At 55.0% G+C, this 65,410-nt stretch overlaps 2 protein-coding genes across 2 annotated transcripts; one reads left to right on the plus strand and one right to left on the minus strand.

Moving 5' to 3' along the window:
• Positions 1 to 1,395: 1,395 nt before the first annotated feature.
• On the plus strand, positions 1,396 to 9,275 carry LOC137307494 (amyloid beta precursor like protein 2-like; the record flags this gene model as incomplete). The annotated part of the gene is made up of 5 exons (XM_067976835.1): positions 1,396 to 1,545; positions 6,806 to 6,888; positions 7,376 to 7,441; positions 8,442 to 8,585; positions 9,144 to 9,275. Coding segments are annotated over 5 exons (545 nt in total), but the record flags the coding sequence as incomplete, so codon positions are not given.
• Positions 9,276 to 13,817: 4,542 nt separating this feature from the next.
• On the minus strand, positions 13,818 to 49,622 carry LOC137307495 (von Willebrand factor A domain-containing protein 7-like). Its single transcript, XM_067976836.1, has 16 exons — positions 49,416 to 49,622; positions 46,917 to 47,192; positions 45,104 to 45,197; positions 43,644 to 43,772; positions 39,425 to 39,611; positions 38,208 to 38,377; positions 35,930 to 36,042; positions 30,217 to 30,333; positions 27,639 to 27,836; positions 27,024 to 27,159; positions 26,047 to 26,199; positions 23,178 to 23,270; positions 20,976 to 21,247; positions 16,692 to 16,828; positions 15,911 to 16,070; positions 13,818 to 14,620 (listed from the first exon to the last, which is right to left on the minus strand). The coding sequence occupies exons 1-16, from the start codon at positions 49,605 to 49,607 to the stop codon at positions 14,225 to 14,227; spliced, it is 2,823 nt and encodes a 940-aa protein (XP_067832937.1). The 5' UTR covers positions 49,608 to 49,622; the 3' UTR covers positions 13,818 to 14,224.
• Positions 49,623 to 65,410: the final 15,788 nt, after the last annotated feature.

A 65,410-nucleotide genomic window follows, 5' to 3' on the forward strand; every position in this document is an offset into this window, starting at 1 on the left:
TAAAGGGAGGGAGAGAGAGAGAGAGAGGGAGGGAGGGAGAGAGAGAGAGAGAGAGAGAAAGGGAGGGAGAGAGAGAGGGAGGGAGAGAGAGAGGGAGGGAGGGAGAGAGAGAGAGAGAGAGGGAGAGAGAGAGAGAGAGAGAGAGAGAGGGAGAGAGAGAGAGAGGGAGGGAGGGAGAGAGAGGGAGGGAGGGAGAGAGAGGGAGGGAGGGAGGGAGAGAGAGGGAGGGAGGGAGAGAGAGGGAGGAGGAGAGAGAGGGAGGGAGGGAGAGAGAGGGAGAGAGAGAGAAAGGAGGGAGAGAGAGAGATGGAGGGAGAGAGAGAGAGAGAGAGAGGTGAAGGGGATGTGGACCCACAGAGACAGGAGCAGGTAATCCAGAATGGATAATGAGGAAACGGCAGACTCACTAAATGAATATTTTGTGTCCGTCTTCACAGTGAAAGGAGGAGAATGAAGCAAAACGAGGGAATCTAAAAATAAATCAACAGGGGGAACTTAATACAAGTAACAAATGGTAATGGAGAAAATAACGGGACTTATGACAGACAAATCTCCAGGACCTGATGGTTTCCACCCCAGGCTATTAAAGAAAGCTCTGCTCAGACCCCCACCTGGAGAGACTGGGTTCAGTTCTGGGCACCGCCCCTCAGGAACGATAGATTGGCCTTGGAGGGGGTGCAGGGCAGATTTCACCAGAATGATACCGGGGCTAAAAGGGTTAAATTACGAGGACAGGTTGCACAGACTGGGCTTGTATTCCCTCGAGTGTAGAGGATTAAGGGGTGATCTAATCGAGGGGTTTAAGATGATGAGGATTGGATAGAGTAGATAGAGAGAAACTATTTCCTCAGTGTAGAGGGAGCTTTACTCTGTATCTAACTCTGTACCTGCCCCGGGAGTGTTTGACGGGACAGTGTAGAGTGAGCTTTACTCTGTATCTAACTCTGTACCTGACCCTGGGAGTGTTTGATGGGACAGTGTAGAGGGAGCTTTACTCTGTATCTAACCCTGTACCTGCCCCTGGGAGTGTTTGATGGGACAGTGTAGAGGGAGCTTTACTCTGTATCTAACCCTGTACCTGACCCTGGGAGTGTTTGATGGGACAGTGTAGAGGGAGCTTTACTCTGTATCTAACCCTGTACCTGACCCTGGGAGTGTTTGACGGGACAGTGTAGAGGGAGCTTTACTCTGTATCTAACCCTGTACCTGCCCTGGGAGTGTTTGATGGGACAGTGTAGAGGGAGCTTTACTCTGTATCTAACCCTGTACCTGCCCTGGGAGTGTTTGATGGGACAGTGTAGAGGGAGCTTTACTCTGTATCTAACCCTGTACCTGCCCTGGGAGTGTTTGAGATCTTTCACTCATTGCCCTTTTCTCTCTCTCCCCCCCCCCCAGAGGAGCTCCTTCAGGCCGATCGCCTAGATTCCAATGACCTGCTGACCCCGTCCATCTCTGGAACTAAAACCACGGAGGAGCTGGTCTCGGAGGAGCTGCCCAGACCCTACAGCCCCACTGATACCATCCAGGAACTCTTTGACTCAGAGGGTAAGGGGGTTCAGGGCACCTTCTTGGGTGCAAATGTGATCTCGGGGGCGTCCACTGGTTCGGGGGGATGGGGTTTGGGGCAAACGCCCCTCTCAGTGTGGGCCTGAGCCCCGCACAGAGCTCCCAGGGCTCAGGTTCCGTCCCAGGCCTGCGCTGAGTGACCGGACCTGACCTCAGCCGGTGTGGGGGTACGGAGGGCAGCTACTGGACTCGGATCCCCTGGTTTTAAGAATCCCTGGACCCCATTACTGTCCAAGGAGGGGAGACGGGGGTCAGGACAGGTTCAGGCTCGGCCGTGATGCCTCCCAAGGATGAATAGCCTGCTATAGCTCACTTGCCTGTAAGGGATCCTTCCCCTTTCCCCTCCCCTTCGCACTCAGCTCTGCCTCCCCTCCTCCCCGGGGGTGCGAAGCCTCTCGAGCGGGCGTGGCCTGTGGCAAATGGGCGGTGCCTGTGGTCAGTGGGCGGGGCCTGCAGAGGGAGTGGGTGGGGCCTGCAATTAGTGGGCGGGGGTCGGTGTGGAGGGGCGGGGCTGGCGGGGTGGTGTGTGGGTGGGGTCTGTGGGCAGGGGCGGGGGTCTGTGGGTGTCTGGTCACTCCCACAGGTTCGGGGGGGGGCGGGCGGGCGGGGGGAGTGTGATCTTCCTGTCCAGAGATTGTGGATCAGATCAACGTCTCGAAACGTCGCACTGCTCATATTGTCTCTTTCCCTCTTTCCCCCATTTCCCCTCTCTCTCTCTCTCTCTCTCTCTCCCTTTCCCCCTTCTCTTCCCCTCTCTCTCTCATCTCCCCCCCTCCCACTCCCCCTCCCTCACTCTCTCTCTCCCCCCTCCCAATCCCCCTCCCTCACTCTCTCTCTCCCCCCTCCCAATCCCCCTCCCTCACTCTCTCTCTCCCCCCCTCTCACTCCCCCCTCCCTCCCCCCCTCCCACTCCCCCTCCCTCACTCTCTCTCTCTCTCCCTCCTTCTACCCCCTCTCTCTCATCTCTCCCCCTCTCCCCCCTTTCCCCTCCCCCTCCCTATCTCTCTCCCCCTCTCGTTCTCTCGCCCCCCCCCTCTCGTTCTCTCTCTGTCCCCTCTCGTTCTGTCTCTCTCTCTCCCCCCTCTTGTTCCGTCTGTCTGTCTGTCTCTCTCTCTCCCCTCTTGTTCTGTCTCTCTCTCTCTCTCTCCCCTCTCGTTCTGTCTCTCTCTCTCTCTCTCCCCTCTCGTTCTGTCTCTCTCTCTCTCCCCTCTCGTTCTGTCTCTCTCTCACTCCCCTCGTGTTCTGTCTCTCTCTCTCTCTCACCCCTCTTGTTCTGTCTGTCTGTCTGTCTGTCTGTCTCTCTCTCTCTCTCTCCCCTCTTGTTCTGCTTCTCTCTCTCTCTCCCCTCTCGTTCTGTCTGTCTGTCTCTTTCTCCCCTCTCGTTCTGTCTGTCTGTCTCTCTTTCTCCCCTCTCGTTCTGTCTCTGTCTGTCTGTCTGTCTGTCTCTCTCTCCCCTCTCGTTCTGTCTGTCTGTCTCTCTCTCTCTCCCCTCTCGTTCTGTCTGTCTCTCTCTCTCTCCCCTCTCGTTCTGTCTCTGTCTCTCTCTCCCCTCTCGTTCTGTCTCTCTCTCTCTCCTCTCATTCTGTCTGTCTCTCTTCTCCCCTCTTGTTCTGTCTGTCTGTCTGTCTCTCTCTCCCCTCTCGTTCTGTCTGTCTCTCTCTCTCTCTCTCCCCTCTCGTTCTGTCTGTCTCTCTCTCTCTCTCCCCTCTCGTTCTGTCTGTCTCTCTCTCTCTCTCCTCTCGTTCTGTCTCTCTCCTCTCGTTCTGTCTCTCTCTCTCTCTCTCCTCTCTCTCTCTCTCTCTCCTCTCGTTCTGTCTCTCTCTCTCGTTCTGTCTCTCTCCTCTCGTTCTGTCTCTCTCCTCTCGTTCTGTCTCTCTCTCTCTCTCCTCTCGTTCTGTCTCTCTCTCCTCTCGTTCTGTCTGTCTCTCTCTCTCTCTCCTCTCGTTCTGTCTCTCTCTCCTCTCGTTCTGTCTCTCTCTCTCTCTCCTCTCGTTCTGTCTCTCTCTCTCTCTCCTCTCGTTCTGTCTCTCTCTCTCTTCTCCTCTCGTTCTGTCTCTCTCTCTCTTTCTCTCTCTCCCCTCTCGTTCTGTCTGTCTGTCTCTCTCTCTCCTCTCGTTCTGTCTCTCTCTCTCCTCTCGATCTGTCTCTCTCTCCCTCTCCTCTCGTTCTGTCTCTCTCCCTCTCTTTCTCTTTCTCCCCTCTCGTTCTGTGTCTCTCTCTCTCTCTCTCTCCTCTCGTTCTGTCTCCCCTCTATTTCTCTCTCCCCTCTCGTTCTGTCTCCCCTCTATTTCTCTCTCCCCTCTCGTTCTGTCTCTCTCTCTCTCTCTCTCCCCGCTCATTCTGTCTCTCTCTTTTTTCTCTCGTTCTGTCTGTCTCTCTCTCTCTCTCCCCTCTCGTTCTGTCTCTCTGTCTCTCTCTCTCCCCTCTCGTTCTGTCTCTCTCCCCTCTCGTTCTGTCTCTCTCTCTCTCTCTCCTCTCGTTCTGTCTCTCTCTCTCTCTCTCCTCTTGTTCTGTCTCTCTCTCTCTCCCCTCTCGTTCTGTCTCTCTCTCTCTCTCCCCTCTCGTTCTGTCTGTCTCTCTCTCTCTCTCTCCCTTCTCGTTCTGTCTCTCTCTCTCTCTCTCTCTCCCCCTCTCGTGCTGCCTGTGGACTCTCTCTGCCTCTGGACTTCCACTAGACTCTCAACCCACTCCCAGAAAAGGTGAGACAGTCTCATGTGACACGGTCACTCTCTAACCTGCCCTGACAGCTTGCGAAATAATTGATTGGCCAGTCAGTCATCCAAAGGAGCGGTTTGACCCTCAGTAAGTGAGGTCATCGTGGTCTGGGGTTGGGTTCCAACAAATGGGCAAAATACCATCCCCCGACCCTCTGACTTAGAGATTAAATACACCGCCCGGTGTGGGACCGGGAGACACGGAGCGGGAGATCACCGCCCGGTGTGGGACCGGGAGACACGGAGCGGGAGATCACCGCCCGGTGTGGGACCGAGACACGGAGCGGGAGATCACCGCCCGGTGTGGGACCGGGAGACACGGAGCGGGAGATCACCGCCCGGTGTGGGACCGAGAGACACGGAGCGGGAGATCACCGCCCGGTGTGGGACCGAGAGACACGGAGCGGGAGATCACCGCCCGGTGTGGGACCGAGAGACACGGAGCGGGAGATCACCGCCCGGTGTGGGACCGGGAGACACGGAGCGGGAGATCACCGCCCGGTGTGGGACCGAGAGACACGGAGCGGGAGATCACCGCCCGGTGTGGGACCGAGAGACACGGAGCGGGAGATCACCGCCCGGTGTGGGACCGAGAGACACGGAGCGGGAGATCACCGCCCGGTGTGGGACCGAGAGACACGGAGCGGGAGATCACCGCCCGGTGTGGGACCGGGAGACACGGAGCGGGAGATCACCGCCCGGTGTGGGACCGAGAGACACGGAGCGGGAGATCACCGCCCGGTGTGGGACCGAGAGACACGGAGCGGGAGATCACCGCCCGGTGTGGGACCGAGAGACACGGAGCGGGAGATCACCGCCCGGTGTGGGACCGAGAGACACGGAGCGGGAGATCACCGCCCGGTGTGGGACCGAGAGACACGGAGCGGGAGATCACCGCCCGGTGTGGGACCGGGAGACACGGAGCGGGAGATCACCGCCCGGTGTGGGATCGAGAGACACGGAGCGGGAGATCACCGCCCGGTGTGGGACCGGGAGACACGGAGCGGGAGATCACCGCCCGGTGTGGGACCGAGAGACACGGAGCGGGAGATCACCGCCCGGTGTGGGACCGAGAGACACGGAGCGGGAGATCACCGCCCGGTGTGGGACCGAGAGACACGGAGCGGGAGATCACCGCCCGGTGTGGGACCGGGAGACACGGAGCGGGAGATCACCGCCCGGTGTGGGACCGAGAGACACGGAGCGGGAGATCACCGCCCGGTGTGGGACCGAGAGACACGGAGCGGGAGATCACCGCCCGGTGTGGGACCGAGAGACACCAGTTAGTGTACAGATGTCTCTCTGAGGGAGAAGGGACTGAGGGACACCTGTCAATGGGACCGGTCAGTGAGAGGGGACTGAGGGACACCGGTCAGTGGGACCGGTCAGAGAGAGGGGACTGACGGACGCCGGTCAGAGAGAGGGGACTGAGGGACACCGGTCAGAGAGAGGGGACTGAGGGACACCGGTCAGTGAGAAGGGACTGAGGGACACCGGTCAGTGAGAGGGGACTGAGGGACACCGGTCAGTGAGAGGGGACTGAGGGACACCGGTCAGTGAGAGGGGACTGAGGGACACCGGTCAGTGAGACCGGTCAGTGAGAGGGGACTGAGGGACACCGGTCAGTGAGAGGGGACTGAGGGACACCGGTCAGTGAGACCGGTCAGTGAGAGGGGACTGAGGGACACCGGTCAGTGAGAGGGGACTGAGGGACACCGGTCAGTGAGAGGGGACTGAGGGACACTGGTCAGTGAGACCGGTCAGTGAGAGGGGACTGAGGGACACCGGTCAGTGAGAGGGGACCGAGGGACACCGGTCAGTGAGGGGGGACCGAGGGACACCGGTCAGTGAGGGGGGACCGAGGGACACCGGTCAGTGAGAGGGGACTGAGGGACACCGGTCAGTGAGGGGGGACCGAGGGACACCGGTCAGTGAGGGGGGACCGAGGGACACCGGTCAGTGAGAGGGGACTGAGGGACACCGGTCAGTGAGGGGGGACCGAGGGACACCGGTCAGTGAGGGGGGACCGAGGGACACCGGTCAGTGAGAGGGGACCGAGGGACAACGGTCAGTGAGACCGGTCAGTGAGAGGGGACCGAGGGACACCGGTCAGTGAGACCGGTCAGTGAGAGGGGACCGAGGGACACCGGTCAGTGAGAGGGGACCGAGGGACACCGGTCAGTGAGACCGGTCAGTGAGAGGGGACCGAGGGACACTGGTCAGTGAGAGGGGACCGAGGGACACCGGTCAGTGAGACCGGTCAGTGAGAGGGGACCGAGGGACACCGGTCAGTGAGAGGGGACCGAGGGACACCGGTCAGTGAGAGGGGACCGAGGGACACCGGTCAGTGAGGGGGGACCGAGGGACACCGGTCAGTGAGAGGGGACCGAGGGACACCGGTCAGTGAGAGGGGACCGAGGGACACCGGTCAGTGAGACCGGTCAGTGCACTGATATCTCTCGAATGGACTGTTCCGCCTCTCCATCATACAATGTTGTGATTGGCTGTTTTGCTTGTTCCTGCAGCGTCGGGATTGGTTGATTATTATGACCCAACGGTCGCTGACAAAAATGAAGTTCAGAAGTTCGTGGAAGAATATGAGGATTCGGTAAGGAGTGGACTCTGAACCCTGACCCCTCACCTGGGGCCCTGCATCTGACCCTCAACCCCTCACCTGGTGCCTCGCGCTGTGACCCTCGACCCCACACCTGGTGCCTCGCACTCTGACCCTCGACTCCACCCCTGGTGCCCCGCACTCTGACCCTCGACTCCACACCTGGTGCCCCGCACTCTGACCCTCGACCCCTCACCTGGTGCCTCGCACTGTGACCCTCGACTCCACACCTGGTGCCCCGCACTCTGACCCTCGACCCCTCACCTGGTGCCTCGCACTGTGACCCTCGACTCCACACCTGGTGCCTCGCACTGTGACCCTCGACTGCACACCTGGTGCCCCGCACTCTGACCCTCGACCCCTCACCTGGTGCCTCGCACTGTGACCCTCGACTCCACACCTGGTGCCCCGCACTCTGACCCTCGGCCCCTCGGTGTGATTGGGTGACGTTGACCCCTGTGATTTCTGTTGTTGATTCTAGGTGGACGATTCGGTGGAGGTGATTTACAACACGAGGGCCGCGCCGGGGATCCAGCAGGACGAGCTGGTAGGTCCCTCGGCCCCGGGCTGACCCTGCGCTAATCGGGCCTCGGACCTCCCTGTCAGGGCCGTGCTGCTCTGGGGGCCGTTCAGGTTCGGGTTTAGATTGAACAGAAATCCAAACTCACCCCCCCCTCCTCACCCCCTCACCCCCTCCCCTCCTCACCCCCTCCCCTCCTCACCCCCTCCCCTCCTCACCCCCTCCCCTCCTCACCCCCTTCCCTCCTCACCCCCTTCCCTCCTCACCCCCTCCCCTCCTCACCCCCTCCCCTCCTCACCCCCTCCCCTCCTCACCCCCTCCCCTCCTCACCCCCTCCCCTCCTCACCCCCTCCCCTCCTCCCCTCCTCACCCCCTCCCCTCCTCACCCCCTCCCCTCCTCACCCCCTCCCCTCCTCACCCCCTCATCCCCTCCCCTCACCCCCTCATCCCCTCCCCTCACCCCCTCATCCCCTCCCCTCCCCTCCTCACCCCCTCACCTCCTCCCCTCCTCACCCCCTCAACCCAACACCCCCTCCCCCACCTCAGCCCCTCTCCCAACTCTCCCCCAGCTCTTCCTCCCCCTCCCCTCTCCATCCCCCATTGTAGTACGGACCCTCACAGAGCAGGACTCGGGCTCTACTCCAGCCTCTCTTGAGTTCCCCAATTTCACTCAGTGACCCCTGGGTTAGAGAGAGGGGGAAATCAGCCAGGGTTCCTGCTCCTGATCACTGTCCAGTGACCCCTGGGTTAGAGAGAGGGGGAAATCAGCCAGTGTTCCTGCTCCTGATCATTGTCCAGTGACCCCTGGGTTAGAGAGAGGGGGAAATCAGCCAGGGTTCCTGCTCCTGATCACTGTCCAGTGACCCCTGGGTTAGAGAGAGGGGGAAATCAGCCAGGGTTCCTGCTCCTGATCACTGTCCTGTGACTGCTGCCGAAGAATGTGTGTGACTCTGTGAATTTGAGTGTGTGATCGACACTATTGCGTGTGCCCCATTGAACACTAATGCGCTCTCTTCTGATTTGATAGGAACCAGAGGTTAAAGTCGCCCTCAATAAAGGCACTCTGATTGGTCTCCTGGTCATTGCTGTTGCTATAGCGATGATCGTGGTCCTCTCTCTGATCATGGTGCGCAGGAAACCATACGGCAACATCAGTCACGGAATCGTGGAGGTGAGTGTCCGAGTCCCGTCCTGTTCACGCCCAGCGTCCAAACCCCTTCCCGTTCATGCCCAGCGTACACAATCCCAATGGACCAAACCCCTTCCCATTCACTCCCACTCTACACAATCCCAATGGACCAAACCCCTTCCCATTCACTCCCACTGGACACAATCCCAATGGACCAAACCCCTTCCCATTCACTCCCACTGGACACAATCCCAATGGACCAAACCCCTTCCCATTCACTCCCACTGGACACAATCCCAATGGACCAAACCCCTTCCCATTCACTCCCACTGGACACAATCCCAATGGACCAAACCCCTTCCCATTCACTCCCACTGGACACAATCCCAATGGACCAAACCCCCTCCCATTCACTCCCACTGGACACAATCCCAATGGACCAAACCCCTTCCCATTCACTCCCACTGGACACAATCCCAATGGACCAAACCCCTTCCCATTCACTCCTATTGGACACAATCCAAGTGGTTTGACCCATTGGAATGATTGGGTGATGGAGAGATCCCCTGACACGCTCTTCCCTGATTGGTGTTCCTGCAGGTTGACCCCATGCTGACCCCGGAGGAGCGACAACTGAACAAGATGCAGAATCACGGATATGAGAATCCGACATACAAATTCTTCGAGCAGATGCAGAACTGAGGCACGGAGAGGGGGAGAGGAGCGAGAGGGGAGGGGAGTGGAGGATGGAGAGGGAGGATGGGAGGGGGAGTGGAGGGGAGCGGTATAGAGGGGAGGGAGGAGTGGGGAGGGGAGAGCGGGGAACGGAGGGACGAGGGGAGGGAGGGAGGGGGAAATGGAGGGGAGGGGGGGAGGAGCATTTGGTGCCAATCGTCACTGGCCGTGAACGAGAGGCCCAGATCGCACGGGGAGGGGGGAGTGGGGGAGACACCTTTTTAATATATGTGGCCTATTAGTGCTTTTGATAGGCACTGTACAGAGACGAGCTTTGTTACAGCGATGGTGGGAATCACTCGGCCCTCTGGGCGAAGACCCTCTTCTCCTCTGGTGCCTCCAGTTAATGAGCACGGACCAGAACCACCTCCGAAATCGTTCCAGTCTATCTGCATTTCTAACCCTCGTCGTTCGATCTCCGGCCCCCTCTCCCCCCCCGTGACCCCCCCTCCCCGTGGCCCCATTGTCGGACTGGTCTCTGTGTGAATTATATCTCTGGCCCACTGACCCCCAGGTGGAGCCGGAGTTGGGGGGGGAGGAGGGTGTGGAGGGAGTTCGGGCGAGGGAGGGTCCCGGTGTCGGAGGTTTGTTTTTACTCTGCACCCCCCCACCCCGGGGAGGCCCCCCCCTCGCTGGGTCCCAGGGTCTGTGCCCGAGAGGAAAAGCCTCGAATCTCCTCCCCCAGGGGAACAAAACGAACCAGCTCCATCCCGCTCTTCCCCTCCCCCAGTCCCCGCTTTCCCCCCTGTCCCCCCCATTCCCCGGTTTCTCCCCCTGTCCCCCCCCATTCCCCCGGTTTCCCCCCTGTCCTCCCCCATTCCCCGGTTTCCCCCCTGTCCTCCCCCATTCCCCGGTTTCCCCCCCCTGTCCTCCCCCCATTCCCCGGTTTCTCCCCCTGTCCCTCCCCCATTCCCCGGTTTCCCCCCCTGTCCTCCCCATTCCCCGGTTTCCCCCCCTGTCCTCCCCCATTCCCCGGTTTCCCCCCCTGTCCTCCCCCATTCCCCGGTTTCCCCCCCTGTCCTCCCCCATTCCCCGGTTTCTCCCCCTGTCCTCCCCCATTCCCCGGTTTCCCCCCCTGTCCTCCCCATTCCCCGGTTTCCCCCCCTGTCCTCCCCCATTCCCCGGTTTCCCCCCCACCGTCCTCCCCATTCCCACGTTTTCCCCCCCACCGTCTCCCCCAGTCCCCCGGTTTCTCCCCTCCCCCTCCGTCTCCCCCAGTCCCCAGTCCCCACCCCTGCCTCACACCCTCCCCGGTCCAGGACAATTATCTGGGAGATATTTTTTGAGATTCCCGGCAGCATCGATTCCATTGTCTCCGGAGCTGAAGCCCCTCAGTCGCCCCCCGATCGCCCCCTCGGCCCTCCCGATTCCCCCTCCTCCCTCCGGCACTTGCAGAGGGGGGTCTCCAGGGACTTCTCACGACCCCCATTAACTTTGATGGGCGAGTTCGGGTCACACTGCTGGGGGCGACTGTCCCAGGCTCTGAGGTGGACCCCAAGGTTTGTTTGGGAAAGGTGGGGGTGTCTGTTTATAGAGGGGGGAGGGGGAACGTGTGCTGCTGATTGGTTTCTGTGTCGTCGCTGACCCTGTGTCAGGGGTCACCATCGAGTGGGACGCCGCCTTCATCGAGGCCCCGCCTGGAAACTGAGCCCCAATTGGAACATCACCCGGGCTGGGGGCAACCCTGGGAATCTGAACCCTGACTTTTCACCTCCAAGATTTGGGGTTCAAGGTAGCCTGGGTAGACCTTTCACCTCTGGGACCTGGGGTCAAAGGGGACAGGAGGGTCTCCTCTCTCTGATGGGGGGACTGGATGGGGCATTGGGTCAGTCACTGACCTCTCACCCTCTGGGACCTGGGGTCAGAGAGGACAGGAGGGTCTCCTCTCTCTGATGGGGGGACTGATTGGGTCAGTGGGTCAGTCATTGACCTCTCACCCTCTGGGACCTGGGGTCAGAGAGGACAGGAGGGTCTCCTCTCTCTGATGGGGGGACTGATTGGGTCAGTGGGTCAGTCACTGACCTCTCACCCTCTGGGACCTGGGGTCAGAGGACTCGGGAGGGAGGAGAGAGGGACACGGACCCTAACGGTCTTCAGTTGCTTCAATGCTCTTTAATTTAGGCATATCTGGCGTGTGAGTCCCGGTTTAATATCTGTATATGATGCTTTTAATTTACACTAAAGTATGAGAATTTGTTTATAATTTCCTTGTCGTAGCATAACTGGATTTTTATGCTCCAGCAGACCCCTCTGTAATCTGTGAAGGGATTGGTTGTTTTTAATGTGCCTCACTGATTGGCTAATGCTTTCAATCTGCAGACGCAAGGGATGCTGGGACTGTGACAGCCCTGCGTGACGTCCTCCCTGTGTCACTTGTCCCGATCTTCACCCCCCAACCCCCTCCCTCTCTCACATTTAACCCCGTGTCGTCCCCTCCCGGGCTCAAATGCAGGGACCAGGCCGCAGGCCCAGTGTAGCCCATGAAGCCTGGGCCGGGTTCCCCACCCAGCATCCCTGCCCATTACCGGCCCTGCTTTCTGGGGCTGACTGGGTGGATTCCCCTTGGGGACTGAACAGCTTCCACACTGACGAGAGCTTTTCAAACATACAAATGGACTGCTTTCGAGGTCGTGCTATTAATTTCCGCTTTTCCGAAGGTCGCAGGGACGGTCTTGCTGGCCGTCTGCTCCAAAGAGTTACGAGAGGGGGGTCTGTGTCTGTGATTCCCCCACACGGTGATGGGACGGGGGTCTGTGTCTGTGATTCCCCCACACGGTGATGGGACGGGGGGGGTCTGTGTCTGTGATTCCCCCACACGGTGATGGGACGGGGGTCTGTGTCTGTGATTCCCCCACACGGTGATGGGACGGGGGTCTGTGTCTGTGATTCCCCCACACGGTGATGGGACGGGGGGGGTCTGTGTCTGTGATTCCCCCACACGGTGATGGGACGGGGGGTCTGTGTCTGTGATTCCCCCACACGGTGATGGGACGGGGGGTCTGTGTCTGTGATTCCCCCACACGGTGATGGGACGGGGGGTCTGTGTCTGTGATTCCCCCACACGGTGATGGGACCCCATGATATTGCTGGGTGGGGGAGTGTTCCTCACTATATTCAGGGGGTCGAGGGTCCCGGGGGGGGGGGTGATGGGATCGCACTGGTCTCTCCGCAGGGTCCGGCCCCGGGCGCTCTTGCGCCATCTGGTGGTGTCGCCGGGGTATTGCAGCCACCCACCGCTCCGTTGACCCAAAACAACCACCTTAGGGCCTCATTCAGGCCGCTGCCCACAAGTGGGAGCCAGCTCGGGTTTGGAGGGTCCCTGACCCAGGCCGGAGACCCCAGGGCTTGAGTGTGACTTCTCCCACCCCCTCCCAGCCGGATCGAGACTGCCAACTCTTCCCTGCCTCCGAGAGTCCCGGTGCTCGGCGTCACCTGGTGGTCTCTCCATCTCCTGCACCTTGTGCCTCGGCCCCCCCCCCTCGGTTACTCTCCGAGCCCCCTCCCTCACCACTCCATGTCGGGCCCCGTACCCCAGCATTCCTTGCAATCAGATTCTTGATGTGTTTATTTAAAGTCTCGCTGTCAGTAATATTGAATTAAACTGTGCTGTTATTTCTCAACAAGTCCCTCCATTTTCTTACATTCTAGTTACAGGATTTAATCTCTGTCTCCTTTCCTGTGACCCTTGCTCCCCTCGACCCTTTCCTGTGACCCTTGCCACCTCGACCCTTTCCTGTGACCCTTGCTCCCCTCGACCCTTTCCTGTGACCCTTGCCACCTCGACCCTTTCCTGTGACCCTTGCTCCCCTCGACCCTTTCCTGTGACCCTTGCCACCTCGACCCTTTCCTGTGACCCTTGCTCCCCTCGACCCCTTCCTGTGACCCTTGCTCCCTTCGACCCTTGCCGCCTCGACCCTTTCCTGTGACCCTTGCTCCCCTCGACCCTTTCCTGTGACCCTTGCCCCCTTGACCCTTTCCTGGGAGGGAACTGTCCTTTACCTCCCTCGAGATTCACTGTGTTCCCTCACACAGAGCAGAAAAGGCCCAGGGTTCATCCCCGGCCTGTGCGGAGTGAACTGGTCTCACCCCAGGGACGGGGAATCAGCCTGAGGGAGGGGGAAATCAGCCAGGGTTTCCTGAACAGCCTCCTTCGTGTCCCAGGGAGCATTGAATTATTTCGCTCTGTTCCGGTCTTCCAATCCCGTTCCCAGCGAGGTGCAGTTCCTTTTTGAAAGACTCTCCCCTCAGTCTCTGTCCCTGGGACTCTGTCCCTGTTCTGTTCTGTAATTGGTTTGTTTGGGGGCTCACTGATGTGTTACCCAGAGTGCTCAGGATGTGAGCTCGATCAGGACGACTGAGCTCAGTCGGCCCAATATTGGGTCAGCTAATTGGCCGTGACCTTGTTTGGACCGGGTCCACGAGCCAGTCAGTGACTGGACGCTGGGCTCCGTGTGAGGGAAGGGGCATCCCCACAGACAGAGTCCGTTACTCTGTGGGTGCTTGTCACAAATAAACGGAGACGCGACACTATTCTGTCTCACACCCCAAATATATTGTGGATTCTCGTCATTATAACATTTACAACCCTCACTCCATCCGTGAAAACTCCCACCACAAAATCCTGCTCTGGAATAGAAGCAGCACAATGTCTAGTTTATTGATTCCCTCTAAATTTCCCCCCACCATAGATACTGACTCTCACCCAGTGCCCAATGGCGCCCAGAGCCCAATGGCGCCCAGTGCCCAATGGCGCCCAGTGCCCAATGGCGCCCAGAGCCCAATGGCGCCCAGTGCCCAATGGCGCCCAGTGCCCAATGGCGCCCAGAGCCCAATGGCGCCCAGAGCCCAATGGCGCCCAGAGCCCAATGGCGCCCAGTGCCCAATGGCGCCCAGTGCCCAACGGCGCCCAGAGCCATTTTGCCTTCCAATGGCCAGCCCAAGAGTTTCTACTGGAAGATGAGGAGACAGAGCAGCAGACATGAAGCCACCGTGCGGTAGATGGCGGGCTGGCTCCAGCACTGGCCGGTTGATCTGGGCGGCTCCGCTTTCACCACACACTTCCCAACATTCCCAACCAAGTCGACAGCGATCAGCTCCACCTCGGGGAAGCAGCAAGAGGCGGTGTAATTAACGAAAGTGGTGTTCCCCTCCCCGGTCTCCACCTCTCGCGTCTCCAGGCTGCCGTTGCCGAGCCGCGTGTATATATTGGCGATGCCCGTTCCCCGGTCGGTGATTCTTGCCTCCATGTTCCATGGTTCCCGGCTGCAGTTGGCACTTGAGTTGAAGGAGCAGGTTTTGAGCAGTTGGGCAATGGTGCAGTTCGGGGAGCTCAGGTCCTCCACCTGTTGGGGGGGGGGGAGATGTCAGGGTGAAGGCGATGGGGTATCTCGGCCCTGGATTCCACCCAGCTGCAGATCAGGGGGAGCGACAGAGTGAGAGACATAGAAGGGGGAGATAGAGAGAGGGGAGGGGGGGAAAGAGAAATGAAGAGTGAAGGATGGAGAGAGGAATGGGGAGAGGAGGATAGAGGGAAAGAGAGAGAGGGGAGGGGGAAAGTGACAGATAGAGGGGGGGGAAGAGAGGAGGGAGGAGAGAGAGAGAGAAGAGGGGGGATGTGACAGATAGAGGGGGTGGGGAGAGAAAGGGAGAGGGGGAAGATAGAGAGATAGATAAGAGGGCACAGGATGAGGTAAAGTCTGGACACGGATTGGTCCAACAGCATCAATCCTACTTTGGTCAGCACCGACCCTCCGACAGCGCGGCGCTCCCTCGGCACCGACCCTCCGACAGCGCGGCGCTCCCTCGGCACCGACCCTCCGACAGCGCGGCGCTCCCTCGGCACCGACCCTCCGACAGCGCGGCGCTCCCTCGGCACCGACCCTCCGACAGCGCGGCGCTCCCTCGGCACCGACCCTCCGACAGCGCGGCGCTCCCTCGGCACCGACCCTCCGACAGCGCGGCGCTCCCTCAGCACCGACCCTCCGACAGCGCGGCGCTCCCTCGGCACTGACCCTCCGACAGTGCGGCGCTCCCTCGGTACTTGTACTGGGAGTGTCGGCCTGGATTATGGTGCTGAAGTCTCTGGACTGGGGGCTCGAACCCATGATCTTCTGCCCCACAGAGGGAGGGTTCTACCCCATTGAGCCAGGGCTGACTCGCAGACGGAGGTTCCTTGAGACGACCAACATATTTCAAGCAGGAGCGGGTGAGGGAGCTCGGTCAGGAGGGGTCTCCGCAGACAGAAGGACTCCTGCTGGGATCACGGCCCCCCCACCCAACCCTCCTCTCCCTCCCGGGGTTTGACCCCCCACCCCGGTCAGTTCATTCACCGGCATCTGAGAGCAGCTGATCTCCCACTCCCACAGGTAAAGTGAAGCCCAGGCAGGCGGACTCTCTCTCCCTCTGTCGCGCTCCCTCTCTCCCTCTGTCGCGCTCCCTCTCTCCCTCTGTCGCGCTCCCTCTCTCCCTCTGTCGCGCTCCCTCTCTCCCTCTGTCGCGCTCCCTCTCTCCCTCTGTCGCGCTCCCTCTCTCCCTCTGTCGCGCTCCCTCTCTCTCTCTGTCGCGCTCCCTCTCTCCCTCTGTCGCGCTCCCTCTCTCCCTCTGTCGCGCTCCCTCTCTCCCTCTCTCATTACCTGGTCTCTGACGGTCACTTGTAGAATCCTGTAACTGAAGTCACCCGTTTCTGCGGACGAAGCCTCGATGGTGATGGTGACGGTCACTCCGGGCTCTGTCGCATTGGGGACGAAGAAATAGGCCGAGCCCTGGGCACTCGTGTTCACCCCGATAGTCACTCTGAGAGGGAAGGAGAGGGAGAGAGGGAGAGAGCATTAAACAGGGATGAGCACAGCAGGAGTGATAACACTGAACACACACGTTCCAAAGTTGGAGCAAAGGCACATTGATGGGACAGTGTAGAGTGAGCTTTACTCTGTATCTAACCCTGTACCTGCCCTGGGAGTGTTTGATGGGACAGTGTAGAGGGAGCTTTACTCTGTATCGAACCCTGTACCTGCCCTGGGAGTGTTCGATGGGACAGTGTAGAGGGAGCTTTACTCTGTATCTAACCCTGTACCTGCCCTGGGAGTGTCTGATGGGACAGTGTAGAGGGAGCTTTACTCTGTATCTAACCCTGTACCTGCCCTGGGAGTGTTTGACGGGACAGTGTAGAGGGAGCTTTACTCTGTATCTAACCCTGTACCTGCCCTGGGAGTGTTTGACGGGACAGTGTAGAGGGAGCTTTACTCTGTATCTAACCCTGTACCTGCCCTGGGAGTGTTTGATGGGACAGTGTAGAGGGAGCTTTACTCTGTATCTAACCCGTGCTGTACCTGCCCTGGGAGTGTTTGATGGGACAGTGTAGAGGGAGCTTTACTCTGTATCTAACCCGTGCTGCCCCCTTTGCTGAGCGCTAACCTGGACGGGCTGATTTGATGTATGAAGTTCTGGTTGTTTCTCACGACGAGGTCATAAGTTGTAGAAGGTCCCTCTAAGGTCAGGGTGTACGATACGTTGAACTCCTGTCCCGATAGGACGATGTCATCCCCCTCCACCTGGAAGCAGACAGATTTCGATTGGACGGGCCACTGAACTAAACCCTGCGCATCCTGCTAATTTAATCCCACCATGCACCGATCGCAGCGAATAGAGAGACTCCCTCTATAACCGGGGTCCGGAGAGAGAGAGAGAGAGAGAGAGAGACTCCCTCTATAACCGGGGTCCGGAGAGAGAGAGAGAGAGACTCCCTCTATAACCGGGGTCCGGAGAGGGAGAGAGAGAGAGAGACTCCCTCTATAACCGGGGTCCGGGGAGAGAGAGAGAGAGACTCCCTCTATAACCGGGGTCCGGAGAGAGAGAGAGAGAGACTCCCTCTATAACCGGGGTCCGGAGAGGGAGAGAGAGAGAGACTCCCTCTATAACCGGGGTCCGGAGAGAGAGAGAGAGAGACTCCCTCTATAACCGGGGTCCGGAGAGAGAGAGAGAGAGACTCCCTCTATAACCGGGGTCCGGAGAGAGAGAGAGAGAGAGAGACTCCCTCTATAACCGGGGTCCGGAGAGAGAGAGAGAGAGAGACTCCCTCTATAACCGGGGTCCGGAGAGGGAGAGAGAGAGACTCCCTCTATAACCGGGGTCCGGGGAGAGAGAGAGAGAGAGACTCCCTCTATAACCGGGGTCCGGAGAGAGAGAGAGAGAGAGACTCCCTCTATAACCGGGGTCCGGAGAGAGAGAGAGAGACTCCCTCTATAACCGGGGTCCGGAGAGAGAGAGAGAGAGAGAGACTCCCTCTATAACCGGGGTCTGGAGAGAGAGAGAGAGAGAGAGACTCCCTCTATAACCGGGGTCCGGGGAGAGAGAGAGAGAGACTCCCTCTATAACCGGGGTCCGGGGAGAGAGAGAGAGAGACTCCCTCTATAACCGGGGTCCGGGGAGAGAGAGAGAGAGACTCCCTCTATAACCGGGGTCCGGAGAGAGAGAGAGAGACTCCCTCTATAACCGGGGTCCGGAGAGAGAGAGAGAGACTCCCTCTATAACCGGGGTCCGGGGAGAGAGAGAGAGACTCCCTCTATAACCGGGGTCCGGAGAGAGAGAGAGAGACTCCCTCTATAACCGGGGTCCGGAGAGAGAGAGAGAGAGAGACTCCCTCTATAACCGGGGTCCGGGAGAGAGAGAGAGAGAGAGAGACTCCCTCTATAACCGGGGTCCGGAGAGAGAGAGAGAGAGACTCCCTCTATAACCGGGGTCCGGAGAGAGAGAGAGAGAGACTCCCTCTATAACCGGGGTCCGGAGAGAGAGAGAGAGAGACTCCCTCTATAACCGGGGTCCGGGGAGAGAGAGAGAGAGAGACTCCCTCTATAACCGGGGTCCGGAGAGAGAGAGAGAGAGAGACTCCCTCTATAACCGGGGTCCGGAGAGAGAGAGAGAGAGACTCCCTCTATAACCGGGGTCCGGAGAGAGAGAGAGAGAGAGACTCCCTCTATAACCCGGGTCCGGAGAGAGAGAGAGAGAGAGAGAGAGAGACTCCCTCTATACCCGGGGTCTGGAGAGAGAGAGAGAGAGACTCCCTCTATACCCGGGGTCTGGAGAGAGAGAGAGAGAGAGACTCCCTCTATAACCGGGGTCCGGGGAGAGAGAGAGAGAGAGACTCCCTCTATAACCGGGGTCCAGGGAGAGAGAGAGAGAGAGAGGGAGAGAGAGACTCCCTCTATAACCGGGGTCCGGGGAGAGAGAGAGAGAGACTCCCTCTATAACCGGGGTCCGGAGAGAGAGAGAGAGAGAGACTCCCTCTATAACCGGGGTCTGGAGAGAGAGAGAGAGAGAGACTCCCTCTATAACCGGGGTCCGGGGAGAGAGAGAGAGAGAGACTCCCTCTATAACCGGGGTCCGGGGAGAGAGAGAGAGAGGCTCCATCTATAACCGGGGTCCAGGGAGAGAGAGAGAGAGAGGAGAGAGAGACTCCCTCTATAACCGGGGTCCGGGAGAGAGAGAGAGAGAGGCTCCCTCTATAACCGGGGTCTGGAGAGAGAGAGAGAGGCTCCCTCTATAACCGGGGTCCGGAGAGAGAGAGAGAGGCTCCCTCTATAACCGGGGTCCGGAGAGAGAGAGAGAGAGAGAGAGACTCCCTCTATAACCGGGGTCCGGAGAGAGAGAGAGAGAGAGAGAGACTCCCTCTATAACCGGGGTCCGGAGAGAGAGAGAGAGAGAGAGAGACTCCCTCTATAACCGGGGTCCGGGGAGAGAGAGAGAGAGACTCCCTCTATAACCGGGGTCCGGAGAGAGAGAGAGAGACTCCCTCTATAACCGGGGTCTGGAGAGAGAGAGAGAGAGACTCCCTCTATAACCGGGGTCCGGGGAGAGAGAGAGAGAGAGACTCCCTCTATAACCGGGGTCCGGGCAGAGAGAGAGAGAGAGACTCCCTCTATAACCGGGGTCCGGAGAGAGAGAGAGAGAGAGAGACTCCCTCTATAACCGGGGTCCGGGCAGAGAGAGAGAGAGAGACTCCCTCTATAACCGGGGTCCGGAGAGAGAGAGAGACTCCCTCTATAACCGGGGTCCGGGGAGAGAGAGAGAGAGAGACTCCCTCTATAACCGGGGTCCGGAGAGAGAGAGAGAGAGAGAGACTCCCTCTATAACCGGGGTCCGGGAGAGAGAGAGAGAGAGAGACTCCCTCTATAACCGGGGTCCGAGAGAGAGAGAGAGAGAGAGACTCCCTCTATAACCGGGGTCCGGAGAGAGAGAGAGAGAGAGAGACTCCCTCTATAACCGGGGTCCGGGCAGAGAGAGAGAGAGAGACTCCCTCTATAACCGGGGTCCGGAGAGAGAGAGAGACTCCCTCTATAACCGGGGTCCGGGAGAGAGAGAGAGAGAGACTCCCTCTATACCCGGGGTCCGGAGAGAGAGAGAGAGAGACTCCCTCTATAACCGGGGTCCGGAGAGAGAGAGAGAGAGAGACTCCCTCTATAACCGGGGTCCGGAGAGAGAGAGAGAGAGACTCCCTCTATAACCGGGGCCCTGAGAGAGAGAGAGAGACTCCCTCTATAACCGGGGTCCGAGAGAGAGAGAGAGAGACTCCCTCTATAACCGGGGCCCTGAGAGAGAGAGAGAGAGAGGGAGAGAGACTCCCTCTATAACCGGGCCCTGAGAGAGAGAGAGAGAGAGAGAGAGAGACTCCCTCTATAACCGGGGCCCTGAGAGAGAGAGAGAGACTCCCTCTATAACCGGGGCCCTGAGAGAGAGAGAGACTCCCTCTATAACCGGGGTCCGGAGAGAGAGAGAGACTCCCTCTATAACCGGGGTCCGGAGAGAGAGAGAGACTCCCTCTATAACCGGGGTCCGGGGAGAGAGAGAGAGAGACTCCCTCAATAACCGGGGCCCTGAGAGAGAGAGAGAGACTCCCTCTATAACCGGGGTCCGGAGAGAGACTCCCTCTATAACCGGGGTCCGGAGAGAGAGACTCCCTCTATAAAAGGGGTCTCTGATGGAGAGACTCTCTCTATAAAAGGGGTCCCTGACGGAGAGACTCTCTCTATTAAAGGGGTCCCTGATGGAGAGACTCTATAAAAGGGGTCCCTGATGGAGAGACTCTCTGTATAAAAGGGGTCTCTGATGGAGAGACTCTCTCTATAACCGGGGTCCCTGATGGAGAGACTCTCTCTATAAAAGGGGTCCCTGATGGAGAGACTCTCTCTATTAAAGGGGTCTCTGATGGAGAGACTCTCTCTATAAAAGGGGTCCCTGATGGAGAGACTCTCTCTATAACCGGGGTCCCTGATGGAGAGACTCTCTCTATAAAAGGGGTCCCTGACGGGGAGACTCTCTCTCTATAAAAGGGGTCCCTGATGGAGAGACTCTCTCTATAAAAGGGGTCCCTGATGGAGAGACTCTCTCTATAACCGGGGTCCCTGATGGAGAGACTCTCTCTATAAAAGGGGTCCCTGATGGAGAGACTCTCTCTATAAAAGGGGTCTCTGATGGAGAGACTCTCTATAAAAGGGGTCCCTGATGGAGAGACTCCCTCTATAAAATGGGTCCCTGATGGAGAGACTCCCTCTATAAAAGGGGGCCCTGACGGAGAGACTCCCTCTATAAAAGGGGGCCCTGATGGAGAGACTCCCTCTATAAAAGGGGGCCCTGATGGAGAGACTCTCTCTATAACCGGGGTCCCTGATGGAGAGACTCCCTCTTGTAATTTGGGGGCAGTACCTTCAGTGTTACATTACAGGCTGAGTTCAGGGTCGTGCTCTGTCTCTGCAAAACATTCCCACTCCCGTCGTGCCCTCTGAGCAGGACAAAGAACGAGATTGTGGGCACTGACTCGATCTCCACCAGGTAGGTCTCGGCCGATTCCGTCTCATTCAGGATCGTTCCGTTCTCCAAGGTCCTCCCGTTAATATCGACCAGGGATAATCCGATGATTGATGAGTTCGGGTAAATTGAGAGACCAGTCAGAGAAATCATCAACGTGGCCTTTATACCTGAGAGAGGGTCCGGGACAATCAGAGAGAATCAGGAGTGAGAGCAGGTGGGCTACATACCTCGAAACCACTCTGTATCTAACCCTGTCCCTGCCCTGGGAGTGTTTGATGGGACAGTGTAGAGGGAGCTTTACTCTGTATCTAACCCTGTACCTGCCCTGGGAGTGTTTGATGGGACAGTGTAGAGGGAGCTTTACTCTGTATCTAACCCTGTACCTGCCCTGGGAGTGTTTGACGGGACAGTGTAGAGGGAGCTTTACTCTGTATCTAACCCTGTACCTGCCCTGGGAGTGTTTGATGGGACAGTGTAGAGGGAGCTTTACTCTGTATCTAACCCTGTACCTGCCCTGGGAGTGTTTGATGGGACAGTGTAGAGGGAGCTTTACTCTGTATCTAACCCTGTACCTGCCCTGGGAGTGTTTGATGGGACAGTGTAGAGGGAGCTTTACTCTGTATCTAACCCTGTACCTGCCCTGGGAGTGTTTGATGGGACAGTGTAGAGGGAGCTTTACTCTGTATCTAACCCTGTACCTGCCCTGGAAGTGTTTGACGGGACAGTGTAGAGGGAGCTTTACTCTGTATCTAACCCTGTACCTGACCCTGGGAGTGTTTGATGGGACAGTGTAGAGTGAGCTTTACTCTGTATCTAACCCTGTACCTGCCCTGGGAGTGTTTGATGGGACAGTGTAGAGGGAGCTTTACTCTGTATCTAACCCTGTACCTGCCCTGGGAGTGTTTGATGGGACAGTGTAGAGGGAATTGGTGATATTTCCCCAGGCGTTCAGTAATTTTGATGAACTCCAGTGTGGAGATGTGATGAACACTCAGTCCCCGGTCTGTTTTATTGAAGACACAATTGCCCCTCCCCGAGTCTCGTGACATCACTTCCTCTCTGCTGAATCTTCCATTTCAGAGCAGAGGGTCCTGTGATCCATCCCCAGACTGTGCTGATCCCAGTCTGGGTGGGGAGAGGTAACAATCAGTGCCTTTTCCTGCTCCTGATCAGTCTGCAGTGTCCCCTGTGAGGGGAGGGGGTGGGGATGGAATTGAGGTCGGCTGTGATGCCCTTCACAGTGGGAACCCCTGCTGACCCTCACCGTCTGGGCACTGGGGAGACTGGAGTCTGTGGGACCCGTACCCCAGTGAGAGTCGGTGTGTGTGGGGAGTCTGTGGGACCCGTACCCCAGTGAGAGTCGGTGTGTGTGGGACCCGTACCCCAGTGAGAGTCGGTGTCTGTGGGACCCGTACCCCAGTGAGAGTCAGTGTGTGTGGGACCCGTACCCCAGTGAGAGTCAGTGTGTGTGGGACCCGTACCCCAGTGAGAGTCAGTGTCTGTGGGACCCGTACCCCAGTGAGAGTCAGTGTCTGTGGGACCCGTACCCCAGTGAGAGTCGGTGTGTGTGGGACCCGTACCCCAGTGAGAGTCGGTGTGTGTGGGACCCGTACCCCAGTGAGAGTCGGTGTGTGTGGGACCCGTACCCCAGTGAGAGTCGGTGTCTGTGGGACCCGTACCCCAGTGAGAGTCGGTGTGTGTGGGACCCGTACCCCAGTGAGAGTCGGTGTCTGTGGGACCCGTACCCCAGTGAGAGTCGGTGTGTGAGGGACCCGTACCCCAGTGAGAGTCGGTGTCTGTGGGACCCGTACCCCAGTGAGAGTCGGTGTGTGTGGGACCCGTACCCCAGTGAGAGTCGGTGTCTGTGGGACCCGTACCCCAGTGAGAGTCGGTGTGTGTGGGACCCGTACCCCAGTGAGAGTCGGTGTGTGTGGGACCCGTACCCCAGTGAGAGTCGGTGTCTGTGGGACCCGTACCCCAGTGAGAGTCGGTGTGTGTGGGACCCGTACCCCAGTGAGAGTCGGTGTGTGTGGGACCCGTACCCCAGTGAGAGTCGGTGTCTGTGGGACCCCAGCGGCTCTTGATCAATAAACTCACCTGCTCTGGGCCGCCCGGTGATGGGGATGAGACCAGGGTGTGGGCCTTCGAAGGCTTCGACAAAATTGAATGAGAAGTCGATCAGACTCTGGCCTAAGGGCACAAGAGAGAGCATTTTAACTTGTTGGGGTTCAGTGGTTGTTATATCGGGGTGTCGGGGTTCGGTAGTTTATATATCGGGGTGTTGGGGTTCGGTGGTTTATATATCGGGGTGTCGGGGTTCGGTGGTTTATATATCGGGGTGTTGGGGTTCGGTGGTTTATATATCGGGGTGTAGGGGTTCGGTGGTTTATATATCGGGGTGTCGGGGTTCGGTGGTTTATATATCGGGGTGTTGGGGTTCGGTGGTTTATATATCGGGGTGTTGGGGTTCGGTGGTTTATATATCGGGGTGTTGGGGTTCGGTGGTTTATATATCGGGGTGTCGGGGTTCGGTGGTTTATATATCGGGGTGTCGGGGTTCGGTGGTTTATATATCGGGGTGTCGGGGTTCGGTGGTTTATATATCGGGGTGTCGGGGTTCGGTAGTTTATATATCGGGGTGTCGGGGTTCGGTGGTTGTTATATCGGGGTGTTGGGGTTCGGTGGTTTATATATCGGGGTGTCGGGGTTCGGTGGTTTATATATCGGGGTGTTGGGGTTCGGTGGTTGTTATATCGGGGTGTCGGGGTTCGGTGGTTTATATATCGGGGTGTTGGGGTTCGGTGGTTTATATATCGGGGTGTTGGGGTTCGGTGGTTTATATATCGGGGTGTTGGGGTTCGGTGGTTTATATATCGGGGTGTTGGGGTTCGGTGGTTTATATATCGGGGTGTTGGGGTTCGGTGGTTTATATATCGGGGTGTTGGGGTTCGGTGGTTTATATATAGGGGTGTTGGGGTTCGGTGGTTGTTATATCGGTGTGTTGGGGTTCGGTGGTTTATATATCGGGGTGTCGGGGTTCGGTGGTTGTTATATCGGGGTGTTGGGGTTCGGTGGTTTATATATCGGGGTGTCAGGGTTCGGTGGTTGTTATATCGGGGTGTTGGGGTTCGGTGGTTTATATATCGGGGTGTTGGGGTTCGGTGGTTTATATATCGGGGTGTTGGGGTTCGGTGGTTTATATATCGGGGTGTTGGGGTTCGGTAGTTTATATATCGGGGTGTCGGGGTTCGGTGGTTGTTATATCGGGGTGTTGGGGTTCGGTGGTTTATATATCGGGGTGTTGGGGTTCGGTGGTTTATATATCGGGGTGTTGGGGTTCGGTGGTTGTTATATCGGGGTGTTGGGGTTCGGTGGTTTATATATCGGGGTGTTGGGGTTCGGTTGTTTATATATCGGGGTGTTGGGGTTCGGTGGTTGTTATATCGGGGTGTCGGGGTTCGGTGGTTTATATATCGGGGTGTTAGGGTTCGGTGGTTGTTATATCGGGGTGTTGGGGTTCGGTTGTTTATATATCGGGGTGTCGGGGTTCGGTGGTTTATATATCGGGGTGTTGGGGTTCGGTGGTTGTTATATCGGGGTGTTGGGGTTCGGTGGTTTATATATCGGGGTGTCGGGGTTCGGTGGTTTATATATCGGGGTGTTGGGGTTCGGTGGTTTATATATCGGGGTGTTGGGGTTCGGTGGTTTATATGTCGGGGTGTTGGGGTTCGGTGGTTTATATATCGGGGTGTTGGGGTTCGGTGGTTTATATATCGGTGTGTTGGGGTTCGGTGGTTGTTATATCGGTGTGTTGGGGTTCGGTTGTTTATATATCGGTGTGTTGGGGTTCGGTGGTTTATATATCGGAGTGTCGGGGTTCGGTGGTTTATTTATCGGGGTGTTGGGGTTCGGTGGTTTATGTATCGGGGTGTCGGGGTTCGGTGGTTTATATATCGGGGTGTTGGGGTTCGGTGGTTTATATATCGGGGTGTTGGGGTTCGGTGGTTGTTATATCGGGGTGTTGGGGTTCGGTGGTTTATATATCGGGGTGTTGGGGTTCGGTGGTTTATATATCGGGGTGTTGGGGTTCGGTGGTTTATATATCGGGGTGTTGGGGTTCGGTGGTTTATATATTGGGGTGTTGGGGTTCGGTGGTTTATATATCGGGGTGTTGGGGTTCGGTTGTTTATATATCGGGGTGTCGGGGTTCGGTGGTTTATATATCGGGGTGTTGGGTTCGGTGATTGTTATATCGGGGTGTTGGGGTTCGGTGGTTTATATATCGGGGTGTTGGGGTTCGGTGGTTTATATATCGGGGTGTTGGGGTTCGGTGGTTTATATATCGGGGTGTTGGGGTTCGGTTGTTTATATATCGGGGTTTTGGGGTTCGGTGGTTTATATATCGGGGTGTTGGGGTTCGGTGGTTTATATATCGGGGTGTTGGGGTTCGGTGGTTTATATATCGGGGTGTTGGGGTTCGGTGGTTTATATATCGGGGTGTTGGGGTTCGGTTGTTTATATATCGGGGTGTTGGGGTTCGGTGGTTTATATATCGGGGTGTTGGGGTTCGGTGGTTTATATATCGGGGTGTCGGGGTTCGGTTGTTTATATATCGGGGTGTTGGAGTTCGGTGGTTTACATATCGGGGTGTTGGAGTTTGGTGGTTTATATATCGGGGTGTTGGGGTTCGGTTGTTTATATATCGGGGTGTTGGGGTTCGGTGGTTTATATATCGGGGTGTTGGGGTTCGGTGGTTTATATATCGGGGTGTTGGAGTTTGGTGGTTTATATATCGGGGTGTTGGGGTTCGGTGGTTTATATATCGGGGTGTTGGGGTTCGGTGGTTGTTATATCGGGGTGTTGGGGTTCGGTGGTTGTTATATCGGGGTGTTGGGGTTCGGTGGTTGTTATATCGGGGTTTTGGGGTTCGGCAGAGTCTCTTTCCCTGATACAATCCTTCACTCACCACTGACTCTCACTGAATACGCTCGGTAGGAACGGATTTGAAGATTCCAGTCTCCAGGTTTGATTGGGGAATGGAGTCGGATTATCTGCAGGTTCCCAAAAGATTTTGCTGTTGCCAAACTTCCAGATCCCTCCACAACGGTCTGATTTACACCTGTCAGGAAATAATAGTGGATTTAAGGTGGGGTACAATGTCTGAGTGACCTGTACCCCAGTGAGAGTCGGTGTCTGTGGGACCCGTACCCCAGTGAGAGTCGGTGTGTGTGGGACCCGTACCCCAGTGAGAGTCGGTGTCTGTGGGACCCGTACCCCAGTGAGAGTCGGTGTGTGTGGGACCCGTACCCCAGTGAGAGTCGGTGTGTGTGGGACCCGTACCCCAGTGAGAGTCGGTGTGTGTGGGACCCGTACCCCAGTGAGAGTCGGTGTGTGTGGGACCCGTACCCCAGTGAGAGTCGGTGTGTGTGGGACCCGTACCCCAGTGAGAGTCGGTGTGTGTGGGACCCGTACCCCAGTGAGAGTCGGTGTGTGTGGGACCCGTACCCCAGTGAGAGTCGGTGTGTGTGGGACCCGTACCCCAGTGAGAGTCGGTGTCTGTGGGACCCGTACCCCAGTGAGAGTCGGTGTCTGTGGGACCCGTACCCCAGTGAGAGTCGGTGTGTGTGGGACCCGTACCCCAGTGAGAGTCGGTGTCTGTGGGACCCGTACCCCAGTGAGAGTCGGTGTGTGTGGGACCCGTACCCCAGTGAGAGTCGGTGTCTGTGGGACCCGTACCCCAGTGAGAGTCGGTGTGTGTGGGACCCGTACCCCAGTGAGAGTCGGTGTGTGTGGGACCCGTACCCCAGTGAGAGTCGGTGTCTGTGGGACCCGTACCCCGGTGAGAGTCGGTGTGTGTGGGACCCGTACCCCGGGGATTGTTGGCACCTTCAGGAGTTGAGGAAACTCAGGTTAGACGCAGTTATTGTCAAGAAGTGACCTCACCTTTGGGGTCGGTGATGATGACATTGTTCGGATTCCCAGAAACGTAGATGGTGACATTCTCGAGTGAGACGTCCACATGACAGATGACAGGTTTTTGCAAATCTGGACGATCGTTTGTAAACTGCAACAGGGTGACCTGCAGAGGCAACAATTTGTTACTAACATCCCAGGCCACGCGATCGGTTCATTCCCCCCTCCAGATGTGGCCGTCGCCTCGAATGGAGAAAACAATTTGACAGCTGTCCTTATGTGGTTCGGTGTCAAATTCTGTTTGATAATCGCTGCTGTGAAGCACCTCGGGAAGTTTTACTACGTTAACGGCGCTATATAAATGCAGGTTGTTGTCCAAGACTCAGTCGGTAAGGCTTCAGCTTGGACCCCACCAGATCCGCCATGATCTCATTGAATGGGAGAACAGGCTCGAGGGGCTGAATGGCCTTCTCATGTTCCCAGTACCGCCACAGTGTTGGGAGATAAGGGAGTCGGTTAATGGGACTGGATTCCCCTCCGTGGTAAATAAAGTCGGGGATTTGAGCCATAGAGAACTGGTCTACCCCCACTCAACCCTGACTACAGGGGCAGCTTGGTTGCTAGGGAGATGCAAAGTTATTCTACCAGGGCACCACTGGTTGATTCATCGATGATTGAAGTTAGCTCAAGGATCTCGCTCTTGGAAATCTTCACTGCCAGCCCTCCCGAGGCCTTGGCGAGACTGTCGTAGAGCTCGAGAGCAGAGGACGTTGCTCGAACAAAACGTCTCCTGTTACTTCTCCTCCTCCTCCTGAGAGACGGGTTCGTCAACAGAAAGGACACCTGGAGCCCAAAAAAACACATCATTACCGTAAATAAGACAGATCTAAGTGATTCACGACCAATGGATCAGATCAAAGCTCTGCAGTCCTGCCACATCCAGTCGTGAATGGTGGTGGACAATTAAACAACTAACGGGAGGAGGAGGCTCTGCAAACATCCCCATCCTCAATGATGGCGGAGTCCAGCACGTGAGTGCAAAAGACAAGGCTGAAACGTTTGCAACCATCTTCAGCCAGAAGTGCCGAGTGGATGATCCATCTCGGCCTCCTCCCGATATCCCCACCATCACGGAAGCCAGTCTTCAGCCAATTCGATTCACTCCACGTGATATCAAGAAACGGCTGAGTGCACTGGATACAACAAAGGCTATGGGCCCCGACAACATCCCGGCTGTAGTGCTGAAGACTTGTGCTCCAGAACTAGCTGCGCCTCTAGCCAAGCTGTTCCAGTACAGCTACAACATTGGCATCTACCCGACAATGTGGAAAATTGCCCAGGTATGTCCTGTCCACAAAAAGCAGGACAAATCCAATCCGGCCAATTACTGCCCCATCAGTCTACTCTCAATCATTAGCAAAGTGATGGAAGGTGTCGTCGACAGTGCTATCAAGCGGCACTTACTCACCAATAACCTGCTCACCGATGCTCAGTTTGGGTTCCGCCAGGACCACTCGGCTCCAGACCTCATTACAGCCTTGGTCCAAACATGGACAAAAGAGCTGAATTCCAGAGGTGAGGTGAGAGTGACTGCCCTTGACATCAAGGCAGCATTTGACCGAGTGTGGCACCAAGGAGCCCGAGTAAAATTGAAGTCAATGGGAATCAGGGGGAAAACTCTCCAGTGGCTGGAGTCATACCGAGCACAAAGGAAGATGGTAGTGGTTGTTGGAGGCCAATCATCTCAGCCTCAGGACATTGCTGCAGGAGTTCCGCAGGGCAGTGTCCTAGGCCCAACCATCTTCAGCTGCTTCAATGACCTTCCCTCCATCATAAGGTCAGAAATGGGGATGTTCGCTGATGATTGCACAGTGTTCAGTTCCATTCGCAACCCCTCAGATAATGAAGCAGTCCGAGCCCGCATGCAGCAAGACCTGGACAACATCCAGGCTTGGGCTCATAAGTGGCAAGTGACATTCGCGCCAGATAAGTGCCAGGCAATGACCATCTCCAACAAGAGAGAGTCTAACCACCTCCCCTTGACATTCAAAGGCATTACCATCGCTGAATCCCCCACCATCAACATCCTGGGGGTCACCATTGACCAGAAACTTAACTGGCCCAGCCATTGAAATACTGTGGCTACAAGAGCAGGTCAGAGGCTGGGTATTCTGCGGCGAGTGACTCACCTCCTGACTCCCCAAAGCTTTTCCACAATCTACAAGGCACAATTCAGGAGTGTGATGGAATACTCTCCACTTGCCTGGATGAGTGCAGCTCCAACAACACTCAAGAAGCTCGACACCATCCAGGATAAAGCAGCCCGCTTGATTGGCACCCCATCCACCACCCTAAACATTCACTCCCTTCACCACCAGCGCACCGTGGCTGCAGTGTGTACCATCCACAGGATGCACTGCAGCAACTCGCCAAGGCTTCTTCGACAGCACCTCCCAAACCCGCGACCTCTACCACCTAGAAGGACAAGAGCAGCAGGCACATGGGAACAACACGACCTGCACGTTCCCCTCCAAGTCACACACCGTCCCGACTTGGAAATATATCGCCGTTCCTTCATCGTCGCTGGGTCAAAATCCTGGAACTCCCTTCCTAACAGCAGTGTGGGAGAACCTTCACCACACGGACTGCAGCGGTTCAAGGCGGCTCACCACCACCTTCTCAAGGGGCAATTAGGGATGGGCAATAAATGCCGGCCTCGCCAGCGACGCCCACATCCCATGAACGAATAAAAAAAAAATCCAAACCCCAACGCTTCTGACGGCACTGACTCTCACTGGGGTACGGGTCCCACACACACCGACTCTCACTGGGGTACGGGTCCCACAGACACCGACTCTCACTGGGGTACGGGTCCCACACACACCGACTCTCACTGGGGTACGGGTCCCACAGACACCGACTCTCACTGGGGTACGGGTCCCACACACACCGACTCTCACTGGGGTACGGGTCCCACACACACCGACTCTCATTGGGGTACGGGTCCCGCAGACACGAAATCTGCTAAAAGAGTTAAATTACGAGGACAGGTTGCACAGACTGGGCTTGTATTCCCTCGAGTGTAGAAGATTAAGGGGTGATCTAATCGAGGGGTTTCAGATGATTTAAGGATTTGATAGGGTGGATGGAGAGAAACTATTTCCTCTGGTGGGGGAGTCCAGAACGAGGAGAATATCCGTCCAATGGTGTGCTAATCACTTACCCGGGAGTGAGTCTGCTCGATCAGAGCTAGGATGGTGCTCTTCAGATATTCATCCTTCACCGGTGCATCAGTGAAGACAAAGACTTCAGAGTTGGGAGCGGCGTTTGTCAGTAAGAGCTGCGAAAGGAGAAAGGAGAAAGATCTCCCGTAAACTAGGGTCAGGCAGAGTTCGCGCTCTGGGAGTTACTGATCCAGACCATGTAGACTCAGAGGGAGCTCCCCATAGAGAGGAGATTGTGGGAGGTTAGAGGGACCTCCCCACAGAGAGGAGAGTGTGAGGGGGTTAGAGGGACCTCCCCAGATACAGGAGTGTGTGAGAGAGGGGTTAGAGGGACCTCCCCAGATACAGGAGTGTGTGAGAGAGGGGTTAGAGGGACCTCCCCAGATACAGGAGTGTGTGAGAGAGGGGTTAGAGGGACCTCCCCAGATACAGGAGTGTGAGAGAGGGGTTAGAGGGACCTCCCCAGATACAGGAGTGTGAGAGAGGGGTTAGAGGGACCTCCCCAGATACAGGAGTGTGAGAGAGGGGGTTAGAGGGACCTCCCCAGGTACAGGAGTGTGTGAGAGAGGGGTTAGAGGGACCTCCCCAGATACAGGAGTGTGTGAGAGAGGGGGTTAGAGGGACCTCCCCAGGTACAGGAGAGTGACAGAGAGGGGTTAGAGGGACCTCCCCAGATACAGGAGTGTGTGAGAGAGGGGTTAGAGGGACCTCCCCAGATACAGGAGTGTGAGAGAGAGGGGGTTAGAGGGACCTCTCCAGATACAGGAGTGTGTGAGAGGGGTTAGAGGGACCTCTCCAGATACAGGAGTGTGTGAGAGAGGGGTTAGAGGGACCTCCCCAGATACAGGAGTGTGTGAGAGAGGGGTTAGAGGGACCTCCCCAGATACAGGAGTGTGTGAGAGAGGGGTTAGAGGGACCTCTCCAGATACAGGAGTGTGTGAGAGAGGGGTTAGAGGGACCTGCCCAGGTACAGGAGTGTGAGAGAGGGGTTAGAGGGACCTCCCCAGATACAGGAGTGGGAGAGAGAGGGGTTTAGAGGGACCTCCCCAGGTACAGGAGTGTGAGAGAGAGGGGTTAGAGAGACCTCCCCAGACACAGGAGTGTGTGAGAGAGGGGTTAGAGGGACCTCCCCAGATACAGGAGTGTGAGAGAGGGGTTAGAGGGACCTCCCCAGATACAGGAGTGTGAGAGAGAGGGGTTAGAGGGACCTCCCCAGATACAGGAGTGGGAGAGAGAGGGGTTAGAGGGACCTCCCCAGGTACAGGAGTGTGAGAGAGAGGGGTTTAGAGGGACCTCCCCAGGTACAGGAGTGTGAGAGAGAGGGGTTAGAGGGACCTCCCCAGATACAGGAGTGTGACAGAGGGGTTAGCGAGACCTCCCCAGATACAGGAGTGTGAGAGAGAGGAGTTAGAGGAACCTCCCCAGATACAGGAGTGTGAGAGAGAGGGGGTTAGAGGGACCTCCCCAGATACAGGAGTGTGAGAGAGAGGGGTTAGAGAGACCTCCCCAGACACAGGAGTGTGTGAGAGAGGGGTTAGAGGGACCTCCCCAGATACAGGAGTGTGAGAGAGGGGTTAGAGGGACCTCCCCAGGTACAGGAGTGTGAGAGAGAGGGGTTAGAGGGACCTCCCCAGATACAGGAGTGTGAGAGAGAGGGGGTTAGAGGGACCTCCCCAGATACAGGAGTGTGAGAGAGAGGGGTTAGAGAGACCTCCCCAGATACAGGAGTGTGTGAGAGAGGGGTTAGAGGGACCTCCCCAGGTACAGGAGTGTGAGAGAGAGGGGTTAGAGGGACCTCCCCAGATACAGGAGTGTGTGAGAGAGGGGGTTAGAGGGACCTCCCCAGATACAGGAGTGTGAGAGAGAGGGGTGAGAGGGACCTCCCCAGATACAGGAGTGTGAGAGAGGGGTTAGAGGGACCTCCCCAGATACAGGAGTGTGAGAGAAAGGGGTTAGAGGGACCTCCCCAGGTACAGGAGTGTGAGAGAGAGGGGTTAGAGAGACCTCCCCAGGTACATGAGTGTGTGCGAGGGGGTTAGAGGGACCTCCCCAGATACAGGAGTGTGAGAGAGAGGGGTTAGAGGGACCTCCCCAGGTACAGGAGTGTGAGAGAGAGGGGTTAGAGGGACCTCCCCAGGTACAGGAGTGTGAGAGAGAGGGGTTAGAGGGACCTCCCCAGATACAGGAGTGTGAGAGAGAGGGGTTAGAGAGACCTCCCCAGGTACAGGAGTGTGTGCGAGGGGGTTAGAGGGACCTCCCCAGATACAGGAGTGTGAGAGAGAGGGGTTAGAGGGACCTCCCCAGGTACAGGAGTGTGAGAGAGAGGGGTTAGAGGAACCTCCCCAGGTACAGGAGTGTGAGAGAGGGGTTAGAGGGACCTCCCCAGGTACAGGAGTGTGAGAGAGGGGTTAGAGGGACCTCCCCAGGTACAGGAGTGTGAGAGAGGGGTTAGAGGGACCTTCCCAGGTACAGGAGTGTGAGAGAGGGGTTAGAGGGACCTCCCCAGATAAAGGAGTGGGAGAGAGAGGGGTTTAGAGGGACCTCCCCAGGTACAGGAGTGTGAGAGAGAGGGGTTAGAGGGACCTCCCCAGATACAGGAGTGGGAGAGAGAGGGGTTAGAGGGACCTCCCCAGGTACAGGAGTGTGAGAGAGAGGGGTTAGAGGGACCTCCCCAGATACAGGAGTGTGAGAGAGAGGGGTTAGAGAGACCTCCCCAGACACAGGAGTGTGTGAGAGAGGGGTTAGAGGGACCTCCCCAGATACAGGAGTGTGAGAGAGGGGTTAGAGGGACCTCCCCAGGTACAGGAGTGTGAGAGAGAGGGGTTAGAGGGACCTCCCCAGATACAGGAGTGTGAGAGAGAGGGGGTTAGAGGGACCTCCCCAGATACAGGAGTGTGAGAGAGAGGGGTTAGAGAGACCTCCCCAGATACAGGAGTGTGTGAGAGAGGGGTTAGAGGGACCTCCCCAGGTACAGGAGTGTGAGAGAGAGGGGTTAGAGGGACCTCCCCAGATACAGGAGTGTGTGAGAGAGGGGGTTAGAGGGACCTCCCCAGATACAGGAGTGTGAGAGAGAGGGGTGAGAGGGACCTCCCCAGATACAGGAGTGTGAGAGAGGGGTTAGAGGGACCTCCCCAGATACAGGAGTGTGAGAGAAAGGGGTTGGAGGGACCTCCCCAGGTACAGGAGTGTGAGAGAGAGGGGTTAGAGAGACCTCCCCAGGTACATGAGTGTGTGCGAGGGGGTTAGAGGGACCTCCCCAGATACAGGAGTGTGAGAGAGAGGGGTTAGAGGGACCTCCCCAGGTACAGGAGTGTGAGAGAGAGGGGTTAGAGGGACCTCCCCAGGTACAGGAGTGTGAGAGAGAGGGGTTAGAGGGACCTCCCCAGATACAGGAGTGTGAGAGAGAGGGGTTAGAGAGACCTCCCCAGGTACAGGAGTGTGTGCGAGGGGGTTAGAGGGACCTCCCCAGATACAGGAGTGTGAGAGAGAGGGGTTAGAGGGACCTCCCCAGGTACAGGAGTGTGAGAGAGAGGGGTTAGAGGAACCTCCCCAGGTACAGGAGTGTGAGAGAGGGGTTAGAGGGACCTCCCCAGGTACAGGAGTGTGAGAGAGGGGTTAGAGGGACCTCCCCAGGTACAGGAGTGTGAGAGAGGGGTTAGAGGGACCTTCCCAGGTACAGGAGTGTGAGAGAGGGGTTAGAGGGACCTCCCCAGATAAAGGAGTGGGAGAGAGAGGGGTTTAGAGGGACCTCCCCAGGTACAGGAGTGTGAGAGAGAGGGGTTAGAGGGACCTCCCCAGATACAGGAGTGGGAGAGAGAGGGGTTAGAGGGACCTCCCCAGGTACAGGAGTGTGAGAGAGAGGGGTTAGAGGGACCTCCCCAGATACAGGAGTGTGACAGAGGGGTTAGCGAGACCTCCCCAGATACAGGAGTGAGAGAGAGAGGGGGTTAGAGGGACCTCCCCAGATACAGGAGTGTGAGAGAGAGGTGTTGGAGAGACCTCCCCAGACACAGGAGTGTGTGAGAGAGGGGTTAGAGGGACCTCCCCAGATACAGGCGTGTGAGAGAGGGGTTAGAGGGACCTCCCCAGGTACAGGAGTGTGAGAGAGAGGGGTTAGAGGGACCTCCCCAGGTACAGGAGTGTGAGAGAGAGGGGTGAGAGGGACCTCCCCAGGTACAGGAGTGTGAGAGAGAGGGGTTAGAGGGACCTCCCCAGGTACAGGAGTGTGAGAGAGAGGGGTTAGAGGGACCTCCCCAGATACAGGAGTGTGTGAGAGAGGGGTTAGAGAGACCTCCCCAGATGCAGGAGTGTGTGAGAGAGGGGTTAGAGGGACCTCCCCAGGTACAGGAGTGTGAGAGAGAGGGGTTAGAGGGACCTCCCCAGATACAGGAGTGTGAGAGAGAGGGGTGAGAGGGACCTCCCCAGATACAGGAGTGTGAGAGAAGGTTTAGAGGGACCTCCCCAGATACAGGAGTGTGAGAGAGAGGGGTTAGAGGGACCTCCCCAGATACAGGAGTGTGAGAGAGAGGGGTTAGAGGGACCTCCCCAGATACAGGAGTGTGAGAGAAAGGGGTTAGAGGGACCTCCCCAGGTACAGGAGTGTGAGAGAGAGGGGTTAGAGGGACCTCCCCAGATACAGGAGTGTGGGAGAGAGGGGTTAGAGAGACCTCCCCAGATAGAGGAATGTGAGAGAGGGGTTGGAGAGACCTCCCCAGGTACAGGAGTGTGAGAGAGGGGGTTAGAGGGACCTCCCCAGATACAGGAGTGTGAGAGAGAGGGGGTTAAAGGGACCTCCCCAGATACAGGAGTGTGAGAGAGAGGGGTTAGAGGGACCTCCCCAGATACAGGAGTGTGAGAGAGAGGGGTTAGAGGGACCTCCCCAGATACAGGAGTGTGAGAGAGAGGGGTTAGAGGGACCTCCCCAGATACAGGAGTGTGTGAGAGGGGTTAGAGGGACCTCCCCAGATACAGGAGCGTGAGAGAGGGGGGTTAGAGGGACCTCCCCAGATACAGGAGTGTGAGAGAGAGGGGGTTAGAGGGACCTCCCCAGATACAGGAGCGTGTGAGAGAGGGGTTAGAGAGACCTCCCCAGATACAGGAGTGTGTGAGAGAGAGGGGTTAGAGGGACCTCCCCAGGTACAGGAGTGTGAGAGAGAGGGGGTTAGAGGGACCTCCCCAGGTACAGGAGTGTGTGAGAGAGGGGTTAGAGGGACCTCCCCAGATACAGGAGTGTGAGAGAGAGGGGTTTAGAGGGACCTCCCCAGATACAGGAGTGTGAGAGAGGGGTTGGAGGGACCTCCCCAGATACAGGAGTGTGAGAGAGGGGGGGTTAGAGGGACCTCCCCAGACACAGGAGTGTGAGAGAGAGGGGGTTAGAGGGACCTCCCCAGATACAGGAGTGTGAGAGAGAGAGGGTTAGAGGGACCTCCCCAGACACAGGAGTGTGAGAGAGAGAGGGTTAGAGGGACCTCCCCAGATACAGGAGTGTGTGTGAGAGGGGTTAGAGGGACCTCCCCAGATACAGGAGTGTGAGAGAGAGGGGGTTAGAGGGACCTCCCCAGATACAGGAGTGTGTGAGAGGGGTTAGAGGGACCTCCCCAGATACAGGAGTGTGAGAGAGGGGTTAGAGGGACCTCCCCAGATACGGGAGTGTGTGAGAGAGGGGGTTAGAGGGTCCTCCCCAGATACAGGAGTGATTCCCCTTGTACAAACCTGAAGGCCACTCAGGCACAATTCGGGGGTGTCTCCGCCACCACCGACTGTCAGTGCTGAGATGTACTTCTTGAAGAGAACTGGATCTGTGGTTTTATAAACGGGCCCAAAACCTGCAATAATAACGAGAATTGATGATGTTTTGTGGAGTTCACAAATCAATCAGGCCCAAACTGCCCAGTGTGGGACCGAGAGACACGGAGCGGGAGATCACCGCCCGGTGTGGGACCGAGAGACACGGAGCGGGAGATCACCGCCTGGTGTGGGACTGGGAGACACGGAGCGGGAGATCACCGCCCGGTGTGGGACCGAGAGACACGGAGCGGGAGATCACCGCCCGGTGTGGGACCGGGAGACACGGAGCGGGAGATCACCGCCCGGTGTGGGACCGAGAGACACGGAGCGGGAGATCACCGTCCGGTGTGGGACCGGGAGACACGGAGCGGGAGATCACCGCCCGGTGTGGGACCGAGAGACACGGAGCGGGAGATCACCGCCCGGTGTGGGACCGAGACACGGAGCGGGAGATCACCGCCCGGTGTGGGACCGGGAGACACGGAGCGGGAGATCACCGCCCGGTGTGGGACCGGGAGACACGGAGCGGGAGATCACCGCCCGGTGTGGGACCGAGACACGGAGCGGGAGATCACCGCCCGGTGTGGGACCGGGAGACACGGAGCGGGAGATCACCGCCCGGTGTGGGACGATTCAGTGACCTCTGCTGGAAAGGTGTGCATATGTTGGGTGACAATATCTTGGTCTCGGGATTGTGATGCCCTCGTGGGCATCCTGCCGACACTCGCTGTGTGGTCTCACACCGCCAGCACGGCCCTTGAGTGTTACGAGGAGAGATTACACAAATTGGGGTTGTATTCTCTGGAGTTTTGAAGGTTAAGGGGTGATCTGATCGAAGTTTATAAGATATTAAGGGGAACGGATAGGGTGGATAGAGAGAAACTATTTCCGCTGGTTGGGGATTCTAGGAGTAGGAGGCACAGTCTAAAAATTAGAGCCAGACCTTTCAGGAGTGAGATTAGAAAACATTTCTGCACACAAAGGGTGGTAGAAGTTTGGAATTCTCTTCCGCAAACGGCAATTGATACTAGCTCAATTGCTAAATTTAAATCTGAGATTGATAGCTTTTTGGCAACCAAAGGTATTAAGGGATATGGGCCAAAGGCAGGTATATGGAGTTAGATCACAGATCAGCCATGATCTTATCAAATGGTGGAGCAGGCACGAGGGGCTGAATGGCCTACTCCTGTTCCTATATTGTACCAGAGGGCAACTGGTGGCCTTTGGGCCCTAACCAAGAGAGCAGGACCGATAACTACAATGGTCACTGAATGGCACACTTGGAGCACTGTGCACAGTTCTGGTCTCCATATACCTGGGTTAGACCACACTTGGAGCACTGTGCACAGTTCTGGTCTCCATATACCTTGGTTAGACCACACTTGGAGCACTGTGCACAGTTCTGGTCTCCGTATACCTGGGTTAGACCACACTTGGAGCACTGTGCACAGTTCTGGTCTCCATATACCTTGGTTAGACCACACTTGGAGCACTGTGCACAGTTCTGGTCTCCATAATATAAAAAGGGTATAGGGGAGGTGCAAAAAAGATGCATGTGGGTGGGGATGATAGAATCATAGAAAGTTACAGCACAGACGGAGGCCATTCAGCCCATCGTGTCCGCTTCTGCCGAAAAATTGCTATCCAGCTTAATCCCACTTTCCAGCTCTTGGTCCGTAGCCCTGCAGGCCACGGCTCATCAGGTGCACATCCAGGTACTTTTTAAATGACCCTCTCAGGCAGTGAGTTCCAGACCCCCACCACCCTCTGGGTGAAAACATTTCTCCTCAACTCCCCTCAAATCCTTCTACCAATCACTTTAAATCAATACATTTGGGGAGAGCAAACAAGGCAAGGGAATGCACAATAAATGGGAGGATACTGAGAGGTGTCGAGGAAGTGAGGGACCTTGGAGTGCATGTCCACAGATCCCTGAAGGTAGCAGGACAGGTAGATAAGGTGGTTAAAAAGGCATACGGGATACTTTCCTTTATTATCAGAGGCATAGAATATAAGAGCAGGGAGGTTATGTTGGAACTGTATAAAACACTGGTTACAGTTCTGGTCAGTGACCAGAGGCCATTGATTTAAAGCAGGCAGGGAGGAGGCTCATGTGGAGCATAAACACTGGCCCTGACCAGATGGGCAGAATGGCCTGTTCCTGTGCTGTATGTTGTATGTAATTCTATGATGGGCTCTGAACCTGGATCGTTGAATGGGACCATAGTGTAGAAAGACGGTTCCTGAGGGGTGCCTTGCTTGCTGTCGATGATGGCAATGGTTCGCTGCTTTACAGCACTGATGTCGTCTGACATACTCCCAGTGGTGTCAATCGCAAAGGAGAGTGAGGAGGGGCTGTTAATATTCAAAAACCTACAGAGAAAAAACAGGTGGATTCACCCCATCAGAGTTATCACCAGGGTAGGTACAGAGTAAATCTCCCTCTACACTGTCCCATCAAACACTCCCAGGGCAGGTACAGGGTGAGATACAGAGTAAAGCTCCCTCTACACTGTCCCATCAAACACTCCCAGGGCAGGTACAGGGTGAGATACAGAGTAAAGCTCCCTCTACACTGTCCCATCAAACACTCCCAGGGCAGGTACAGGGTGAGATACAGAGTAAAGCTCCCTCTACACTGTCCCATCAAACACTCCCAGGGCAGGTACAGGGTTAGATACAGAGTAAAGCTCCCTCTACACTGTCCCATCAAACACTCCCAGGGTAGGTACAGGGTTAGATACAGAGTAAAGCTCCCTCTACACTGTCCCATCAAACACTCCCAGGGCAGGTACAGGGTTAGATACAGAGTAAAGCTCCCTCTACACTGTCCCATCAAACACTCCCAGGGCAGGTACAGGGTTAGATACAGAGTAAAGCTCCCTCTACACTGTCCCATCAAACACTCCCAGGGCAGGTACAGGGTTAGATACAGAGTAAAGCTCCCTCTACACTGTCCCGTCAAACACTCCCAGGGCAGGTACAGGGTTAGATACAGAGTAAAGCTCCCTCTACACTGTCCCATCAAACACTCCCAGGGCAGGTACAGGGTTAGATACAGAGTAAAGCTCCCTCTACACTGTCCCATCAAACACTCCCAGGGCAGGTACAGGGTTAGATACAGAGTAAAGCTCCCTCTACACTGTCCCATCAAACACTCCCAGGACAGGTACAGGGTTAGATACAGAGTAAAGCTCCCTCTACACTGTCCCATCAAACACTCCCAGGGCAGGTACAGGGTTAGATACAGAGTAAAGCTCCCTCTACACTGTCCCATCAAACACTCCCAGGGCAGGTACAGGGTTAGATACAGAGTAAAGCTCCCTCTACACTGTCCCATCAAACACTAGTCTGTGGAGTTATTTGCTGTGAGTGGTGTCTGTTTGAGGGACTGTCTATTCGCTGCTGACTCTGCCTCACCTTAAGAAGAGTTTGTCTCCCACGGAGTCTCTGATTCGAGCAAAGGCTTCAAGTGTTGCTTCAGTTGCCACCTCCGCTGCCTTTTTGTGGAGGTGTGAGTGCGGAGAGCTGAGGGAGTCCTTGTTTATTCCGCCCTTGGCATCCCGCAGTCTGGTGGCGTCCAACAAACCCCCATGGCTGCATTTACCTGGAACCGCCATTAGAATCATCATCAACAGCAACTTGCATTGAGACAACACCTTTAACGTAGTAAAACGTCCCGAGGGGCTTCATAGGAACGTAAATCAGATTCTGAGCCACATAAGATATTAGGACAGGTGACCAAAAGGTGGTCAAAGAGGGAGGTTTTAAGGAGCCTCTTAAAATGGAGAGAGGGGGAGAGGTTTAGGGAGGGAATTCCAGAGCTCAGGGCCCAGGCAGCTGAAGGCACGGCCGCCAATGGTGGAGCGATGGGAATCGGGGGGATGGACAAGAGGCCAGAATTGGAGGAACGCAGAGATCTCGGAGGGTTGTAGGGGCTGGAGGAGGTTACAGAGATAGGGAGGGGCGAGGAGGCCATGGAGGGATTTGAACACGAGGATGAGAATTTTAAAATCGAGGTGTTCCCGGACCGGGAGCCGATGTAGGTCAGCGAGCACAGGGGGTGATGGGTGAACAGGACTTGGTGCGAGTTAGGATACGGAGCAGCAGAGTTTTGGATGAGCTGATGGCTATGGAGGGTGGGAGGTTGGAGGCCGGTCAGGAGAACGTTGGAAAAATCGAGTCTGGACCCTGGATCAAAAACTAAATTTCTCCATCCTCCCCGGCCCTTCTCTGTTTCTGGTCTGTCAAACTCCTTTCAAATGACCCTCCTTCCATGCTCCCAAAATTGTCATGTTGGTTTCTTTAAGTGGACTGAGAGCCGGCTTGTAGCCCCTTCAGCCCGTCTGGACATTCTGGTTCACAAATGCCACAGTTCAAGGTCACATTGTCCTATTGGGTGTTTCAGCCCCTCTCCCATTGGGGGATAAGCCCCTCTCCCATTGGCCTGTTGGGAGATAAGCCCCTCTCCCAATGGCCTGTTGGGGGTTAATCCCCTCTCCCATTGGCCTGTTGGGGGATAAGCCCCTCTCCCATTGGCCTGTTGGGGGTTAGGCCCCATTCCCATTGGCCTGTTGGGGGTTAAGCCCCTCTCCCATTGGTCCATTGGGGTTTTAGCCCCTCCCCCATGGGCATGTCCATACTCGGGCAGCTGCACAACTTTGAGAGGTGTTTCCAGTTTGATGATGTGGATTGTGGCCTTGGTTCAACCCACTTTCAGAACAGGTTGGTTGAGAATCATTGCTCTCTGAATTCCTGGTAAGGATTCTTGCACTGGGTGTGTGTAGAAATATGGGTGATGATGGACCTCCAGATCATATCGCAAGTTAATGGCTGAGGTGGAAATGCTAAAAATCGATTCTATCGGTGGATCCGAGTCCAGTACTGGTGATGTTATTGGTCTAGTAATCCAGTGGGTGGGGGTTCGAGCCCCCACCCCAGAGACTTGAGCCCCGTAATCCAGGCTGACTCTCCAGTGCCAGTACTGAGGGAGCGCCGCACTGTCGGAGGGTCAGTACTGAGGGAGCGCCGCACTGTCGGAGGGTCAGTACTGAGGGAGCGCCGTACTGTCGGAGGGTCGGTACTGAGGGAGCACCGCACTGTCGGAGGGTCGGTACTGAGGGAGCGCCGCACTGTCAGAGGGTCAGTACTGAGGGAGCGCCGCACTGTCAGAGGGTCAGTACTGAGGAAACGCCGCACTGTCAGAGGGTCAGTACTGAGGGAGCGCCGCACTGTCGGAGGGTCAGTACTGAGGGAGCGCCGCACTGTCAGAGGGTCAGTACTGAGGGAGCGCCGCACTGTCAGAGGGTCAGTACTGAGGGAGCGCCGCACTGTCAGAGGGTCAGTACTGAGGGAGCGCCGCACTGTCGGAGGGTCAGTACTGAGGGAGCGCCGCACTGTCGGAGGGTCAGTACTGAGGGAGTGCTGCACAGTCATGGGGGCCGTCTTTCGGATGAGACGTTAAACCGAGGCCCCGTCTGCCCCTCTCAGGTGGGTGTAAAAGATCCCACGGCCACTATTTTGAAGAAGAGCAGGGGGGAGTTCTCCCCGGTGTCCTAGGCCCAATATTTATCCCTCAACCAACATCACTAAAAAAACAGACGATCTGGTCATTTAACTCATTGCTGTTTGTGGGATCTTGCTGTGCGCAAATTGGCTGCTGCGTTTCCTACATTACAACAGTGACCACACTTCAAAGGTACTTGATTGGCTGTGGAAACGGTTAAGGATACAATTGTGGCTCAGGTATTCTGTGGTGAGACTTTCCATCTGAGGGACACACCTCAAGGCGGCATTCTGTTCCCATGGGCCAAGAGGTGGCTGGACTGGTAACAGTCCACTCTCTCCCCACCCTAAACACTCAACTCCCTCCCAAACCCTGAACACCCAACTCCCTCCCTCACCCTAAACATTCACTCCCTTCACCACCAGCGCACCGTGGCTGCAGTGTGCACCATCCACAGGATGCACTGCAGCAACGCGCCAAGGCTTCTTCGACAGCACCTCCCAAACCCGCGACCTCTACCACCTAGAAGGACAAGAGCAGCAGGTACATGGGAACAACACCACCTGCACGTTCCCCTCCGAGTCACACACCATCCCGTCTTGGAAATATATCGGCCGTTCCTTCATCGTCGCTGGGTGAAAATCCTGGAACTCCCTTCCTAACAGCACTGTGGGAGAACCTTCACCACACGGACTGCAGCGGTTCAAGAAGACGGCTCACCACCACCTTCTCAAGGGCAATTAGGGATGGGCAATAAATGCCGGCCTTGCCAGCGACACCCACATTCTGGGAATACATTTTTTTTAAAGTCACTGAGCCGGTTGTGAAGAATCTTCAAGTCCAGAGTTGATGGAAGCTCTGATCATTGGGATGTCTTAAATCCTCCCCCCGTGCCCTGGGACTCTGCACATCCTCCCTCCACACACTTACTTCAAATTACATCGAATTTACAGCACAGAAACAGGCCATTCGGCCCAACTGGTCTATCCCGGTGTTTATGCTCCACACGAGCCTCCTCCCTCCCTACTCCATCTCACCCTATCACCATATCCTTCTATTCCTTTCTCCCTCATGTGTTTCTCCAGCTTCCCCTTAAATCCATCTACACTATTCACCTCAACTACTCCTTGTGGGATCGAGTTCCACATTCTCACCACTCTCTGGGTAAAGAAGTTTCTCCTGAATTTTGTATTGGATTTATTAGAGACTATTTTATATTTATGACCCCTCGTTCTGGTCTCCCCCCACAAGTGGAAACATTTTCTCTACATCTACCCTATCAAACCCTTCCATAATCTTAAAGACCTCTATCAGGTCACCCCTCAGCCTTCTCTTTTCTAGAGAAAAGAGTCCCAGCCTGCTCAGTCTTTCCTGATAGTTATAACCTCTCAGTTCTGGTATCATCCTAGTAAATCTTTTTTGCACCTTCTCCAAAGCCTTTTTGTAATATGGAGACCTGAACTGTGCACAGTGCTCCAAGTGTGGTCTAACCAAGGTATATGGAGACCAGAACTGTGTACAGTGCTCCAAGTGTGGTCTAACCAAGGTATATGGAGACCAGAACTGTGCACAGTGCTCCAAGTGTGGTCTAACCAAGGTATATGGAGACCTGAACTGTGCACAGTGCTCCAAGTGTGGTCTAACCAAGGTATATGGAGACCAGAACTGTGTACAGTGCTCCAAGTGTGGTCTAACCAAGGTATATGGAGACCAGAACTGCATGCAATATTCCAAGTGTGATCTAACCAAGGTTCGATACAAGTTTAACATAACTTCTCTGCTTTTCAATTCTATCCCTCTACAAATGAACCCCAGTGCTTGGTTTGCATTTGTTATGGCCTTTTTGCTACTTTCAGTGATTTGTGTATCTGTCCCCCCAGATCCCTCTGCTGCTCTACCCCATTTAGACTCTTATTATCCAAGCAGTATGTGGCCTCCTTATTCTTCCTTCCAAAATGCACCACCTCACACTGATCTATACTGAAATTCATTTGCCAATTACACACCCATTCTGCCCGTTTATTAATGTCTTCCTGTGTTTTGTCGCTGTCCTCCTCAATATTAACCACACCCCCCAATTTGGTGTCAGCCGCAGATTGTGAAATTGTATTTCTGATTCCCGAGTCAACTCACCACGTGGCTTTCCAAAAGGGAGGATGTTGAAGTAACCGGTGGTGAGGACCTTCCTGGAGATGATATTGTCGAGGATATTATTGCGACAGACGCTGGTGGAGCAGGCACTGCATGTCTCCTCATCCTTCGCTGGGAGTGGGAGAGGGGTTACATTCTGTTAAAGTTCCGATCGCATTCAATGCGCTGGTCACTGTTACAATGCCACAGCAATCTTGTAAATATCCTTTCTGTTGTACAGAGACTTGGTCAGACCCGAACTGGAGTATTGCGTTCAGTTCTGGGCACCGTCTGCGAGGAGCAGTGAGAGTCGGTGTGTGTGGGACCCGTACCCCAGTGAGAGTCGGTGTGTGTGGGACCCGTACCCCAGTGAGAGTCGGTGTCTGTGGGACCCGTACCCCAGTGAGAGTCGGTGTGTGTGGGACCCGTACCCCAGTGAGAGTCGGTGTGTGTGGGACCCGTACCCCAGTGAGAGTCGGTGTGTGTGGGACCCGTACCCCAGTGAGAGTCAGTGTGTGTGGGACCCGTACCCCAGTGAGAGTCGGTGTGTGTGGGACCCGTACCCCAGTGAGAGTCGGTGTCTGTGGGACCCGTACCCCAGTGAGAGTCGGTGTCTGTGGGACCCGTACCCCAGTGAGAGTCGGTGTCTGTGGGACCCGTACCCCAGTGAGAGTCGGTGTGTGTGGGACCCGTACCCCAGTGAGAGTCGGTGTGTGTGGGACCCGTACCCCAGTGAGAGTCGGTGTCCGTGGGACCCGTACCCCAGTGAGAGTCGGTGTGTGTGGGACCCGTACCCCAGTGAGAGTCGGTGTGTGTGGGACCCGTACCCCAGTGAGAGTCGGTGTGTGTGGGACCCGTACCCCAGTGAGAGTCGGTGTGTGTGGGACCCGTACCCCAGTGAGAGTCGGTGTGTGTGGGACCCGTACCCCAGTGAGAGTCGGTGTGTGTGGGACCCGTACCCCAGTGAGAGTCGGTGTCTGTGGGACCCGTACCCCAGTGAGAGTCGGTGTCTGTGGGACCCGTACCCCAGTGAGAGTCGGTGTGTGTGGGACCCGTACCCCAGTGAGAGTCGGTGTCGGTGGGACCCGTACCCCAGTGAGAGTCGGTGTGTGTGGGACCCGTACCCCAGTGAGAGTCGGTGTGTGTGGGACCCGTATCCCAGTGAGAGTCGGTGTCTGTGGGACCCGTACCCCAGTGAGAGTCGGTGTGTGTGGGACCCGTACCCCAGTGAGAGTCGGTGTGTGTGGGACCCGTACCCCAGTGAGAGTCGGTGTGTGTGGGACCCGTACCCCAGTGAGAGTCGGTGTGTGTGGGACCCGTACCCCAGTGAGAGTCGGTGTGTGTGGGACCCGTACCCCAGTGAGAGTCGGTGTGTGTGGGACCCGTACCCCAGTGAGAGTCGGTGTGTGTGGGACCCGTACCTCAGTGAGGGTCGGTGATTTGAATTTGCCTCCAGCCCCTACCTGCCCTGGTTCCGATATCCCGATCGGGTTGGATGATGTTGCTGTTTGGTGATCTGAAGCCCATTTCCATCCAGTTACTGTGACTGTAAAAGTCCTGGTGAGGAAGGTGGAACATTGATAATGAACCGTGCATCGTGTGTGGGTCCGAACAAGAGTCGAGTATCGAGGTAAAGGATCACAGTGGGTACAGCACAGGAGAAGGCCATTCAGCCCATCGTGCCTGTACCGGCTCTTTGAAAGAGCTCTCCAATTAGACCCACCCCCCCCCTGCTCTTTCTCCAGAGCCCCTTCCAATTCCCTTTTGAAAGTTATTATTGAATCTGCTCCCACCGCCCTTTCAGGCAGCGCATTCCAGATCATCACAACTCGCTGCGTAAAAAAACATTCTCCTCATCTCCCCCTCTGGTTCTTTTACCTTAAATCTGTGTCCTCTGGTTACCAACCCTCCTGCCACTGGAAACAGTTTCTCCTTATTTACTCTATCAAAACCCCTTCATGATTTTGAACCCCTCGATTAAATCTCCCCTTAACCTTCTCTGCTCTAAGGAGAACAATCCCAGCTTCTCCAGTCTATCCACATAACTGAAGTCCCTCATCCCTGGTACCGTTCTGGTAAATCGGCTCTGCACCCTCTCGAAGGCCTCTAAGTAGGGTTCAGATCCTTCCCTGTGAGGTGAGGGAGGAGCCCCACTATATCCCTTAACCCTGCCCCTACAAATACACGGAGCGGGAGATCACCGCCCGGTGTGGGCCTGAGAGACACGGAGCGGGAGATCACCGCCCGGTGTGGGACCGAGAGACACGGAGCGGGAGATCACCGCCCGGTGTGGGACCGAGAGACACGGAGCGGGAGATCACCGCCCGGTGTGGGACTGAGCCTCACTGATGGGTAAGAGGCCCAATTTGCACTCCTGTTGTGTGTTGATCTGGTGGAGCTGAATTGGGGCCTCAGTTTGTCTGAGTTAGGGAGGGGGAAAATAATTCAGGGTTGTGTACAGGAGAACTCAAGATCAGTGGAGTAGCTGGCAGACACTCACACGCGAAGGATGCGAATTCGGGAATGAGGGCATTTGGAGCCCATGAAGAAAGGCAAAATGCAAAGAAATGTCAGCCATGGGTTAGAATCATTGTAAGCTCTTTAATGCGGAGGGCGCTCCCTTACCCGCGGCGCGCGGAGGACGCTCCCTTACCCGCGGCGCGCGGAGGGCGCTCCCTTACCCGCGGCGCGCGGAGGGCGCTCCCTTACCCGCGGCGCGCGGAGGGCGCTCCCTTACCTGCGGCGGGCGCTCCCTTACCTGCGGCGCGCGGAGGGCGCTCCCTCACCCGCGGCGGGCGCTCCCTTACCTGCGGCGCGCGGAGGGCGCTCCCTTACCTGCGGCGCGCGGAGGGCGCTCCCTTACCTGCAGAGGGCGCTCCCTTACCTGCAGAGGGCGCTCCCTTACCTGCGGAGGGCGCTCCCTTACCCGCGGCGCGCGGAGGGCGCTCCCTTACCCGCGGCGCGCGGAGGGCGCTCCCTTACCTGCGGAGGGCGCTCCCTTACCTGCGGCGCGCGGAGGGCGCTCCCTCACCCGCGGCGGGCGCTCCCTTACCTGCGGCGCGCGGAGGGCGCTCCCTTACCTGCGGCGCGCGGAGGGCGCTCCCTTACCTGCAGAGGGCGCTCCCTTACCTGCGGAGGGCGCTCCCTTACCTGCGGAGGGCGCTCCCTTACCCGCGGCGCGCGGAGGGCGCTCCCTTACCCGCGGCGCGCGGAGGGCGCTCCCTTACCCGCGGCGCGCGGAGGGCGCTCCCTTACCCGCGGAGGGCGCTCCCTTACCTGCAGCGTGTGAAGGAGTCGGCCCATGTTTTTCCGAGCAGAGCTGAAATTGTCCTGTCGGATGTTCTGGACGACACTGGTCAGCAGCTCCAGGATCTTGGCCTTTCCCTCCACCAGCGTCTCTGAATCAAAGTGTCGAGCGGCAGAAAACACGTACAGATAATCCACAAAGATATTGGCGCTGGTAATATCACTCACTGCCTGGTTGAAACTGCAGGCAGAAATCGTCCCTCCGTAGTAGGCCTGGAACAGATTCTCGGCCGTTAACTCCACATCCTGTAATGGGGCGAGGAACGAGGTTAATGTCAGTGGAATATGTCCCATCAAACACTCCCAGGGTCAGGTACAGGGTTAGATACAGAGTAAAGCTCCCTCTACACTGTCCCATCAAACACTCCCAGGGCAGGTACAGGGTTAGATACAGAGTAAGGCTCCCTCTACACTGTCCCATCAAACACTCCCAGGGCAGGTACAGGGTTAGATACAGAGTAAAGCTCCCTCTACACTGTCCCATCAAACACTCCCAGGGCAGGTACAGGGTTAGATACAGAGTAAAGCTCCCTCTACACTGTCCCATCAAACACTCCCAGGGCAGGTACAGGGTTCGATACAGAGTAAAGCTCCCTCTACACTGTCCCATCAAACACTCCCAGGGCAGGTACAGGGTTAGATAGAGAGTAAAGCTCCCTCTACACTGTCCCATCAAACACTCCCAGGGTCAGGTACAGGGTTAGATACAGAGTAAAGCTCCCTCTACACTGTCCCATCAAACACTCCCAGGGCAGGTACAGGGTTAGATACAGAGTAAAGCTCCCTCTACACTGTCCCATCAAACACTCCCAGGGCAGGTACAGGGTTAGATACAGAGTAAAGCTCCCTCTACACTGTCCCATCAAACACTCCCAGGGTCAGGTACAGGGTTAGATACAGAGTAAAGCTCCCTCTACACTGTCCCATCAAACACTCCCAGGGTCAGGTACAGGGTTAGATACAGAGTAAAGCTCCCTCTACACTGTCCCATCAAACACTCCCAGGGCAGGTACAGGGTTAGATACAGAGTAAAGCTCCCTCTACACTGTCCCGTCAAACACTCCCAGGGTCAGGTACAGGGTTAGATACAGAGTAAAGCTCCCTCTACACTGTCCCATCAAACACTCCCAGGGCAGGTACAGGGTTAGATACAGAGTAAAGCTCCCTCTACACTGTCCCATCAAACACTCCCAGGGCAGGTACAGGGTTAGATACAGAGTAAAGCTCCCTCTACACTGTCCCATCAAACACTCCCAGGGCAGGTACAGGGTTTGATACAGAGTAAAGCTCCCTCTACACTCTCCCATCAAACACTCCCAGGGCAGGTACAGGGTTAGATACAGAGTAAAGCTCCCTCTACACTGTCCCATCAAACACTCCCAGGGCAGGTACAGGGTTAGATACAGAGTAAAGCTCCCTCTACACTGTCCCATCAAACACTCCCAGGGTCAGGTACAGGGTTAGATACAGAGTAAAGCTCCCTCTACACTGTCCCATCAAACACTCCCAGGGTCAGGTACAGGGTTAGATACAGAGTAAAGCTCCCTCTACACTGTCCCATCAAACACTCCCAGGGTCAGGTACAGGGTTAGATACAGAGTAAAGCTCCCTCTACACTGTCCCATCAAACACTCCCAGGGCAGGTACAGGGTTAGATACAGAGTAAAGCTCCCTCTACACTGTCCCATCAAACACTCCCAGGGCAGGTACAGGGTTAGATACAGAGTAAAGCTCCCTCCACACTGTCCCATCAAACACTCCCAGGGCAGGTACAGGGTTAGATACAGAGTAAAGCTCCCTCTACACTGTCCCATCAAACACTCCCAGGGCAGGTACAGGGTTAGATACAGAGTAAAGCTCCCTCTACACTGTCCCATCAAACACTCCCAGGGCAGGTACAGGGTTAGATACAGAGTAAAGCTCCCTCTACACTGTCCCATCAAACACTCCCAGGGCAGGTACAGGGTTAGATACAGAGTAAAGCTCCCTCTACACTGTCCCATCAAACACTCCCAGGGCAGGTACAGGGTTAGATACAGAGTAAAGCTCCCTCTACACTGTCCCATCAAACACTCCCAGGGCAGGTACAGGGTTAGATACAGAGTAAAGCTCCCTCTACACTGTCCCATCAAACACTCCCAGGGCAGGGACAGGGTTAGATACAGAGTAAAGCTCCCTCTACACTGTCCCATCAAACCCCGATAGTCCTCTCTTAACTCGACTGTCGATATTGACCACAGCAGCCGTCTTGTGAGGAGCGAGTTATTCCCAGATGTGTTCAGAGTGGAATCATCTCCGGCCCAGGGGTGAGACTGGGCTGTGTTGGGAGGGAATGTGATGGGGTCTGGATCAGGCTCCTCATCCTCTGCCACTCGCTGACTCGATCCATACGTGAGGATTGAATCTTGGATTAGACGCCCCCCAGACAGACAGACAGACAGACAGTGGGGATATGGAGCTGTGTCTCACCGTGAAGGAGTTGGGAGGAAGTACATTGCCCTCGAAGTTGGGTATTTGCTGGAACATTGTGTAGGTTATTCTCAGGGCTGCTGTCTTTGTCATCATCTTGTGTGTGACGCTGCCTTTGCCGTTACTCGTTAAGAAGCTGAGAATTCCTCTACTTGACAGGACGAGCAGGATCCCAGCCATCGAAACCCTCATCTTCACTCCGAGGATTCAGCCTGGAAAATAAAATGGAAATCATCAGGAGTGGGAGCTCCCCCATCACGGACTCTTCCAACCCCCCACCCCATTTAATCTCCCCCCACAGCCCCTGGACACTCTCCCCCATCACGGACTCTCCCCCCCCATTTAATCTCCCCCCACAGCCCCTGGACACTCTCCCCTATCACGGACTCTCCCCCCCCATTTAATCTCCCCCCACAGCCCCTGGACACTCTCCCCCATCACAGACTCCCCCCACCAGAGGAAATAGTTTCTCTCTATCGACCCTATCGAATCCTTTAATCATCTTAAACCCCTCGATGAGATCACCCCTTAATCTTCTACACTCGAGGGAATACAAGCCCAGTCTGTGCAACCTGTCCTCGGAATTTAACCCTTTTAGCCCCAGTATCTACAGGATGCACTGCAGCAACTCGCCAAGGCTTCTTCGACAGCACCTCCCAAACCCGCGACCTCTACCACCTAGAAGGACAAGAGCAGCAGGCACATGGGGACAACACCACCTGCACGTTACCCTCCGAGTCACACACCATCCCGACTTGGAAATATATCGGCCGTTCCTTCATCGTCGCTGGGTCAAAATCCTGGAACTCCCTTCCTAACAGCACTGTGGGAGAACCGTCACCACACGGACTGCAGCGGTTCAAGAAGGCGGCTCACCACCACCTTCTCAAGGGCAATTAGGGATGGGCAATAAATGCCGGCCTCGCCAGCGACGCCCACATCCCATGAACGAATGAAAAAAAAACCCTCCAAGGCCAATATATCCTTCCTGAGGTGTGAGGCCCAGAGCTGAACGCAGTGTCTCCAGCTGGGGTCTGAGCAGAGCTTTCTTGTTCCTCTGTTGGTGTCCATGATCTCCCCGTTAAGCTCAGTCCCTCTCGCAGGGAAGACCACCCTCTCCAAGGCCTCACTGCTCTTTGGAAAGTTGGGTGTCCCACTGTTCCGAGTCTGACCTCGTCCCCACAGATCTGTACAGTTAGAGCAGCTCCTTATGGCCAGTCCCGTGCTATAATCCAAGGTTTACTCAGTCCACCTCTGGGATATCTGATCAGTTACAGTGACTCGCTTCTGAGCTCCAACACTGGGAACTGTCGAACACAATACTGGTTCAGTCCCACCCAAAACTTCACAACTCAGAGAGTTCGACACTCCATCACATCAGGACCAGCTCTCCCCCGACCACTCGTGTTACTGATCAACCAGAAAATCAATGGACCGACAAAATATACACCGAGCCAGCGAGTAACTCTTACCCTGAATAAACAGGGACTCTGTACAGTTACACAGCGAGTGACCCTCACCCTGAATAAACAGGGACTCTGTACAGTTACACAGTGAGTGACCCTCACCCTGAATAAACAGGGACTCTGTACAGTTACAGTGAGTGACCCTCACCCTGAATAAACAGGGACTCTGTACAGTTACACAGTGAGTGACCCTCACCCTGAATAAACAGGGACTCTGTACAGTTACAGTGAGTGACCCTCACCCTGAATAAACAGGGACTCTGTACAGTTACAGTGAGTGACCCTCACCCTGAATAAACAGGGACTCAGTACAGTTACAGTGAGTGACCCTCACCCTGAATAAATAGGGACTCAGTACAGTTACAGTGAGTGACCCTCACCCTGAATAAATAGGGACTCTGTACAGTTACACAGCGAGTGACCCTCACCCTGAATAAACAGGGACTCTGATAAGAAACGTACCAGACGATGGACTGTTCGAACGGCCCTGGTGGACTGACGATTCCCACTGACAGGGAGCGAGTGAGCTCTGATGGGAGTGAGCTGGAGCAGTGAGGCAGTCTTACTGTCCCATATGTGGGTGTGCTTGCTTTCTAGGTGCGTGAAATGGATTAATTTAAATTGATATCCTCACAGTTCCTTATTTCACAATCTTAATATCTTAATGTAATCAACCGCATCATTTATGCAAATATGTTCTTCCTGATACTCGATCTGATACACCAGAAACCGTCTGACTCCAAATCTCTCCACCCATCAAGCTCAACTCTCACTGGGGTACGGGTCCCACACACACCGACTCTCACTGGGGTACGGGTCCCACACACACCGACTCTCACTGGGGTACGGGTCCCACACACACCGACTCTCACTGGGGTACGGGTCCCACACACACCGACTCTCACTGGGGTACGGGTCCCACAGACACCGACTCTCACTGGGGTACGGGTCCCACACACACCGACTCTCACTGGGGTACGGGTCCCACACACACCGACTCTCACTGGGGTACGGGTCCCACAGACACCGACTCTCACTGGGGTACGGGTCCCACACACACCGACTCTCACTGGGGTACGGGTCCCACAGACACCGACTCTCACTGGGGTACGGGTCCCACAGACACCGACTCTCACTGGGGTACGGGTCCCACACACACCGACTCTCACTGGGGTACGGGTCCCACACACACCGACTCTCACTGGGGTACGGGTCCCACACACACCGACTCTCACTGGGGTACGGGTCCCACAGACACTGACTCTCACTGGGGTACGGGTCCCACACACACCAACTCTCACTGGGGTACGGGTCCCACAGACACCGACTCTCACTGGGGTACGGGTCCCCCACACACCGACTCTCACTGGGGTACGGGTCCCACACACACCAACTCTCACTGGGGTACGGGTCCCACAGACACCGACTCTCACTGGGGTATAGGTTCCACATCAGAGTTTTGGATGAGTGGAGGGTGGAAGATGGGGGGCCGGCCAGGAGAGAATTGGAATCGTGGAGTCTGGAGGTGACAAAGGCATGGATGAGGGTTTCAGCATCAGCTGGCCCGAGGCAGGGGCGAAGACGGGTGATGTTACAGAGGTGGAAATAGTCAGACTTAGTGATGTAGAGTGTATGGGGTCAGAAACACAGCTCAGGGTCAGATCGGAAGTCGAGGTTGTGAGTTTCAGCTTCAGGGGTCAGTAGCAGTACGGATACAAAATTGGCTAAGTATGAGGGAACAGAGAGTAGTGGTGAACGGTTGTTTTTCGGACTGGAGGGAGGTGTACAGTGGTGTTCCCCAGGGGTCGGTGCTGGGACCACTGCTTTTCTTGATATATATTAATGACTTGGACTTGGGTGTACAGGGCACAATTTCAAAATTTGCAGATGACACAAAACTTGGAAGTGTAGTGAACAGTGAGGAGGATAGTGATAGACTTCAAGAGGAGATAGACAGACTGGTGGAATGGGCGGACACGTGGCAGATGGAATTTAACACAGAAAAATGCAAAGCGATACATTTCGGTAAGGAGAACAAGGAGAGGCAATATAAACTAGAGGGCACAATTCTAAAGGGGTGGAGGAACAGAGAGATCTGGGGGTATATGTGCACAAATCGTTGAAGGTGGCAGGGCAGGTTTAGAAAGCAGTTAAAAAAGCATACGGGATCCTGGGCTTTATAAATAGAGGCATAGAGTACAAAAGCAAGGAAGTCATGATGAACCTTTATAAAACACTGGTTCGACCACAACTGGAGTATTGTGTCCAGTTCTGGGCACCGCACTTTCGGAAAGATGTGAAGGCCTTAGAGAGGGTGCAGAAAAGATTTACTAGAATGATTCCAGGGTTGAGGGACTTCAGTTACGTGGAGAGACTGGAGAAGATGGGGTTGTTCTCCTTGGAACAGAGACGGTTGTGAGGAGATTTGATCGAGGTTTTCAAAATCATGAAGGGTCCAGACAGAGTAGATAGAGAGAAACTGTTCCCATTGGTGGAAGGGTCAAGAACCAGAGGACAGAGATTTAAGGTGATTGGCAAAAGAACCAAAGGTGACATGAGGAAAAACTTTTTTACGCAGCGAGTGGTTAGGATCTGGAATGCACTGCCCGAGGGGGTGGTGGAGGCAGATTCAATCATGGCCTTCAAAAGGGAACTGGATAAGTACTTGAAAGAAAAAAATATGCAGGGCTACGGGGAAAGGGCGGGGAGTGGGACTAGCTGGATTGCTCTTACATAGAGCCAGCACGGACTCGATGGGCCGAATAGCCTCCTTCCATGCTGTAACCTTTCGATGATTCTATGATTCTATGACAGTAGTGAAGGAAGGTGTTTTTTTATATTATAGAGTTGGCAGTTGCTGTATAAATTTCGAGAATAGCAGCCCCTGTGTATATTATAGGGAATAGCAGTCCCTGTGTATATTATAGAGAATAGCAGCCCCTGTGTATATTATAGAGAATAGCAGCCCCTGTGTATATTATAGAGAATAGCAGCCCCTGTGTATATTATAGAGAATAGCAGCCCCCGTGTATATTATAGAGAATAGCAGCCCCTGTGTATATTATAGGGAATAGCAGTCCCTGTGTATATTATAGAGAATAGCAGCCCCTGTGTATATTATAGAGAATAGCAGCCCCTGTGTATATTATAGGGAATAGCAGCCCCTGTGTATATTATCGAGAATAGCAGCCCCTGTGTATATTATAGGGAATAGCAGCCCCTGTGTATATTATAGAGAATAGCAGCCCCTGTGTATATTATAGAGAATAGCAGCCCCTGTGTATATTATAGAGAATAGCAGCCCCCGTGTATATTATAGAGAATAGCAGCCCCTGTGTATATTATAGGGAATAGCAGTCCCTGTGTATATTATAGAGAATAGCAGCCCCTGTGTATATTATAGAGAATATCAGCCCCTGTGTATATTATAGAGAATATCAGCCCCTGTGTATATTATAGAGAATAGCAGCCCCTGTGTATATTATAGGGAATAGCAGCCCCTGTGTATATTATAGGGAATAGCAGCCCCTGTGTATATTATAGAGAATAGCAGCCCCTGTGTATATTATAGAGAATAGCAGCCCCTGTGTATATTATAGAGAATAGCAGCCCCTGTGTATATTATAGAGAATAGCAGCCCCTGTGTATATTATAGAGAATATCAGCCCCTGTGTATATTATAGAGAATAGCAGCCCCCGTGTATATTATAGAGAATAGCAGCCCCTGTGTATATTATAGAGAATAGCAGACCCTGTGTATATTATAGAGAATAGCAGCCCCTGTGTATATTATAGGGAATAGCAGCCCCTGTGTATATTATAGAGAATAACAGCCCCTGTGTATATTATAGAGAATATCAGCCCCTGTGTATATTATAGAGAATAGCAGACCCTGTGTATATTATAGAGAATAGCAGCCCCTGTGTATATTATAGAGAATAACAGCCCCTGTGTATATTATAGAGAATATCAGCCCCTGTGTATATTATAGAGAATAGCAGACCCTGTGTATATTATGGAGAATAGCAGCCCCTGTGTATATTATGGAGAATAGCAGCCCCTGTGTATATTATAGAGAATAGCAGCCCCTGTGTATATTATAGAGAATAGCAGCCCCTGTGTATATTATAGAGAATAGCAGCCCCTGTGTATATTATAGGGAATAGCAGCCCCTGTGTATATTATAGGGAATAGCAGCCCCCGTGTATATTATAGAGAATAGCAGCCCCTGTGTATATTATAGAGAATAGCAGCCCCCGTGTATATTATAGAGAATAGCAGCCCCTGTGTATATTATAGGGAATAGCAGCCCCTGTGTATATTATAGAGAATAGCAGCCCCTGTGTATATTATAGAGAATAGCAGACCCTGTGTATATTATAGAGAATAGCAGCCCCTGTGTATATTATGGAGAATAGCAGCCCCTGTGTATATTATAGGGAATAGCAGCCCCTGTGTATATTATAGAGAATAGCAGCCCCTGTGTATATTATAGGGAATAGCAGCCCCTGTGTATATTATAGAGAATAGCAGCCCCTGTGTATATTATAGAGAATAGCAGACCCTGTGTATATTATAGAGAATAGCAGCCCCCGTGTATATTATAGGGAATAGCAGCCCCCGTGTATATTATAGGGAATAGCAGCCCCTGTGTATATTATAGGGAATAGCAGCCCCTGTGTATATTATAGAGAATAGCAGCCCCTGTGTATATTATAGAGAATAGCAGACCCTGTGTATATTATAGAGAATAGCAGCCCCTGTGTATATTATAGAGAATAGCAGACCCTGTGTATATTATAGAGAATAGCAGCCCCTGTGTATATTATAGAGAATAGCAGCCCCTGTGTATATTATAGAGAATAGCAGCCCCTGTGTATATTATAGAGAATAGCAGACCCTGTGTATATTATAGAGAATAGCAGCCCCTGTGTATATTATAGAGAATAGCAGACCCTGTGTATATTATAGAGAATAGCAGCCCCTGTGTATATTATAGAGAATAGCAGCCCCCGTGTATATTTTAGGGGTAATATACCCCTTGGTATATTATTCCTACATTACAACACTGACTACCATTTGAAAGCAGTTGATTGGCTGTGAAGAGCTTGTTGATGTGTCGAGGTTGTGAAAGATCCTGTAAAATGGGAGCCTTTCTTTCATCCAGATGAGCAGCCCTGGTGAATATTTTAGTATTTGAGATGAATCACAGGCCTGTTCTTGCAGTACTGCTCTGGTCCATGAGGTGGTGGGATGGGACCATGCTTTGACTCCCTCACTCTGTGAAGCAGCCGAGCCGAGTTCATGATTAAACATCTTAATTTGCGATGTGTTGACAGTTAAAGGAGGTGATTCAGTGTCTGCGGCTGGGAGCATCTGGCATTTTACTTGGCCACTGCCTAAAACCAGGCACGGGTTCCTTCAGCGTTTCATCGATCTCGCACACGCACAGCAAGATCCCACCGGTATCACTCAGGTGAAGAACCAGTTTGTCTGTTTTTTGGGGGTGTTGGTTGAGGAAGGAATATTGGCCCAGGGCATCGGGGAGAAATCCCCCTGCTCTTCGGTTAGGACCACGGCCTCCTCACCATCCTCCCGAACAGGTCAGCAGGTCAGAATCAGCACTCCCTCCACACTGGAGTGTTCATATGGAGCACTGAGGCCCACAGAGCAGGAGATCACCCCCCGGTGTGGGGCTGGGAGACACAGAGCAGTGTGTGTGGGACGCGTACCCCAGTGAGAGTCGGTGTGTGTGGGACCCGTACCCCAGTGAGAGTCGGTGTGTGTGGGACCCGTACCCCAGTGAGAGTCGGTGTGTGTGGGACCCGTACCCCAGTGAGAGTCGGTGTCTGTGGGACCCGTACCCCAGTGAGAGTCGGTGTGTGTGGGACCCGTACCCCAGTGAGAGTCGGTGTGTGTGGGACCCGTACCCCAGTGAGAGTCGGTGTGTGTGGGACCCGTACCCCAGTGAGGGTCAGTGTGTGTGGGACCCGTACCCCAGTGAGAGTCGGTGTGTGTGGGACCCGTACCCCAGTGAGAGTCGGTGTGTGTGGGACCCGTACCCCAGTGAGAGTCGGTGTGTGTGGGACCCGTACCCCAGTGAGAGTCGGTGTGTGTGGGACACGTACCCCAGTGAGAGTCGGTGTGTGTGGGACCCGTACCCCAGTGAGAGTCGGTGTGTGGGGGACCCGTACCCCAGTGAGAGTCGGTGTGTGTGGGACCCGTACCCCAGTGAGAGTCGGTGTCTGCGGGACCCGTACCCCAGTGAGAGTCGGTGTCTGTGGGACCCGTACCCCAGTGAGAGTCGGTGTCTGTGGGACCCGTACCCCAGTGAGAGTCGGTGTGTGTGGGACCCGTACCCCAGTGAGAGTCGGTGTCTGTGGGACCCGTACCCCAGTGAGAGTCGGTGTGTGTGGGACCCGTACCCCAGTGAGAGTCGGTGTGTGTGGGACCCGTACCCCAGTGAGAGTCGGTGTCTGCGGGACCCGTACCCCAGTGAGAGTCGGTGTCTGTGGGACCCGTACCCCAGTGAGAGTCGGTGTCTGTGGGACCCGTACCCCAGTGAGAGTCGGTGTGTGTGGGACCCGTACCCCAGTGAGAGTCGGTGTCTGTGGGACCCGTACCCCGGTGAGAGCCCATAAGACCATAGAGACCATTAGAGATAGGAGCAGGAGTAGGCCATTCGGCCCCTTGAGCCTGCTCTGCCATTCAGTGAGATCATGGCTGATCTGATTTTTACCTCAACTCCACTTTCCCGCCCTTTCCCCATATCCTTTGACTTCCTCGCTGATCAAAAATTTGTCCAACTCAGCCTTGAATGTATTCAATGACTCAGCCTCCACAGATTTTTGGGGTGAAGAATTCCAAAGATTCACGACCCTCTGGGAGAAGAAATTCCTCCTCATTTCCATCTTAAACGGGCGACCCCTTATTCTGAGACTATGCCCCCTAGTTTTAGATTCCCCCATGAGGGGTAACATCCTCTCTGCATCTACCCTATCGAGTCCCCTCAGAATCTTGTATGTTTCAATAAGATCTCCTCTCATTCTTCTAAACTCCAGTGAGTATAGACCCAACCTGTTCAATCTTTCCTCATAAGAAAACCCTTCCATACCCAGAATCAACCTAGTGAACCTTCTCTGAACTGCCTCCAATGCAAGTATGTCCTTCCTTAAATAAGGGCACCAGAACTGTACGCAGTACTCCAGGTGTGGTCTCACCAGCACCCTGTACAGCTGTAGCATGACTTCCCTGCTTTTATACTCCATCCCCCGAGAAATAAAGGCCAATATTCCGTTTGCCTTCCGGATTACCTGCTGCACCTGTATGTTGACTTTTTGTGTTTCATGTATGAGGACACCCAGATCCCTCTGTACCGCAGCATTTTGTAGTATTTCTCCATTCAAATAATATTTTGCTTTTTTATTTTTCCTCCCAAAGTGGATAATTTCACATTTTCCCACATTATATTCCATCTGCTGAATTTTTGCCCATTCACTTAACCTGTCAATATCCCTTTGCAGACACTTTGTGTCCTCATTGCAACTTGCTTTTCCACCTATCTTTGTATCATCGGCAAATTTGACCACAAGACACTCTGTTCCTTCATCCAAGTCATTGATATATATTGTAAATAGTTGAGGCCCCAGCACTGATCCCTGCGGCACCCCACTAGTTACAGACTGCCATTTTGAAAATTACCCTTTTATCCCGACTCTTTGTTTTCTGTTAGTTAGCCAATCCTCTATCCATGCCAGTATATTACCCCCAACACCATGAGCTCTTATCTTGTGCAGTAATCTTTTATGTGGCACCTTATCGAATGCCTTTTGGAAATCCAAATATACTGCATCCATTGGTTCCCCTTTATCCACCCTGCCCGTTACTTCCTCAAAGAACTCTAATAAATTTGTCAGACATGATTTCCCCTTCATAAAACCATGTTGACTCTCCTTGATTGTATTATGAGTCTCCAAATGTCCTGCTACTACTTCCTTAATAATGGATTCTAGCATTTTCCCAGTGTCAGATGTTAGGCTAACTGGTCTATAGTTACCTGCTTTCTGTCTCACTCCCTTCTTGAATAGGGGTCTTACGTTTGCGGTTTTCCAATCCGCTGGGACCTTTCCAGAATCTAGTGAATTCTGGACGATTACAACCAATGCATCCACTATCTCTGTAGCCACTTCCTTTAAGACCCTCGGATGCAAGCCATCAGGTCCAGGGGACTTGTCAGCCTTTAGACCCATTAGTTTACCTAGTACTTTTTCTCTGGTGATAGTGATTGTTTTTAGTTCCTCCCTCCCCTTTGCCCCTTGATGTTCTACTATTATTGGTATATTATTGGTGTCTTCTACTGTGAAGACAGATACAAAATATCTGTTCAATTCCTCTGCCATTTCCTTGTTTTCCATTATTATTTCCCCAGTCTCATCCTCTAAGGGACCAATGTTTACTTCAGCTACCCTCTTCCTTTTTATATACTTGTAGAAGCTTTTACTGTCAGTTTTTATATTTCTTGCTAGTTTACTCTCATAATTTATTTTCTCCCTCTTTATTATTCTTTTAGTCATCCTTTGCTGGTTTTTAAAGTTTTCCCGATCTTCGGGCTTACCAGTAATCTTTGCCATGTTGTATGCTTTTTCTTTTAACCTGATACCATCCTTGACTTCCTTAGTTAGCCATGATGTGGAGATGCCGGTGATGGACTGGGGTTGACAATTGTAAACAATTTTACAACACCAAGTTATAGTCCAGCAATTTTTATTTGAAATCTACAAGCTTTCGGAGGCTTCCTCCTTCCTCAGGTAAATGTTCAGGAGCTCCTTGAAGCCTACGCATTTAGACATATAGAACAATACATGGTGTTTACAGACTGCCCCTGCAACTGCCCGTTGCCAAGGCAATCACCGTGTTCAGACAGAGAGGTGTCACCTACAGAACCCCCGAATACACATTCAACAAAAAAACAAACAGGAAAAAAAACAGAGAGAGGCAGAAACATCCGGAAGGCAGAGAAAGCCAGCAAATGACCCATTATATTAAAAACAGATAACATTTGTTCGCTGGTGGGGTTACGTGTAGCGTGACATGAACCCAAGATCCCAGTTGAGGCCGTCCTCATGGGTGCGGAACTTGGCTATCAATTTCTGCTCGACGATTTTGCGTTGTTGTGTGTCTCGAAGGCCGCCTTGGAAAGGATGCCCCGGAGCATGGTACATTGGCGAGACCGTGCAGACACTGCGACAACGGATGAACGGACACCGCGCAACAATCGCCAGACAGGAGGGTTCCCTCCCAGTCGGGGAACACTTCAGCAGTCATGGACATTCATCCACCGACCTTCGGGTAAGCGTTCTCCAAGGCGGCCTTCGAGACACACGACAACGCAAAATCGTCGAGCAGAAATTGATAGCCAAGTTCCGCACCCATGAGGACGGCCTCAACCGGGATCTTGGGTTCATGTAACGCTACACGTTACCCCACCAGCGAACAAAAGCTATCTGTTTTTAATATAATGGGTCATTTGCTGGCTTTCTCTGCCTTCCGGATGTTTCTGCCTCTCTCTGTTTTTTTTTCCTGTTTGTTTTTTTGTTGACTGTATATTCGGGGGTTCTGTAGGTGACACCTCTCTGTCTGAACACGGTGATTGCCTTGGCAACGGGCAGTTGCAGGGGCATTCTGTAAACACCATGTATTGTTCTATATGTCTAAATGCGTAGGCTTCGAGGAGCTCCTGAACATTTACCTGAGGAAGGAGGAAGCCTCCGAAAGCTTGTAGATTTCAAATAAAAATTGTTGGACTATAACTTGGTGTTGTAAAATTGTTTACAATTAGTTAGCCATGGTTGGTTCACCCCTTTTTGTGGAGTCTTTCCTCCTCACAGGGATATATTTTTGTTGCGAGTCATCAGATATCTTTTTAATGTTTGCCAGTGTTTATCCCACCATCATCCCATCTAATCTGTTTACCCAGTCCACTTTAGCCCATTCCGCCCTCATTCCTTTATAATTGCCCTTATTTAAGTTTAATACAGTAGTTTCAGACCCAAGATCCTCGCTCTCAAACTGGATGTGAAATTCTATCATGTTATGATCACTGCTTCCCAAGGGACCCTTTACTTTGAGACCATTAATTAATCCTGTTTCGTTACCCATTACCAGATCCAAAATGGCCTGTTCCCTGGTTGGTTCCCCGATGTATTGGTCTAAGAAACAGTCCCCTAATACACTCTATGAACTCCTCCTCAGGGCTATTTTTGCCAATTTGATTTGTCCAATCTATGTGAAAGTTAAAATCGCCCATGATTATTGCATTATCTTTTTTACAAGCCCCCCCTTATGTCCTGATTAATATTTTGCCCCTGCAATGTAGCTACTGTTAGGGGGCCGAAATACTACTCCCACCAGTGATTTCTTTCCCTTGCTATTTCTTACCTCCACCCAAATTGATTCAACATTTTGATCTTCTGAGCCAAGATCATTTCTCACTATTATACCAATTTCATCCTTTATTAACAGAGCTACCCCACCACCTTTACCTTTTTTCCTATCCTTCCGAAATGTACCCCAGTGAGAGTCGGTGTGTGTGGGACCCGTACCCCAGTGAGAGTCGGTGTGTGTGGGACCCGTACCCCGGGGAGAGTCGGTGTCTGTGGGACCCGACCCCGCCCCGGGGAGAGTCGGTGTGTGTGGGGACCCGTACCCCAGTGAGAGTCGGTGTGTGTGGGACCCGTACCCCAGTGAGAGTCGGTGTGTGTGGGACCCGTACCCCAGTGAGAGTCGGTGTGTGTGGGACCCGTACCCCAGTGAGAGTCGGTGTGTGTGGGACCCGTACCCCAGTGAGAGTCGGTGTGTGTGGGACCCGTACCCCAGTGAGAGTCGGTGTGTGTGGGACCCGTACCCCAGTGAGAGTCGGTGTGTGTGGGACCCGTACCCCAGTGAGAGTCGGTGTGTGTGGGGACCCGTACCCCAGTGAGAGTCGGTGTCTGTGGGACCCGTACCCCAGTGAGAGTCGGTGTGTGTGGGACCCGTACCCCAGTGAGAGTCGGTGTGTGTGGGACCCGTACCCCAGTGAGAGTCGGTGTGTGTGGGACCCGTACCCCAGTGAGAGTCGGTGTCTGTGGGACCCGTCCCCCGGGGAGAGTCGGTGTGTGTGGGACCCGTACCCCAGTGAGAGTCGGTGTGTGTGGGACCCGTACCCCAGTGAGAGTCGGTGTGTGTGGGACCCCGTACCCCAGTGAGAGTCGGTGTGTGTGGGACCCGTACCCCAGTGAGAGTCGGTGTGTGTGGGACCCGTACCCCAGTGAGAGTCGGTGTCTGTGGGACCCGTACCCCAGTGAGAGTCGGTGTGTGTGGGGACCCGTACCCCAGTGAGAGTCGGTGTCTGTGGGACCTGAACACCAGTGAGAGTCGGTGTGTGTGGGACCCGTACCCCAGTGAGAGTCGGTGTCTGTGGGACCCGTTACCCCAGTGAGAGTCGGTGTCTGTGGGACCCGTACCCCAGTGAGAGTCGGTGTGTGTGGGACCCGTACCCCAGTGAGAGTCGGTGTGTGTGGGACCCGTACCCCCAGTGAGAGTCGGTGTGTGTGGGACCCGTACCCCAGTGAGAGTCGGTGTGTGTGGGACCCGTACCCCAGTGAGAGTCGGTGTGTGTGGGACCCCGTACCCCAGTGAGAGTCGGTGTCTGTGGGACCCGTACCCCAGTGAGAGTCGGTGTGTGTGGGACCCATACCTCAGTGTAGGAGTGGGAGACTTTGGGGGTAATATTAGGGGGAATTGTTTGGAAAGGGAGTCAATTCTGAATGAGGGCCGCTGTCCCTTTAAATGTGGGATGGGCAGAGTGAGACGGGGGGAGGGCGAATTCTCAAGCAGGTTGGTAATTGAGACTCAGTCTGAGCTCCAGCAGGAAGTGGGAGCAGGAGCGAAGTTTAGGATTTCATCAGAGCCACACCTGAGAGACGAAGGTTCGGGCACTGAGACCGATCGAGGACACCGAGGGACCTGGACCTGGGCTGGGACCGAGGGACCGAACTCTCCAGGTGAGCTGCAGGTGAGGTTGTGTCAGGTGAGTGTCCGCACTGCCAAAGTACTTTGTTGTCAGTGAGTTGTGTTTTGGGACGTCCCGGGGCCGTGAAAGGTGCTGTGGAAAATCACATCCTTCCTGCTGGGTATTTAAAGGGGCAGCGCACTAGGGCCGGGTCAGAGGTTGTATTTAAAGGAACAGCGCACTAGGCCGGGTCAGAGGTTGTATTTAAAGGAACAGCGCACTAGGCCGGGTCGGAGGTTGTATTTAAAGGGGCAGCGCACTAGGCCGGGTCGGGAGGTTGTATTTAAAGGGGCAGCGCACTCGGCCGGGTCAGAGGGTTGTATTTAAAGGAACAGCGCACTAGGCCGGGTCGGAGGTTGTATTTAAAGGAACAGCGCACTAGGCCGGGTCGGAGGTTGTATTTAAAGGAACAGCGCACTAGGCCGGGTCAGAGGTTGTATTTAAAGGAACAGCGCACTGGACCAAGATGGGGCCAAGCTCACCTCCCACCCCCAATGAGGTGAGGACCACTGTTTCTGGGGACATGAATCAGTGTCAGGGCAACAGGGAGAATCCCCAACATTGTGCCTGATATAAACTCCATCTCTGTCAGCCCTGAGCGCCCACGCGTACTCTCCCTCCCTCCCTCTCCCTCCCCCCCTCCACCTCCCTCCCTCCCCCTCCCTCCCTCTCACTGGGGGTTCGAGCCCTACTCCAGAGACTTGAGCCCAGGCTGATACTCCCAGTGTCAGTACTGAGGGAGCGCCGCACTGTCGGAGGGTCAGTACTGAGGGAGCGCCGCACTGTCGGAGGGTCAGTACTGAGGGAGCGCCGCACTGTCGGAGGGTCAGTACTGAGGGAGCGCCGCACTGTCGGAGGGTCAGTACTGAGGGAGCGCCGCACTGTCGGAGGGTCAGTACTGAGGGAGCGCCGCACTGTCGGAGGGTCAGTACTGAGGGAGCGCCGCACTGTCGGAGGGTCAGTACTGAGGGAGCGCCCGCACTGTCGGAGGGTCAGTACTGAGGGAGCGCCGCACTGTCGGAGGGTCAGTACTGAGGGGAGCGCCGCACTGTCGGAGGGTCAGTACTGAGGGAGCGCCGCACTGTCGGAGGGTCAGTACTGAGGGAGCGCCGCACTGTCGGAGGGTCAGTACTGAGGGAGCGCCGCACTGTCGGAGGGTCAGTACTGAGGGAGCGCCGCACTGTTGGAGGGGTCAGTACTGAGGGAGCGCCGCACTGTCGGAGGGTCAGTACTGAGGGAGCGCCGCACTGTCGGAGGGTCAGTACTGAGGGAGCGCCGCACTGTCGGAGGGTCAGTACTGAGGGAGCGCCGCACTGTCGGAGGGTCAGTACTGAGGGAGCGCTGCACTGTCGGAGGGTCAGTACTGAGGGAGAACCGCACTGTTGGAGGGTCAGTACTGAGGGAGCACCGCACTTTCGGAGGGTCAGTACTGAGGGAGCGCTGCACTGTCGGAGGGTCAGTACTGAGGGAGCGCCGCACTGTCGGAGGGTCAGTACTGAGGGAGCGCTGCACTGTCGGAGGTGCTGTCCTACGGATGAGACATTAAACCGAGGCCCCCGTCTGCCCCTCTCAGGTGGATGTAAAAGATCCCACGGCCACTCTTTTGAAGAAGAGCAGGGGGGAGTTCTCCCCGGTGTCCTGGGGGCCGATATTTATCCCTCAACCAACATCACTAAAAAACAGATGATCTGGTCATTTATCACATTGCTGTTTGTGGGATCTTGCTGTGCGCAAATTGGCCGCGTTTCCTACATTACAACAGTGACCACACTTCAAAAAGTACTTGATTGGCTGTGAAGCTTTGGGACGTCCTGAGGTGGAGAAAGACGTGATGGGAATGAAAATCTTTTTTCCCTTCTCTCCCTCTCTCGCTCAACCCTGCATTTGGCCTGGGCCTGAGCCCGTGCCCCGGTCTGGGCCTGAGCCCGTGCCCCGGTCTGGGCCTGAGCCCGTGCCCCCGGTCTGGGCCTGAGCCCGGGCCCCGGTCTGGGCCTGAGCCCCGGTCTGGGCTCTGGCTGTTGACGGGGAGCTGGGCACAAGGCCACTCCCTGGCCTGACGTCCTGTGACTCTGCGCTCTGACAGGCTCTTCCTGTTTTTCTGGTCTTTCTGCCTCACCACAGTTAAAGGGCGGGACTCGCAGAATGTGGATTTGATGAAGATCTTGGGATCCAGTCTCGAAACCCACAAACCCTTCCCTGCCTGACAACAAACCAGCTTCTCCCTCTCTCTCCCTCTCTCTCTCTCCATCTCTCTCCCTCTCCCCTCTCTCTCTCGCTCTCTGTCTCTCTCTCTCTCTCGCTCTCTCTCTCTCTCTCTCGCTATCACTCTCTCTCCCTCTCTCTCTCTCTGTCTCTCTCTCTCTCTCTCTCGCTCTCTGTCTCTCTCTCTCTCTCTCCCTCTCTCTCTCTCCCTCTCTCTCTCTCTCGCTCTCTCTTGCTCTCTGTCTCTCTCTCTGTCTCTCTCTCTCTCTTGCTCTCTA

The sequence above is a fragment of the Heptranchias perlo genome, unplaced genomic scaffold (genome assembly GCF_035084215.1).
Source record: "Heptranchias perlo isolate sHepPer1 unplaced genomic scaffold, sHepPer1.hap1 HAP1_SCAFFOLD_1014, whole genome shotgun sequence".
NCBI lineage: Eukaryota > Metazoa > Chordata > Chondrichthyes > Hexanchiformes > Hexanchidae > Heptranchias > Heptranchias perlo.

Coding starts and splice junctions, on each gene's coding strand:
- LOC137307495 (XM_067976836.1), bottom strand. CDS start 49,607: ATGAGGGTTTCGATGGCTGGGATCCTGCTCGTCCTGTCAAGTAGAGGA. Junction 16,829..20,975: donor CCTGTAATGTAACACTGAAG/GTACTGCCCCCA, acceptor GTCTGCTTCCAG/GTGGAGGGGGATGACATCGT. Junction 16,071..16,691: donor CATCAAATCAGCCCGTCCAG/GTTAGCGCTCAG, acceptor CTTCCCTCTCAG/AGTGACTATCGGGGTGAACA.